Raw genomic sequence first — 64,067 nt, forward strand, 5'->3', positions numbered from 1 at the left:
AGCCACCGTTGTCATTAGACAAGGCAGAGTTAGGGGGGCAGAAGTTAGTGGCGGTGACGGTGATGGACCCAGGGAGGCACCATTTGGGATCACTGTCACATCTCATCTCATAACAAGAACCACAGCTCAAGCCATTGTTGAATAGGGCAGTACTAAGTGCTGCAGTGTTAGTACCATACCCTTGACTGTACAAATTGCCATACCCACAAGCACCTCCTGCAATATTTAGTGTATACATATATCCATTAAGAGCCAAAACTTTATTTAAAGGAAAAATCAAAGTTGTAATTCACACTCTGAGTCCACTAGACAATCTGTGACATCTTAAGGACTATAGTTTTTGAGTGACATTTGAGCTTCGTGACATGTGCAAGAGTAGAGTACTGTTTTCCCCCCCTTTAACACTATGGTTTGATATATGGACTTACTGATATAATAATTATTTACATTTTACATAGAAATCTTTTCAGGAAGTGAGTTTGGAAAACCCATTCAGTAGAAGTAGCATTATTGCCCTATGAAGAAAGAAAGAAAAGTTGCAGAAACATACCCATTGTCCCAGAAGCATCACCCCCGCCATAGAAAGTGGCATGGCCACCTTGCCACCCTCCGTCGTCCCCATAAGTGCCTGCAACGCACAAGTGGAGCACAAACAAGAGAAGAGAGATAGTAGCTGCCATTGTCATTGTTGCTGGTAAGGTGTATCTATCAGGCGAGGAGAGGGAAAGTTTGTGTGAGAAAGACTCGACGCTTGGTGCTAAGGAAACGAGAACATGAACGCTTTATATAGGCAACGAAGGGGGCGGAGGTCGAGGGCGGTTGTGATGTGGACGTGTGGAGGAAGCTGAGACAAGCTAATAAATTACCATGTTAGATAGCCAAAGCCACAGCGAAAAATACTGAAACTCCTTGTCATATTTTCTTTCAAAGAATCGGAGGGCACATGCAGATGTTCTCAGGAGGCATACCATACAAGCTGACAAGGACTCGAGCCCAGGACCCCACCTGCACATGCATTCATCGACTGTTTTCTTTTTCCCTGCTTAATTTCTTGGTTTTTTTTTTTTTTTGTTTTTTTTTTTGGGGTGCTTGTCACGTATGGGAACGTGGAATTTTCTTCTTAAATTGCGTGGAATTGCTGATCGCGGTTTTCGGGGCTTTGATTGGGGAATTTGGATTTTCAAAGTCCACAGGTAGGTTGAGGAACTCGAGGGGTCACCTTTTTTATTTCATGTTTTTTAAATTTTAGTGGGGGAGAAGCATTTGATATGTTTCTTTGAAGGGTTTTTGCTCTACATAAATTCAATTATAGGTGTTGCGATTTATTTTTTGAATTTTCTAATACTTTTTTAAGAAAAGAGAAAAAGAATGAATATATCTATTAGCTTGAAATGAGAATTATTTCCTTACAAAAACATGTTTTTTTTTTTTTAACTCTTCACTTTCCTGAAAAAATAAAAATATAAAAGAAAATAATTCCGAATTCCCTTCTATATATAAAAATAAAGATCTTATTTGATTGATCTAATATTTCATGCTCTTTCCTTTTAGTATTTTTAATTTTAACCAAACAAGTGATCTCTTGTTTTCATTTTTTTTAAAATTATTATATTTAGCTTTTCATGAATAAATCATTTTAGAATAAATAAAAAAAATCCCTATTCTAGTCTCGTGGATGAGAATGAACCCTAATTCCTCCACGTAAAAACCCTATTTTAGTTTAGTCTCGTGGATGACAATAAACATAATTAGCAAAACTGTGGACAGTGACTTCAAGAATTATTAGTCGGTGGCTAACATGACTTATCAAACCCCATCCGGAATTGATTTGATCAACGAATTAGGTTTAAATCATACGGTTAATCGAGATCAATTCAAATTAATTTTTAAATTTTTCAAAAAACTATTTAAAATTTTAATATTTATATAAAAAAATTAAAAAATAATTCATGTAAATATAGGTTAGACATATTATAAATAATAAAGTTTAAAATATTATTTTAAAAGATTTTTTATTTTCAAATTAAAAAGATATCATGTTATTATTTTAAGTTAAAATATTTAAATTTAAAAGGTTTTTTATTTTATATTTAAAAAACATAAATTTTTTCTTGATTTGAGAAAAAGAAGAAGAAAGAAGACGTAGCGATTAATAAATTAATAACACAAAACAATATTTGTCAATATCTGAGGTTAAAGTCAGCAGCACACGTACGTAGAAGATTTTAAATAAGAGGAGATTACACAACCGGACAAAAGTCAACACCCATCAAGGAGATTACCGGTTTATTTCTACAAGGGAACAGTGTAAATAATTAAAGAAAAAAACCTAGTCAATATTTTGTACAAACTCTTAGAATTTTGAACACGATAGAAATTGAATGGTTCAATTTTTATTCTTTATGTTAGCTACTTATTGGTGGAATTAGAATGAAATGGATTTTTTTTATAGGCACATGGATTTTTTTTATAGGCACACGGCACCATGTACATTAATTAGAGAGTGCTTTGAGAAGAAAGAAAGAAAGAAGGAAAGAAAAAAGGCTATTTGTATAAGTTTCGAGATGTTAAAAAACCATCTTTAATCCAATAACTTAAGTTGTTAAGTGAAGTTTCAAGATATGATTTATATTATTTTTTAACACATCATTTTAAGTGAAAGATTTTTAGACATGAAACTTGCACATATTAATATTAACATGTGCTTGATTTTTATCAAATAAATAAGGAAAGAGAAATTCAAACTTATAACTACTTGGTCATTAAATCTCTAATATCATGTCAAAAAATATCTCAACTTAATAATTTAAACTGTTAGATAAGGTCCCAAAACATGATTTATATTATTCTCTAACACGAGAGAAAAAAAAATTGGTGAGATATTTGTTATTTTTTTTTTATATTTGTGAGATTTTTTAATTTTAATTTGGTTTTCTTGTATTTTTATAATGAAATCTTCATTCATCTCTGAGTAAGTAATTTGATAAAACATATTAAACTAATATTTTTATTTTTTTCCTTCTAATTTCTTATTATCTTTCACTAACATCCAATAGGAATATTTGATCTTAGGATTTCTTGAATAGTTTTTCCAACAATTATAAAATAATTTTAAACACATATATTACCGAACTATAAAATCATTGCATTCTTAATTAATAGATTTTCCGAACGAATCTTAAGTTGATCAGAAATTTTTTATTTTTGTTGGAAAAACGCAACTGCCTTTTTTGTCTTTTGCAAAGATGCCGTCTTTTACATGTATTTTTCTTCTTCTGCCTAAAGGATTCTCATGCTTAATTCAACTTAATTGATTTAATTAATTAATTAATACAGGGCTTGATACGGACCTACCATGTTAGCATCACATGCAACTCCCGCACCTCGCGGTCCCTTGTCTTCATGCATCTCTTTCTTATGAAATTTGAGAGGCTTTAATTTATTAGAAACATGTTGTAAGAGAATAAATAAGTTACTGATTTGACACAATCACACCCTCTACATTTATAAAACTTTGAATAACACAATTTTATATATCAATTAATATCATATGAGAGGAAAATGGAACCTGGAGAACATCCTTTCATTATCCAATCTCAGCTAGAATATCTTTCCACAATATCCTTGTGTTTGTCAGTTTTACATTATAATAAAAAAAAGTTAAATTGTGTGGTGTTTTTACGGTTGCTTAATTTCTGTTTATTCTTGGATTATAATAGTGGAATTTTTTAAAATTCTCAATCTGATCCTTAAACTTTTTATTTTGCATAATTGGACCCTTTTGAGCCAAAATTAAAGGCCAATTGCATGTTTTTTTTTTAAGGATTGAGGGTTGAATTGAAAGATATGGTTTATTTTGATCCCTTATTTTTTAAAGCAATTAGGTATCCGGTTCTCATAATTTTTAAAAAATCTGTTTCGGTACCACACTTTATTTTCCTACTTTTTTAGTCATTTTTTAGATGAAACAGAGAAGGAGTCGCTGGATTCTGGCTTAGAGAGAAAACAGTTGTTGTTAGGAAAGATTTAGGCCATCAAAAGTATAGTTTTTGTGTCAAAAAGTTCCATAAAATGAGGGAGTTAAGATTATGTATTTTTTTTTACCTTGAAAACACCTATAAAAACATATTTGAGCTCAGGAAGATTTTTAGTTTCCGGTTGATTTTGAGTTTTGGGATGATTTTTTTTTATGTGTTTTTGGAGGCCATGATTTGGTTTGACAAGGTTCTAAGGTGTTTTCCTAAATGTTTTGAGTGAAAAATAGGTTAAAAATGAGTTTTTAGATGAAAAAAACCATGAATCTTATTTTTCCGGCCATCATAACAGCTAGATTTTGAGATTTTAGACGACACCCTTTTAACTTGAAAAAAACTGGCCCACACACGGGCCCTTTCAATGTGTGCCAGACACATGGTTTGGCCTATTGTTTTTCCATTTTTTAATTTTATTTAAAATTAATACATGTTTTTATATGTATTTTTTAATTTTTTTTAAATTAATTTTTTTAATTAATATCCGTTATCTATGATTTTTTTTGTTGTTGCTTATTTAGCCATTTTTAGATAGAGATTATTTTTTAATTATATTGGTTGTGTTTAATTTGTTAAGAAGTTAGTATGATTCATTTATAATTTTTATTTAATGCATTTTATTTAGATTAAATATTCATTTTTTTATATATAATTGTTTGAATATGTGCAACCTTGCATAATATTTGTTTTGAATTTTATTAAATAAAATTTATATGTTTTATTTATTTTTAATGATTTTTTTTTCATTTATTTACACTATAATTCATGATTTATTTAATTGTATGGATGCATAAGTTTTTCAATTTACATTTACGATCTTTTTAATGTAAAATAAAACACATTAAAAACAATTCTACATGTTAATTTTTTTTAATCATGTATTAGTGTTTTTAATTTAATCCTTATTCTTATGATTTTTTTTTTCTTAACTCTTTTATAAAAGTTTAATTATTTTTAATTTTACCCTTCAATTCAAGTTGAAAGCGTATTGTTTTTTTTTTTTTTCATTTTCATCATTATTCTTTTCATTTCCTTTTGTTAATGTTTTTGTTCTTTTCATTTTAAATCTCAAAGTGAAAATTTATTGTTATCCTTTAATTTATTCTTTATTAATTTTAACTTTTATTCTTTCAATTGCTATTTTTAACTTTGGATTTTTTGTTTGTATTTTTTTTTTCTCGATTACATACTTCAATATTTTATTTTCTAGGGTTTGGGCTCCATGATTATGTCATGTATTGTGCTTCCAATTTGATGACCCGGGTTAAGGGTTGATATATATTTTTTTTTCTGATATCTTTGTATGATATTGTTGTTGTTTTTTTTTTTAAAATAGTTTTGTGGTTTTTTTTTTAGTTTTTTTTTCCTATTAAATTATTCCAATATCATGATCTAGAACATAATTTTATCAAGTTAATTCAGACTTGCTCGCTCTTTAATATCCAGATTACTAGTCTACTGTGTTGGCTTTATATATATATTGTTTTGATTTTTTCTTAATTTATATATTTTTTATATTTCTTAAAATGATTTTTAAGTTTGTATTTCACTTCTCTTTTATTTTTGCTTATTTATCATTTTTTAAATAGTGACTATTTTTAAAATTATATTAAATATGTTTAATTTTTGAAGAAATTAGTATGAATTATTTGTAATTTTTATATATTATATAAAATATCAAATTTATTTTTAGAAAAAAATATTTATTTCTCATAATATTTTTAATTTAAGCAGCCTTGCATGTTATGTTTTTTCTTTTTATTTTTGTAATAAATCTTATGTGTGTGTTGATTTCTATTTCAAATTCATTTTAATAAATAAAATCATTAAACACGATCAAGTAAATAACTCATATTGCAATATTAAATATCTTGATTTACATTCGTCTCTTAAATTTTTCAATTTTGATTTTGTTTAAGAAAAAAAATTACAAAGCCAAAATTGGTTTGTTAGGGTGTTTTTTTTTCTTTGTTTTTTTTATTGAACTTGATTTTTTTTTCATCCATTTTTTTCTCATATTGTGAAAAAAAAATAGTTTTAGAGGAAAATCATGTTATTAAACTTTATAAAATCCATGACATGTTTGCAGGTTTAGCTGGTTGATTTGGTTCTAAGATTTGGCGAGTTTAACCTTTTTTTTTGTAATTAAGTTTTTTTAACATCTCCGTATTGGGTTGATGTTTGATTTTGCAGATGCCTATTTTTTTATCATATAATTAAATAAAAAATAATTTTGGAAAAAAACAAATTATAATCCCACTGGAGTCCTAACTCGGTTCACAGATTGGTCATACTAGCTTAGGTTACCTAGTTTATAGATTTAAAAAGCTCACCCACTAATTGAATATGTTTTTTTCTTTAATTATTTTTTGATTTTATCCTTCAATGTTAGATTGGTTTGAAAATAAGCTATATGATTTATTTTTGTTTGTTTCTATAGGTTGATGCTCAATTTTGTAACCATATATTTTTATCATATAATGAAAATAATTTGTAAAAAAAGTTATTAAACTCAATGAAGTCCATGATATGGGTCGTTGGGGGGCTGAGATCACTATCTCAATAATGTTTTCATAAAAAATTATTATCTTGAATTTTTTTTTTAAGTTAAGCCATGTTTTTAGCAGTCATCAAGATTGCATTTGGACCAATGAAATCAATTAATTTAGTTCAGGCTAGCTTTCACACGATTTAATTAGAAATTAGAGTTAGGCAAATATGTTATGAAGCTTTAAAATTGATTCATTAAGTTAGATTCAATTACACAATACAAAAAAATTGTTCGTGTTTTTAACATTTTAAAAAATTAATCTAACACACTATGAGAATCTCAAAGTGGTGGATTTTGTGCATTACTTGGATGAGTTTTGACTTATATAAGTAAATTCTTTTCTAAAAGCCAACACCAAATATTGTTCACCTTTTCTTTGATAATAGAAAAACACAATGGATAAACCAAATAATTAGCATAAGCAACTGAATCAACAACTTTGCCTTGTACTTACTATAAATACGAGTATTGTCAATACTGATAAAAGGATGACATGATTGAAACCCACCAATTGAAGCACCAAATGCTCAAAATGCTTCTCTAAATGTTGCCTTATTTCCATCAACCATTTTATGATCTCAAGTGACAATCATTCTCGGATTTGAATCTTTGATGGCTAATAGCATTCTATGCAGGTTTTGAAAGGATTCTTCATGTGTACCAAACAACTATTCCAATATTTTTTGTTTAGCTATCCATGCTTTTAATATGAGATATCATGCACATAATTTCTCTCTTGTAGCTTGAATTAATGTAACAATTTTACTTATTATATCTATTTTTAAAATTGTCAGCATTACCTCAACAACGAGATCTAAGTCAATTTGATGATGTTGTTTCAAAATAAATGGGTTTTGACATGTGTGATCCTTTTAATTTTGAGATCTCCTATGAATTAAATATCTAGTGATATCCTCTATGCAAATATCATTTATATTCTGGTTATTGTATGCATTACAACTAAATATAAGTTTTAGTTGAACGATGAACCTTATACCATGTACATCCTAGTTTCATATTAACATTTTCTTATGCCAATGTTTGTTTCTTTGCACCACCACCTAATCTAGATGGACTAGCTACTCGTGATGCTTGTGTGATCCTCTAACTATTACAAGGCCCTCAGGTGAGCTCATGCTAGAGTTTAATCACCTACGTCTAACATATTAATCCTATTAATGCTTGTAAACCCATACATTGAATTCACACATACATCACAATATGAATATACTTATATAACGAGCTTGACTAACCCTAATTTGCAACATCTTTCATGTAATTTTGACTTCTATTTCAAACATATTCAAATCAAGTTGATCACATAACATTTTATATAACTTGTTAAGAGATATATCTAATGTAGCAATTAGAAACTTATGGCTTCCTCCATTATAAGTGAATACATAATTTGATATAATCCTTAATTTAACCTAAATAAACCCTAACTCTAACCTTAATTCATAATCAACAACAACCTAAAATCATTAATTATTTTACAAAATAACATAATTATCAACTCAAATTATATTTAATTAACATAATTATATAAAAAAAACCCTATTTTTTTTTGTTTAAATCCCTAATTCTATACCCTAACATTTTTAAATCAACAATTAACCAACATCAAATTGGTAAAGGAGAAGTGTTAAATATACCTCAAAATATAGAATATGAGTAATGATTATGACCAGTAGTTGTATTTTTGGTCTGAAATAGCATGACCTATGATGGGAGGAGAGAGAGAGAGATAGAGAAAGAGAGAGGAGGGTGATTTTATGGTGTTTTGGGTGTGTTTCATGGTGACGAGAGAGAGAGAGAAGGGGGTATTTAATTTTGTTTGGAGTTGCAAGTTACAGATGTCATTTAGAACTCGTTAAAGCATGCTATATCCATAAATATTTTATTCGCTATGGTATTTTATTATATTTTTTTATATGTTATAAACAAAATGATAAGTTATTAGAAGAAACTCTCAAATTTGTAATTTTAATTTAAAGATAGCGAACAATCATGGTCTTACGTTGTTTAAATAATCAATCTCAGACAACCAAAGATAAAAATATGCAATGATTATAAAAATAATGAAAATACGTGTAGAAATAAGAAATATGATAAATTAAAAAGATATTATTCTAGAACAAGAGCAATATTTAGGAAAAAATATGTGAACTGAATCTCTAAAAAAGCTAGAAATTTGGTCTTTAAAATTAATTTTGATCTTGAAAATAGCCTCTACCTGTTAAAGTTTATTTATTTAATTCATTGTTTTATTTAATTATTTATTTTATGTTGATTTAGTTATAATGGACCTAGTCTTTAGGATGTGTTTAGGTGGCTAAGAGAGTGGTGATTGTGTTGCTAGAATCATGGGTTAGTGGGTTAATGGTGATGTGGGTTAGTGGGTTCATTATACACTATGTAATGCCTATTTATAGGCTCTTTATCTTTAATTGAATATTAAGCCAAGCATTCATTTTTATTATCAGTGGTATCAGAGCCTAAACACCTTAAAATTCCCTAATCCCTTTCAATTCACTTGTACACAGCCGAGAGTGCAAGACAGCCCAAATAATCCAAGCCACAAACCAACCGACCTGTCACTCCTGCACTTTTACAATCGAGAGAAAGAACCAAAAATCCCAAATCCTCCTGCACTCTCCATCGTGACCAGCCGAGAGGAGAAATCCATCCCAATCTTTTTCAAATTCCAGTCATCGTGAGCTGCAGAGAGAACCGAGAGAAACCCACTCAAATTCCATCAAATTCCATTTTTTCATCATGAGCAGACGAGAGTAACGAGAGAATCAAAATTTCAGCCATTTTCTTCACTCATTTCTCAGACTCACAAGTACATCAATGGCAGAATCAACCTTTGTTCAAGCAGCCATCCCACGTTTTGAGGGTCACTATGACCATTGGAGCATGCTGATGGAAAATTTCCTTCGGTCCAAGGAGTATTGGCCGATTGTTGAAGCTGGAATTGAAGCTCCAGCAGCAACTGCAGTCATGACCGAGGCTCAAAAAACAGAGTTGGAAGGGAGAAGGCTGAAGGATTTGAAGGCGAAAAATTATTTGTTTCAAGCAATCGATCATCCCATTTTGGAAACAATTCTTAGCAAAGAAACTTTCAAAGACATATGGGACTCCATGAAGCTGAAATATCAAGGATCGACAAGGGTGAAGCGTGCACAACTTCAGGCCTTGCGACGGGACTTTGAGACTTTGCAGATGCAAATTGGGGAACCAGTCACAAATTATTGTTCCAGGACGATGGAGATATGCAACAAGATGAGGTTTCACGGTGAGAAGATGGATGATAATGTGATTGTTGAAAAGATTTTGCGTTCACTGTCCCCAAAATTTGATTATGTGGCTTGTTCAATCGAAGAGTCCCGGGAGGTGGAAAAACTCTCCATTGATGAGCTGCAGAGCTCCCTGCTTGTGCATGAGCAGAAAATGCTTTGGGGCTCACATACAAATGAGCAGGCCCTAAAAGCTACAAATTATTCTCATTCCTTAAATTTCCGAGGAAGAGACAGAGGGAGAGGCAGAGATGGGAACCGAGACAGGGGAGATGGTTACAGAAACCAATTTAGGGATGTGGATAATTTTGGCAGAGGCAAGGGAAATTTTAGGGGTGTTGAGGGGAACCGAGGCAATTTTAAGGGTGTTGAGGGGCAAAGCAGAGGCAAAGGTGACAAGTCTAAGATCGAATGTTTTCGATGTCATAAATTTGGGCATTACCAATCTGAGTGTTATGCCAGGATACCCAGTGACAAAGCTGAAATGTCACATTTTGCCGAGAGAAGGGAAGAGGAAACTCTGCTAATGGTTGTGGAGACAACCCAGAAGCAGAAGCAGGGGTCTCGGGAGCAGCAGCAGGGGTCTGAAATTTAGTTTGTGGATACGGGCTGCAGCAATCACATGTGTGGGTGTAAGTCTTCTTTTATTTACTTAAATGAAGGTTTTAATTCGACAGTAAGTTTTGGTGATAACTCTACTGTGAATGCATTAGGAAAGGGTGATATTGAGATTAGAACCAAGAATGGTTTTGTAGAAACAATTTCTGATGTGCTTTATGTGCCTGATTTGAAAAGCAATTTATTGAGTGCTGGTCAATTGCAAGAGAAGGGGTATGAGATGACTATAAAGAATGGTGTTTGTGAAATTTATGATCCTTTGAGAGGGTCAATTACTGTAGTGAAAATGAGTAGGAATAGGCTGTTTCCATTAGAAATTGTGATATCACAGCCCTGTTTTATTGCTGAAATTGAGAACCCAACATGGCTTTGGCATTTCCGTTATGGCCATTTGAATTTTAGTGGCCTAAAAACTCTTCAGTTGAAGAATATGGTGAAAGGGCTTCCTGAAATTGATATTCCTGCACAAATATGTGAAGATTGTGTTGTTAGCAAACAACATCATTCTCCATTCCCTCAAGGCAAATCATGGAGAGCAAAGCATGCTCTTGAATTGGTGCACTCGAACATTTGTGGACCGATTAGTCCATCTTCAAATGGAGGTAAAATTATATAATCACCTTCATTGACGATTTTACTCGGAAGACATGGGTTTATTTTTTTCAGCACAAGGCGGAAACTTTTTATGTGTTTCAAAGCTTTAAAGCTAAAGCTGAAAATGAGGCGGGGAAGCTCATTAAGACTCTCCGAACAGACCGTGGTGGTGAATTTTGTTCAACTGAATTTGATGTTTTTTGTGGAGAGCATGGCATTCGCAAGGAATTAACAACTAGCTATACACCACATCAGAATGGTGTATCCGAAAGAAAAAACATAACAATCCTCAACATGGTGAGGAGCTTGCTAGCTAGAGGAAAAATCCCAAAGGAATTTTGGCCGGAAACAGTAAATTGGAGTATTCATGTGCTGAATAGAAGCCCTACTTTTTCAGTCCAGAACATGACACCTGAAGAAGCATGGAGTGAGAGGAAACCCAATGTTGAGTATTTCAGAATTTTTAGGTGCATAGCCTATGCACATGTCCCGGATGAGAAGAGAAAGAAGCTAGATGATAAGGGTGAAAAATGTGTGTTTCTCGGCATGAGTGAGTGCTCCAAAGCCTATAAATTGTACAATCCTCTTACAAAAAAGATTGTGACCAACTGTGATGTTGTGTTTGATGAAGTGAAAACTTGGGATTGGGATAGGCAGCAGCCTATACATGCTGATTTGGAAATGGACACTGATTTGGAGCCAGCAGCAGCAGCCATTTTGCAGCAGCCTTGCTCAGAAACAACTGCTGAAATTCACTCAACAACAGGAGCAGCTGCTGGAAATTTCCCACCCACGGCAGTAGCTCCTGTTGCAGCAGCTCCACCTTGTCCTCGTATCCGTAAAAGGCCTACTTGGATGGAAGATTATGAGGTAAATGGAATTGAAGATCCACTTACCTATTTTGCTTTGTTTGCAGATTGTGATCCCATGACCTTTGAAAGTGCTGTCAAAGAAGAAAAATGGAGAAAAGCAATGGATGATGAAATTGATGCTATTGAAAGAAATGACACTTGGGAACTTACTGATCTGCCACCAGGACACAAATCCATTGGCGTAAAATGGGTTTTCAAAACCAAATTGAAGGCAAATGGTGAAGTTGATAAGTATAAGGCGAGATTGGTGGTCAAAGGGTATAAGTAAGAGTATGGAATTGATTATACGGAGGTCTTTGCTCCTGTTGCAAGACATGATACAATTCGGTTGATAATTGCATTGGCTGCACAGAATTCATGGCCTATTTTCCAGCTTGATGTCAAATCAGCATTCTTGCATGGAAACTTGGAGGAGCAGGTATTTGTTGATCAACCTCTTGGTCATATTAAGATTGGATGTGAGGATAAAGTATATCGTTTGAAAAAGGCTCTTTATGGTTTAAAACAAGCTCCACGAGCTTGGTATAGTCGTATTGAGTCTTATTTCTTAAGAGAAGGATTTCATAAGTGTCCATATGAGCATTCATTATTTGTTAAGATTGGAGATGGGGGGAAATTGCGTATTGCTTGCTTATATGTTGATGATCTTTTATTTACTGGAAATGATGCTGATATGTTTAAGGATTTCAAGAGTTCTATAATGGTTGAATTTGAAATGTTCGATCTTGGGTTGATGCATTACTTTCTTGGCATAGAGGTGATGCAAACTGTAAATGACATTTTTATTTCTCAAAAGAAATATGTGCATGATATTCTGGAAAGATTTCAGATGAAGGATTGCAATCCTGTTAGTACTCCGACTGAATTTGGTTTGAAGCTCAACAAAGATCATGAAGGGAAGAAAGTGGACAACACACTTTACAAGCAAATTGTTGGCAGTTTAATGTATTTAACTGCAACAAGACCTGATATTATGTATTCTGTAAGTCTAATTAGCAGGTAAATGGAAAATCCCACAGAAATGCACTTGCTAACAGCCAAGAAAATCCTTCGTTACTTGCAAGGAACTAAGGATTTTGGGTTGTTCTACAAGAAAGGAGAAAAGATGGAGCTGGTTGGGTTTACTGACAGCGATTATGCAGGTGATCAAGATGACAGGAGAATCACCTCGGGTTTTGTTTTTATGATGGGCACAGGTGCGGTTTCGTGGTCTTCGAAAAAGCAACAAATTGTTACTTTATCCACCACCGAAGCCGAATTTATTGCTGCCACAGCTTGTGCTTGTCAAGCTATTTGGATAAGAAGAATTCTTGAAGAACTACAGTTTCCACAAATTGGAGCTACAACGGTATTTTATGATAACAACTCAGCTATCAAACTCTCCAAGAATCCGGTGTTACATGGGAGAAGCAAGCACATTGATGTGCGATACTACTTCTTGCGAGATCTCAATAATGATGGCATGATCAATCTAATTTATTACCGAAGTGAAGATCAAGTTGCTGACATACAAACCAAACCTCTTAAACTTGCTACATTTGTGAAATTGCGTGGTTTACTTGGAATGTTTTCGCAATCAACAGTAATTAAGAGCATTGAAGAAGGATGATTTCTTTTAAACTGATATCTGCAGATTTCAGTTTAAGGGAGGGTGTTAAAGTTTATTTATTTAATTCATTGTTTTATTTAATTATTTATTTTATGTTGATTTAGTTATAATGGACCTAGTCTTTAGGATGTGTTTAGGTGGCTAAGAGAGTGGTGATTGTGTTGCTAGAATCATGGGTTAGTGGGTTAATGGTGATGTGGGTTAGTGGGTTCATTATACACTATGTAATGCCTATTTATAGGCTCTTTATTTTTAATTGAATATTAAGCCAAGCATTCATTTTTATTATCACTACCCTATTTGTTGTCGCCAATATATAGTGGAGCTCTGAAATAACATTCATGAATGGGATTATGGCTCTAGTCAAGGAGGAGTGCACCTTTATCCTTTGAAGCTAACATCTTAAATTTTTGCTTATCAATATGCTCCTGTATTCATTAAGTACTCTTCGCACATCCTAATTTTCTTTCATTCCTTATAAAATACTATTTTAATTCATAAATAGTAAGGTTTAAATTTTCCATGAGTAATGAAATATAGTATTTTAATTCATTAATAGTGAGTGTTACATTTCCATGAAAAATGAAATATTATATTTTAATTTTAGCAACTCATTTCCTTTCTTTCTTCAATAATATATAAGGGAAGGAACTTAAATGTTTTTTTTTAATAAAAAAAAAATGCTTTAATTGAGTTCATAAATTTTTTATTTTGAATTTTTTTTTCTCAATTTGAATTTTTTTTGTCAATTGGGTTTTTATCAGTCAAAAATATATTGCCAAATTTTAATTCTTGTATTTTGAACCTTCTCAACCAATTTCTAGTCATTATAAGAACATTCCAACATCTTTTTCTCGCTTCTATTATTATATATATATATATATATATATATATATATATCCTCATTTCTTGAGTGGGAATAAAAAAAATAAATAAGAACAAACTTGTGGCTTTTTTCTCAATGATTTCTTGATAATTTGGTAGCTACATGGAAATATATAACAAAAATTGATATTTTCCATAATGAAAAACGATATTTTTCATAGAAAAAAACTCAATCGGATACAATTTATTAATTACTAGTCGTTTACCTCCAATCTGTGTACAAGATAATTTTATTATTATATGGAAATATATAACAAAAATTGTATTACACATTTGTAGAGAAAAGTATCTCTTAATCACATTCTTTAAACTAATTATATTTAATAATCACACCTCTTCATATTTTCATGTTATTTTATGAATAATCACATCCCTTATATCCAAAATTAATGTATTTATTATTAGAATTATAAATTTCAAAGAATACAACCGTTGCCAAAGATTACGATCGACAATACTCTATCAATAGTCACCGCTATAATTTTTTATTATAAATTTGTAATCTTTAAAATAATAGGACGTGGTATGAACCATATATTTTCATTTTCTTATGCCTCTTCGCAGTTATTTACTATTATATATAAAAACGTTGTATTTTTTTTTTCATTAGAGTTACAAATTTTAATGTTTACATCTATTGTCAACGATTACTACTCTATTCCGCGTAGTCGCTGGGACCATCTACAAGATAAAGTAAAGAAAGGAAGGACACACTAGAACATTGCCTTGGAACTGGACATGAACAATCATTATTTCTTATTAATTTAATGAATAAATGGATTGATGTGGCATACCAGCATTATCAAGGACAGGGGTAAATAACTATACAGAAGGTGGCCTTCTATAAAACTTGAAACTAAAAGGTTTTTTTTTTTTTTTTTAATGGTTTAATGTTTGAGTTTTATAGTTGCTAATATAATCATCATTAAAGGCTTATATGGTCGTTAATTTTAAGACTCGTTGAATTAGTTGAGGTATGCACAAATTGGTCCGGACACCCACATTAACAAAAAAAAAAAAAAGAATGAGAATTAAATAAAGCTCAATTGGTCAGATTTTAAGTTTGTTTTCTAGAAATTATTAATTTAAGTTCTATAAATCTCAGAACCATTAAAAATTTATATAATCATTAATTTCAGGATTCATATAATTAGTCGAGATAATTGATCCGAACATTAACGTTAAAAAGAAAAAGAAAAAGGGGGGGAATGAGCCGTTTTTATTCCTCGGAAAACTGATATAGAAAAGTGCATGGTTTCAGTTTTTTCGAGCTAGTGTCCACCAGCAGCATAATAACAACTAGGGATCCTGAAGCAGCAAAGAGGGAAATCAGAACAGCTCTAATAACAGGATTGGTGTGCGATTATTCACAAAAAGGGGCTAATGTTGCTGTTGGTTGGGACCGGAAACGTCCTTCACAAGGGATTGTCTTGTACGTAGTTCCCTCTGGACCATGCCCAGGGGGCATTGAACAGTCTCTTTCCAACTCGGTCACAGCTCGGAGCAACCACAGACAGCCCCATTAAGAGTTTCCAGCATGCATGGTGCACTTCAAACTCGGTGTTCCCTCCCTCCCATGTGAATTTTAATGGCGGATTGAGAGCTTAGGGCCCCGCTGGCCCTTACAAGGTGACAACTAGTTAGTTATGTTCGGTGCCTTTCTCTCTAATGTCATGTAACTTGCTAACAGGATATATGTTGCCTGAGGTAAGAAAATCACCTTTGATTATTAACTACTGCATATACAAGTCCAGTAAATTACGAGTAGAGGTGAGGGAAAAGGAGATAGAAAACAATAAAAAGACCAGAAGCTTTGTTTGGCCGTGATTTTCTCTTCATAGGTGTAGTGTTGGCACGCGGATACACATGCCAATAGTGGTGGTGGTGCATGGGTCAAAACGTCGTCGCTAGTCAAACTGCATTTTAGCAGATTTTGATGGATGTCGATAGCTTTAAAGGTTGTTTTTAAACCCCTAACTTGCTATATTTTCCAGGATTTTTCTATCTATTTTAAAATGTTGATTACTCTCCGTATTGCCAGCATTAACTTTATGCCTTGTTTGTTTCAAGAAAACTGAATTCAGTTTCCTCATTTTTCCATGTTTGGAAACCATTTGGAAAGTCAGTCAAAGGAAAATGAATTCCAATCAACAAATAAATTGCTTTTACCCGCAGGAAAGTGTTTTCCTTTCCTTGTTGAAAGGAAAACACTTTCCTTTATTGATAAAACACATCTTCCCCTCTCCTTCTCTCTGTGTCCGAAAACAGTTGAAAGAATTATAACAAAAAAAACCTTGATATTGTTTATTTGTTGCCTGTTCCGAAGAAAACAATTTCTCTGTATTTTTATTTGCTGCGCAAACAATCCATCATTGTTGGGTAAGCTGCCTCTCAATTTTTTTTCCTATACCCAGTTTGATTTTTCATCTCCTTGTCACATTCAAACAATCTCACAAAAAAAACCCAACCAAATTTATCACAAGCAAGCAAGCCATTAAAAACAAATTTTTTCTTGCACATTCGACCTCAACCAGTCTTACCTTGTTTCCTGAACAAAGAGAACAAAGAGAGGGGAAATTGTCGGGGGGGGGGGGATGAGAACTGGGACTGAGGAGCAGATCCTTGATGGGAAGAGAAAGAGAGCTGAGAGAGAACAACCCGAGAGAACAACCGTGAGAGAACTGGGTATGCAGGAGGGGAAACCGAATGAGGGGAAACCCAGGGGAATGACAGGGGAATTTGAGGGGAAACCGATTGACAGTGGAATGAGGGGAATGAAAGGGGAAATGAAAGAGGGGAAACCGAATGACAGTGAGAATGACAGAGGGGAAACCAAATGAGAGGGGAAATGAGGGGAATGAAAGGGGACACCGAATGAGAGGGGAAATGAGGGAGGGGAAACCGAATGCAGTGGGAATAAAAGAATTGGAATTAATAACTACAATTGAATATTTTGACAGTAATAGCAATTGAAAATGGTAAGCTTATATTTCTTTAAGAATTATATAATGTTTGAGTGTTGAATGTAGAATAAGCTATGCATTAGGAGACAATAAATATTTTTGTATGTATTTATCTTTTAAAAAATTCTTTATATATATAAAAAAAACCCAAATATATAACTCTTACCATAAACTAATTTGGCTTTCTTCATATGAAAAAAAAAACTTATTTTAAGCTTTTAAAATTGAAAAAATATATTAATAGGTTTTACATAAAAAATATTTCACAAGCTTATTTCTCTATAATATTATATGATATATATAGTTATATTTTATAAAATAAGCTATGTATGAATATAGGATATAAGAAAAAAAAATTCATCATTATACTTTTTAGATTTCATTTTTTTTTATTGTAAGTGATTAAATATTTTATATATATTAGATAAACTTGAAAAAAAAATTAATTCATTAATAAATTATTTTCCAGTTCATTTTCCATAACACAACCAAATACTGGAAAATGTTTTCTAGTTCATTTTTCATAACACTACCAAACATCGAAAAATACTTTCCCAGAATTCACTTTCCAAAAGGAAACCACTTTCCTGCAAACAAACGGAGCCTTAGTTTGAAGCATATTGTTTGTCATTATGATTAGAAAAAAAATTAATTTTTTTTACTTTAAATTAATATATTTTTAATGTTTTCAGATTATTTTAACGTGCTGATGTCAAAAATATTATTTTTTTAAAAATATTATTTTAATATATTTTTAAATAAAAAAACACTTTAAAAAACAATTGTTATAACATTTTCAAACACTATTTTATATATTATAATCTTGTAGAATCTTGTAGGTAATAGTTTGGGACATGTAAGCAAGTAGCAGGCTATGGAGTTGTTTCATTATTTTATTTGGTTCTTGTTTGAGCTAATTAAGTTGAATCATTCAAGGCAAATATTCACATTAAGAATCATGTCTGGTAAGGTTCCAATTGGTCTACACAACCCTAATTCTATAAATGTAAATCTTATCCTCTATTTCTATATTACTTTATAATCATTGATTAGAAATTATATATAATTAACCTCAATCTCATTTGTTACTTGTCATTTTGATTATTGGTATAGTAATTTGTGAATTAATATTCAGAAATTGAATTATGTAGTTTCAAATACATTATTTTGATTTTATAGCTTTGCACAACATAAAGACTACATCACTTTAACTTTGATAAAGTGAAAGTATACAAGGTTAATTTTAGTGATCTTAAACTTAGAAATCTATAAAAGGGACATTATATACTTTATTAGAAAGCGTTTGGTATGATAAACAACAATAGATTAGGCATAATAATTTTATTATAAAGTTATCTGATGCAGCTTTAGATAATATAAAAATCAATTTTTATCATGTTTAGTATTGTTCTAAAGAAGTAATTTTTGTTCCATTAAAAGGAAATAGTGCAAAGCTTATTCAATTCCCTTTAGAAATTTGGTTATCTTTTCTTCATTTTTTTCTTTGTGACATGTCGCGGGGGGAAAAATCCCTCATTTCTCTCCAAAATTGAAAGGCTAGAAGAAGGAATAGAGAAAGGGGTTTCTTGTTTTTGAACATATAATCTTTCTTTTTTTTGAAATGGAACCTCCAGTGAGGTAGCAAATTTTCCGGTAGAAGAAGATGAAAAAACAGCTGATAGGGAAACGAGATGACACGCTGTTTCATGCAGTGGTAAGAGCTGGTTAAGGAAACGATAGCTGATAAATAATCTTGGAGAAGCTGCATAGTGTTGACTATGATGTTTTCAAAACATAATCAGTCAAGAGAAACTGCTTAATTTATACGTTGTTTTAGAGTGTTAATCTCATGTTGGTATTAGTGAAGGAGCTGATTATGTACCATGACAATGGTTTTGCTAGTCTCAAGGCCAAGCAAGGTGATTTGAGTAACTATTGTTTTCAATTCTTGAAATTCCCTGGAAGAATGTGTGATTGGATTGGGCTTAATGTTTGTTTAATTGCTTCTTGTTTTGTGTTTGGCGGTCGAGAAAGTTTAAGATAGATTTGGATTTGAATTAGTGTGACTCGTCTTGTTTTGGTATCCTAATTTTGTTTATTGAATTAGGTAATCTTTCTAACTTGGTTAAGTTTAATCTTATATTTCATATGTTTTGGTTTCGGATCTTTAATTTTTTATTTGTTTTTGAGTCAATCTCATCAGCTTAAAATGGGATCAGATGTTTAAGGTTTTATTTGGTTTGTTATTTTTTTTGTATAAAAGAATTTCTGGTCTAAGGAAGTGTTTCTTTAGGCTTGTTTTGACTGTTTTTCTAAAGAAAAAAAATAAAATTTTCAAAACGTGTCTTTATAAAAATATAAAAAGTAAAATAAATAAAATAATAATATGAAAAAATAATTTTTGTCTATTGCATATAACTTAATCCTTATATAAATTATGTTTTTATAAGAAAAGAAAAAAAATATATTTTTTAGCATTGTTTTTTTTTTTTTCTTTTGCTTTTTTTGAAAGTTACAACAAGTTTTAAAAATTCCTTAATGATTTTGCCAATATTTCAATAACCTTAAATTTTTAATTCATGTAAATTAATGGTTAATATTCTAGTATAAATGTTGGACCTACAAGTAGGCTAGTATTTAAATATTAGAAATTGACAAGAAATTAAATTCTCAAAATTATTTTGAATATTCATCAATTTTAATAGATTTTATTTTTTCACCATAACATACTAGTTGTGGAAAACTCTTTTGTCTTATAGGATAGGTGAACTCCGTTAGGGTAATTACATAGACTCTTTCAATAAGAATTCATTTGGGTATACGAGCCCATGATAAATTCGAAATGTTAGATTTATTCATAAGAGTAATTTTTTTTTCTAAGCCACAGACAAACTACTGGTTAAGAATTCATCAAAACCCTTAAATCATATCTAGACCGCATAATGTAACCTACTTTAGGTAGGTTGCACTAAGAGTGCTAATACATGCCATAGCCACAATCAGTCCCTTGTTTTTAGAATTTTTGATAAACATCAGTACACTCGGGTTTCCTAATGGCCTTGAACCAAATAACTATGTGGTGAATTTTTTACCCTCGTTGCTGTGCATCCACGTGCGATAACATAGGTCATGAGTTTAACATGCTTTTTTTAATTTAAGTTTTTTTAGTTGTTCTGTTCCTATTTGATTTTTCAAGTTATTATCTAATTCATGTATAACTTTTATTTTATTTTATACAAATGAGGTTTATTTGTTAAAATAAAAAATATACATTTTTAAATAATATTGTTGATGTGTTCGACCTTGCATAATATTTTTTTATTGTGTAGGTTTATTCAGTAAGTTTCATTTGTAAATATATTTTAAGTCATGAATTTTTTAGAATATGTATTTATCTTTTATAAATTTAAATAAATAAGTTAAGTAAATATAACCGGGTTAATATCTTAATTTACATTCATCTTTTAATTTTTTTTCAATTTTTTCTTAGTTATTATTAATAACTTTTTTATTTATATAAATAAATTTCAATTTATTTAATTAGATACTTACATATTCATCCTCAATAACTTGAAACTTAAGTAGCATGGAGTATTTACAAAATAAAATAAAGAAAGAAAGGGCAGAACTAGAAATTGCCTTGTAACTGGATATGAACAATCATTATTTCTTATTTATGAATGGATGAGGAGGCAACGAGCCATTTTCCTTCCTTTGAAAACTGATAAGAAGAGTGCATGGTTTCAGTTTTTTCTAGCAAGCGTACACCAGCAGCATCAGCATAACAATTTTTCAAATAATTTTTTGTATTAAAATATATGCTAATGATATTTTTTAATTTTTTAAAAATTATTTTTAACATCAATATATTAAAATATTTGAAAACACTAAAAATATATTAATTTTAAGGTAATAAAAAATAAAATAAAAATTAAAATTTTTTAAAAAATATTTTTAAAACAAAAAAAACAAAATCCTGATATGAAACAGCAAAGAGGGAAATCAGAACAGCTCTAATTACTGGATTGGTGTGCGATTATTCAGAAAAAGGGGCTAATGTTGCTGTTGGCTGCGACCGGAAAGGTCCTTCACAAGGGATTGTCTTGGACGTAGTTCCCTCAGGACCAAGCCGAGGGGGCCTTGAACAGTCTCTTCCAACTCGGTCACAGCTCGGAGCATCCACAGACAGCCCCATTAAGAGTTTCCAGCATGCATGGTGCAGTTCAAACTCGGTGTCCGCTCCCTCCCATGTGAACTTTAATGGCGGATTGAGAGCGTAGGGCCCCGCTGGCCCTTACAAGGTGACAACCAGTTATATGCACACACTGCGCTAACATCATAGCTTGTTCTTGAGACTTGAACGGATAACATCATGTTCCTTTTGTTCCTCACCATGAATCTTGTTGAGAGCAAACTGATCTTCTCTTTACACAACCCTATTTTTATTCCACGTGATCTCTTTACCATATCAAATCCTTTATAGGCAGCATCATCATCCTAAAAGAACATAGGCAAAGACAGTTCTTCCAATACTAAAACTCTCTTCTATCCTGATTCCAACAAAAATGACTTTTACCCTGGATAATCTCAAGAAAATGGTCATCCCACAAACAGTTGAAAACTTTCCCTTAAGAACATAAATCTATATTTTACTTTCATATTAAGAGAATTCTCTTTTCTTCCATGTCCAAGAAAAGTAACTTGGAACCTTTCAGCTTTCAAAGAAAGTAAGCCGAATAGAGATGTTAACATGGATAACAAAGAATCTGCAAGAACAGGGTAATTAAAAACACCATAGAAAAGCACACAGAGTTTGGTTCCAACCCTATCCTCTCTTCTTTTGTTTTTTCAAGAAATATGATTCCTCATTCTTGCCTTTTTGTTTGCTCGAATTACCATAAAAAAAAAAAAAACATTTACCCAAGAAATATAACCAATGAGCATAAAAAATATTAAAATTATAGATAACAAAAATTGGCATCAAAGCTAATCGAAATGAGAGATTACAAAAGAAGAAACCTTGTCAAGGGCCCTCATTCAGCAAGCCCAACAAACTTCAGCCCCCCAATCGAGAGCTGGGATTGTTGTCGATGACTAGATGAATTACTAAAAATATTCAAGTAAAAAATAATAAGAGAGAAAAATAAATCAAATTAGAGGTTACATGATCTTGATCTAGGAACTTGAGCGCACCATGCACAGGACGACAAGAATAGATAAGTAGGAGGGCAGCAAGAAGAAAAGCAATTTTAGCAGCAAACCAACAGTAGACATCCATAAAGTGGCTCGAGTAAAGATTCTAGTCAACAACTACAGAAAAATGTTATTACCAACTCTTATCGTGTCTATTCCAAGACTCAGTTTCACCAATTCCATACTGTGTCTATCCCAAGACTTAGTTTTCTTGAACAAAAAAATAACCTTCCCGTTGAACTATTTTTTTAAAATAAAAAATAATGTTCAAATACTAAAAATAAATAAATTGTTTATAAAAAATATGTAAAAACATTAATTAAAGCTAAGATAATACGTGACGTTTTGTCAAACTTGCAGTTTAGATTACATGACTGGAATAATCCGATTAAAAATAAAAAGAATATAAAGTTTTTTTAAAAAAAAATATGTTAACTAATCATTGAACTTGAAGCATCTAATCTAGAAAAATTCGAAGTCAAAAGTAATATCGTCACTATTACTACTATTATTATAACTATTATTGTTGTTATTGTTATTGTTGCTACTGCTATTATATTGTCATTATCATTATCATCACAAAACTATTATTAATATTTTTATTATCACCACTCTTCTTCTTCTTCTTTCTCTCTCATATTATTATTATTATTATTATTATTATTATTATTATTATCATAACAACTATTGCTAATATTATCATCATTAGTAATAATAATAGCATCACAATTATTATTATTATTATTATTATTATCTTAACAACCATTACCACGTTGTTGTAGTAGTTGTTGTTGTTACTATTATTATTATCACTATCATCACAACAACTATAATTAATATTATTTTTATTATCATTATCAATATTCTTCTTCACTCTCTCATATCACCATTATTATTATTATTATTATTATTATTATTATTATTATTATGATTATTATTATTTGTAGTGATAGCAGCAACCATATTGTTACTACCGCCACTGCCACTATTATTATTATTATTATTCTTATTCTTATTCTTATTATTTAATGGTTAAATTAAAAACAAACAAAACTTCAACAAAAGAGAAAATGACTAAAAAACAGTAAATCAAAACTAAAATGTCTAAATTTGAAATAATAATAACAATGAGGGTCATAGTGAATCTAACGAGGTAAAATAGAAAAATAAAGGAAGAGAGAAAAATGGTCACCGGTGATACACTGGTGAAGAATAAACTGAGACATTGGAAGTCAATTTTTGATTGTCAGAAACCGTCGTACACGCCAACCAAAATGTGCGGACTGTGGTGGCTCCAACAAGCAATAACAACATTTTTAAATAAAAATTATTATTTTAATGGTAAATTATGTCACTACCCTTAACCAAACTTATAATTAACAAAAAAAAACCCTAGGTTAAAATACCCAAATACCCCTAACTACAATGAATTCAATGTCTTGCATCCAAGAATACATGTGTAATAATAACAAACAAACAAAACAATAGAGAAAATGACTAAAAACCAGTAATCAAAACTAACAGGTTTAAATTTGAAATAATAATAACAATAAGGGTCATAGTGAATTTAGCAGGGTAAGAGAGAAAAAGTAAGGAAGAAAGAAAAAAGATTACAAGTTATACACTGGTGAAGAATAAACTGAGATATTGAAAGTCAATTTTTGATTATTAGAAACCGCCGTACACGTCACCTAAAATGTGCAACTGTGGTGGCTCCAACATGCTAGTACGTGATCTGCAAGCAATAGCAACATTTTAAATAAAAAAAAATATTATTTTAATGGTAAATTATGTCACTATCCTCAACCAAACCTATAATTAACAAAAATAAAACAAGGCTAAAAGACTTAAATACCCCTAACTACAATAAATTCAATGTCTTGCATCCAAGAGTATATGCGCAATTCTAATATGTATAAAAACATTTACCTAAATACCCCTACCTGAGACAACTTATTTTTTCTTTTACTTATGAGGGCATTTTGGTTATTTTTAATGCTCATTAAAATATTAAATAGACAGAAATACCCCTAAACAAACTAATAATGACTAATGTGCATTGTGAAAATACCAAAATAATCATAGTTCAAAGACATGTATTTTTTTTTATGGGAAGGATAAAATTATCATTATAGAAAAATAGGAGAGGAGCTACAGTGATTCTCCATCTATTTTAGTTGGTTTTTAATTTTTCTCTTTCTTCCTTCTTCTTTTTACTCTTTCCCTGCTAATTGATAGTGGACATTTATGCTAAATTATGGGATTTTCCAGGTTCGACTAGAACTCCTCAAATTACAAGAATAATTATTATTTTGTGAAATTGTTTGCTTTATATTGATTTGATATGGTTGTATGACATGGCTGATTTTGTAGTGGAAATAGATGGAATTCCTTTTCTAATTCTAAATCAGAAAAGAAAAGGAACTTCTTCTCTTATCCCATATTTTTTTATTTTTTTATTTACACTCAAAATAAAACATTCTTCAATTAATTAAGATGAGCACCAAATTCAAACATTTAAGGAACATGAAGGACCAAATTAAAGAAACAAGCCAAATTGAAAAAAGTACTTACCGTGACTTTATGGATGCAGCTTCAATAAGCAACAGGATTAAAAAAAAAAATCTCATTTATATTCTATTGTTTACAAAAGAAAAATATTTTCCCAGCAAATTTCTTATTCATATTCAGTGCTTTTGTGTTTACTCTAGTTTTTTTCAAGTTTACGTGAACATCTAAGTGTTTTATTTATTTATTAATATGATTGTTTGAACCAACTTTTATATACCTCGATTAATTCTATAGGCCCTGAATTTAACGACCATATAATTCTTCAGTGATTCTAAGATTTATGAAACTTGAATTTAAAACCTCTAAAAAAACAAACTTAGAATTAACCAGTTGAGTTATAACCTTCAGAATTTATCAAGTGTATTTTTCTTTATGCATTTGGTGGCTACTACTACCACATATGTTCTTTCACAAGCTCTTTTAATATTTATCTTTAAGATTTTTATTATCTCTATGTATCCATGACTTTTATTGCTCTATTTTTTTTTATCATTTTTCTTAGTACAATATCTAGTTTTCTTATATTTTTTTAATCTAAAAACCTGAATTATTTTTTTAATGATCTATTTTGATCCATTACTTTTCTTAAAACCTTTAGTTCTTTAGTGATAAGTTTTCATCCATGAGAGAGCCTTGATATTTTAGTAATCTCTTTTTATTTATTAGGTTTTATTTGAATCTTAATATCTTTATAATATTTTTAGATATATTTAATTATCCGTACTTTTACTATATGGTTATACATGTCCATACAACATGTAGATAGTTACTTATTATCTCTACATTATTAAATCTAATTTGGCCCTACACGTCAACATAAAGCCTAACCCAGCTTAGGTTAAGGTTTTTTTAAAATTATTTTGGAAGTTGACCAAGTCAACTTTGAATGACCCGGTAGGTCATTTCATATCCAAAACAATCCGAGTAAAACATAATTATTTTAACTCAAGAATATTTTAGATTTTTCAAAAGATAACATTTTGTTTTTTTTTTCCTTTTATTTTCTAAAAATAATATTGTTTTTTTAGTTAGACTAGAGTTGATTCTTTGCTATGTGAATTGACCTAACAAGTCCACAATCAAGATCCTTGGCCAGATCAACTGCGAAATGGGTTTAATAACTATTCTAATGCAATTTCATTATTTTTTTACTATAAAAATTCTTCATATCCCCCCCCCTAACATATATAACATTAATTATACAATTACTCTATCCAACAAATTTATTGTGTTAGCTTAAATTATTTAGTAACATATATATATAATGTTCATTCATAAATTTAGAATGTAGATATTACAAATTCTTTTGTATTAAAATTTCAAAATTTTGAAACTATTATTTGAAATTCAAACTTTTCATCGAAAAATAAAAACTAAAACTTTAAATTTGATTTTTTATGATTATTGAGGTAATAATTCATTTTCTGTTCTATGAGCATTTTACTTCCTATGAAAAAATGAAAAGGAAAAGGTTTTAAAGCTTTTAATCAATAATTCATGTTTTAAGTAGTGATACTTTTCAGTTCGGTTCGGTTTTTATATATAAAAAAAATAACAAAACTGAATTTTTTTAAAAAAAAAACCAAAACCAGTTGGTGTTCAAATCGATTTAATTCGGTTTTTTCAGTTTTGGCTTAGTTTAGCTTGGTTGTTTTTCTGGGTTTTTTTTTATTTGGGTTCAGTTCGGTTTTTTTTATTTTAGATTTATAAAACCAACCCAGTCTGTTTTTTTTTTTAATCGGTTTTTTAATTTTTTTTAATCACCCCAACTTTAAGGGATTTTTTAGAAAATATACAAGGAATTCAATTTTTTGTGGGATTAAAAGTAAAAAAAAACACAAATATAATAGTCAAAGAAAACAATTTTATAAAACTTATTGTTCTTTTAGTTGTGAAAAGTGAATTCAATGGTAATTTACTTTTTTTTTCTTCAGTAATGCCAGTTTTAACCTCCTTTTTTTCAAATTTCATTCGTTTAAAAAAATATCAAATTAATATTTTTTAAATCTTTTTCATGATTTTAATGATATGATAATATCAAAAAGTTTATATATATATATATATATATATATATATATATATATTTAATGAAAAAATGTTTTTACAAAAATATCATCAACCGCATTACAAAATAATATAACTTCACTCGTCCTTTAGGGTTGCTTCTAAACCTTAAAATGGGATGGATTGCTCAATAGACTTCCGGGAGAGCTATAGGTAGAGTCTGAGTAGAGGAATTTCACATCAGGCTCATCATTTTCTTACTCAACCCACCCAAGGGAACCTAGAACTAAAGGTCTCAAGCAAACCTAACCTTAAGGCCTGTGATTACAACTCATACAGCTTGGGCATGCCCTCCGCCATTTATTTCTTCTTCTTCTTCTTCTTCTTTGGGTCAAAAGGAGGGCAGTGCCCTAGGGAATTATTACAAAGGAATCATCGTAGGGGTACTAGCTACTAACCCCACTAATATCATTCCTTGTCTGTGTTTTCTTTTTCCAAATCACAGCTCTCCCCTCCCTCTTCTACTAGTAAGTCTGCAAAATATACAAGCTGCGAGCAAATGGAACGAGGAGGACACCTATAATGGAGAAACCAAGGATATTGACTTGAAGTGGGGTAGAACAGATAATTTGGAAACTGGGGTTTGGCATCATCCAAAACAACATTTCATGCTATGGAAGCATGAAAGCCTGAAGTGTGTTTAGGAGTATGGATATGAATTGAATATTAAAGTACGAAGGTTTAGAAACACTATTTGGATTTGAATTGAGCACGAATCGCGATGACCAGTAGTGTATATATGAAATTGAACATAGATAAATCCTCAAGAGATTCTGTAATGAAGTTCTTCACTGGCGGAAATTCTGCTGCTATCAAGCCCCTGCAACTATTTGAGAGGATCCTGTAGCAACATCTCTGACAAGGCATGAGAAGGGGAAGCTGCAATCTCTGGCTATTGAGGTGACAAGTTAGACTGGAGAAGATGAAACTGTGGGGTTTGAATGTTTAAGGCGTCATTTCAGCTCAAACAATGTTTCATAAAAAAATGAATCTCGCCCAGGTTGTGGCTTACGTGAAAGCATGGGACTCTGGGAGAATGGTTATATGGAATATGATGCATCCCCCAATTATAGCTATCTGATTAATTACCCCGACACCTCCTCAGGCGGGTGTTCGAAGAGCTCCTCAAGCTCAGAGTGTTGGTAAGCCTGTCTTAGTGACGGTCAGCTAAGCCGTGTACCTAAGCACGGCTAAATAGAAAGGCTTGTCCGGATGAGTGGGCATCCGTCAAAGCTAGAGCGCCGGGGAAGCAAGAGCGATTGTGTCTTAAAAAAAAAGCCCAACAGGAGAAGGATCGTGACTTCATGTCCTAAAATTACCTCTGTATCCCACGGCAATCCTAATGTAATGTGACTTTCCGATTAAGGAACTTGCTTGAAAGGTCTTCTTCTCTTGTTAATGTCAATCTGCAACCATGTCAAGAGGTAGAACAAAGGCATCCTCAAATGAGACAGATGAAAGCATAACCACTCACTCGGGCGGAGAAATAAGAAAGGTCGATCTGACTCCTTTGCCCGCTACAGATTCTGTTAACGAGTTTAGAGTCCGGTAGCACACTTGAGTCTCTTTATTTCCTTCTTCAATGCTTCAATCAGAGCTATATATCAGAGTCATACAGCCAAAAACACAGTCAAGATACTTCCTGTTCTATATCTCAAATGAAAGATAATAACCAGAGAACAATGATACCCGACAAAAAAGAAAAAAGTGCAAGTCGGTTGACTTTACATCTCATTGCATATTGGTGGATATAGACCATAAAATCTAAGCTAGAAAGTACATCTAGTATGTTAGTGATATCTAAAGAGCAAACATTACAGATAGTGAATCAAGTTGATGAAATGCCTGCTAGAAACACCATTATAATTGGTAATGACAAGTTGAATGACAATCATTATTTGGGAAAACGTATGCTTTGGAGTTACACGTAGCTCCATTTTTTGGAAGCATGTGTTACACCAGAACAGCATAACAGCCTCCACTGCATAAAATGCTAAATTGTCTACTAAGAACTTTCCAAGAAAGATGCATCCACAATAGAGAAGGGATTGGCAATTAAAGCAGAGCAACGTAAAAGCATACCGTCACGTAATTCAGCCTGTTGTTCCATAGCTTGTAATCGAAGCTTAAGCTCTGAGTTCTCAGTAGTCAAACTTGATGTATCCCTCTGAAATGAGAGCACAAGACCAAAAATTAATGGCAGTTTAGAGACTTAGAAACTCTTATTCATAGCCTTCAAAGCATACAATATCTGTGCATCATTGCCAAACCTAGAATGGTGTAAGTTGGTATGCTCTTTTCTTTCAAGTTCGGATACATATGATATCGGGCTTTCCTCTCTTTCAAGCGAGCAGCAGACTGCCTATTGGCCATAATCCTAGATAACTGTTCAGAGGAAACTTATAGAATTTATACTTTTTTATTCATCTGCATGTAAATCAGATCAATCAAAAGCAATTCCATGATTAATAAAGAATCACTCTTTAGAGTATCATGGACAGGCTACATAATATACTTCAAAAAATAGATAATTTGAGATAAATTAATAAAAATAAAATACCATGAAAAGCTTTCGATAGTTTCCTAGCTCATCGCTGTAAAGTCAAAGTGCTAATATTCAGCAAAAGCAGTAACCTAAGAAATGTTAAAAAAAAAACCCTGAGAAATTAAGGTAGTAAAGCATTTCCCTGGAGTGTTCTTATACAAACTTTTGGAAGAGATGTATTTGATCTGCATTTAAATGTATGGCATTAATTTTTCATCGCATAGCATTGATGCAACAGAAACAAATAATTAAAAACATGCTTAACCTTAGAGATGCCAGCTGAAAAATGACAGAACAAATTTGGCAAGCTTCATTGGCTAAGTAGAAAGATGGGATTATGCGAGAGGAAAGGACAGAACTGGACATTAAGATATCAATCAGAAAAACTCATCCACTGTAGGCTTCCCGAGGACCTGATAATGTCAAAACCAACATCCCCATCAGTAATAAGTTTCAGAATCCATTGACGAAATACGCCTAGCAATCACAGTACCTAAATGCATAGAGCGGCCCATGCATGCACTGAATTCTCATATACTTCCAAAACTACATAATCCATCAATTAGTAAGCTACATCAACTAAACCTCAATCCCAACCAAACCCACCTTGATATCAAGAGATTTGAGCTCCTTCCATACTGCTTCCCTTTATGTTAGCGATTTGGAAGGTTTATATATATATATAAACAAGAAAGAAAAATTAAGCAGCTTGGTTGCAACATTTTTATGCTCTCCACATGATCATTGCTTTCTCTAGAAGAAAGGAAGAAAGTTAGCCATAAACTACAAGCCCCCTGATTCGACGAGATAAGATAAAATTCGAAGGGCAGGTGGGGGGCGGGGGGTGGGGTAAGCAAATAAACAGAATTATTTAATGATTGATTCAAGGCAAAACATGTACATAAAACAAAAAGAAAGTACCTTTTGGCTCGTTAGGATCAAGAGCCCACAACTCAGCGAGTTTTTCAGGAGCCATAGCTTTTTTTTAGTCAATAGGTTCCGTTAAAGAAGACCCATCAACTGAATTGCTATACCTATGCCTCAGCTTCACATTTGCTGCTTTCCCATCCACACATTGAACCCCATTGCCACCAGCAGCAGCTGGCTCATGACCCGCATTGTCCTGTTTTAGACAAGATCCAAGTTTGTCAAAGTCCATATAAGAGCAGAAGAAGTTATCAGGAACCAGATCCAATTCATCTGTGACCCGGAATTGGACCTCTGAGTGGACCTGCCTGTGAATAGAGGTTCGAAATGGAAATGCTGAAGCATCTGAGTTGGAGAAATCTTGCCTTCTTTTCTTCTTTTAACAAGGACGGACCAATCTTCCCTTCTCTCTCTCACTCTTTAATTTAGAAGAAGAAGAAAAGAGAGAATTAGAAGAGAGAAGAAGGAGAAGAATTATGGGTTGTCTTCTCCTTCTTGTTCGTGCTTGCTCTGTCACATTGGCATCGGGGGAGGAGTGCAGTTGGGTTTTTCAGCTTCTTATGAGTTTTTAAGGTGTTTGAGAGTACAGTAGCGGTTGTTTTTTAAATAGCTTTTCGTGCTGAAAAGCATGCTAATAATATTTTTTTTATTTTTTAAAAATTATTTTTGATATCAGCACATTAAAACGATCCAAAAAGTATAAACCGTACTTAATTTTAGCAAAAAAAAATTAAAATTTTCCGAAAAGCAGGTTCAACCGCAGTGCCATGATTTTGATTACTGTGTTTTTGGGCATTTTTGCCTTTGCGTCAGAGCCCGTTTTGCTCTGCGGCTGCGGCTGTGTTTTAATTAAAACACAGTTTGCAGCCGTTTGGTAATGTAAAAAAATTGATTTACTGTACATGGATCTCGCGCAAATTTTGCGTCAAAAACGTAGTAAATGAAAAGCACAAAATTCATGCTTTTCATGCACTATGCAACTAATTGCACTGTCAGTGAACAGTGCAATTAGCGTGAACACTGTACATGGTACACTGTTCACTTTAAAAAATAATGAGTGCAAGTGAATTGCACTGTTCACGTGAACAGTGCAATTCACTTGCACTGTGCGTCCAGTTTTTTTTTTTTTTTCTGCAGTGTGTTAATTTTATTAATTTTTTTAAAAAAAAACTAATTTAAAATGAATTAAATTCATTCGCACTGTGATGTGAACAATATTTTTTTTTCTCGAAAAAGTAGTATAGAGTGAATTAAATTCACTCGCACTATAATATCAATATTATATCTGATAATATTTTATCTAATTTTATTGCACACTTAAAAAATTATGAAAACTGTAGTTCTTATTGGATGAATTTTATACATAATGAAATTATATATAGTTTAATGGAATAATAAAAAATATTTTATATAAAGTATTATTTATTCCATGATGTAATAGGAGTAATTAAATCTACAATATTTAAATTTAAAACCATCAATATTAATATATATTTCTTAAAAAAAAATTATAACCTCAATTTTAAAAACATTCTTAACCAAACACATTAAACTACTTTTTATTCAACCTCAATTTCAACCATAATTTTAACCAAACACCTATTTTTTCAAACCAACCTCAATTAAAAGTATTTTTTATAAAACAACTTTTTTCAAACCACAACCACAACAACTACCACAATACCAAACACAATATACCAAACCATGAGATTGTTGTCAGAGCCTTTGCAACCAATATGCAAAGCCTACGTTCAAATTAAGGTTGCCAATTCCGTCGGTGTTCTATTTTTTTCATTAAAATGGTATGTTTTGGTTTCTGATCATTCTTAGTTTGCGGTTCCAGAATATATATAATTAGAAAACACTCAAGATAATATCCTTTTTTATATAAATAATATTAAAACAACAATATATTATATTAATCTAAGTCATAAAACTATAAAATAACTTTAGTCTACTCAAGTTAATTCATAAAATTTGTGACTAATCATGAAAATAAAATAATTTCATAGAAAATAAACCAAAATAAATATCAAAACATAATTCATAATCAATCAAATGCTGAAGATATTGAATGATGAAATTGAAAAAAAATTATAAAAATAAACATAAAACTTGGGTCAATTAAATTAATTTGTCAAACTAATGATATGACTCATAAGACTAAGATAACCATAAAAAAAAAAACAAACAAAAAAAAAATTACAATAAATTATGAAGTTCAATATCTAATAAGTCAAGTGTTGAGAGATGAAATTAGATAAAAGACATAAATATTTCTATTATGGTTTCATTCTACAAATTTTTTTTTTAAAGGGCAAAAAAACACTATTTGATTGGAACAGAACGACACGACCAAAATGGAACCGGAAAGTTCCGGTTTGAATTTTCAAAACCGACTGAGATTTTAAACAAGATGGATTTTGTTCTAGTTGGCTCTATTTTTTGAACTTGAACGAGATATACCAACCATTCCAGGTGGAACAAAATAAAATTGACAACCTTAATTTAATTTGGTAAAATCCCAAGTTTTATTTAAATTATTCCAGATCTCAATTAGTGAAGATTTTTTTATATAAATTAGCATTGTGGTGGATGGAAAATAAAAAATCATCTATTGTTTGGTATAATAATAGTAATTACAGGCACTAGATAATTGCTCGTGCTACGCTATGGGTTAGATTAAATTTTTTCTAGACATAAAAAATATTAAGGTGTTGTTAATATGTTTTTTGATAAAAAGAAATCAAAACTATATACGATTGACTTAATGTAACCTAGTCGACATAGCAGGTTAAAAAACAACCCGAATGACTGAGAAAAGTGTAGTTTAACTAAAATAAAATCAAAACGACATCTTTTTTAAGTATTGAAATGACAATATATTTGATCGACTTGGATCAACTCGAGTTAACTTGTCAAATCAATTACTCAGGTCATGATACCCTGATAAACCTATAGAAATCAAATTAAAAAAAAAACATTAAACCCAATTATTTTCATTATTAAATAATGGAATTGAAAACTAAGTTCAACTAAAAAAATTAGTCCAGATACTTATGTTAACCTTTCAAACCTAGACCATGAGATCAAGATAATCTTATGAAAAGCACATAAAAAAAATTATAAAGCATAATTCACAATCACCCAATATTGAAAGATGAAATTAAAAAAAGGACACAAAAAATCACCAAAATCAACAAAACAAACTTGTGATCTAGGTTAAGAAAGCAAGAAAACCACATAGAACACACTGAAACAAATTATGAAGTCTAATTATCAATCAATCTAATATTGAAGGATAGTATTGAAAAAAAAATCAATTAAAAAAAAGAAAAAAAAAACAAGTTGACTAGTTTAACCTGCGACTCAAGTTATAAAATTGTGTTAACCCTCTATAAAGCAAATAAAAAACAAATTATAAAACTCAATTTCCAATCAACATATTAAATTGAAAATGAAACCAAATAAAAAAAAGGATAAAAACAATGACCTAAGTCAACCTAAGTAAACCGGTCAAACTCAGGTAAGAAGAGTAGGATAACTTTATAAAAAGTAAATCGAAACAAATTATAAAGTCTAATACATAGTAAATCTAATTTTAAAGAGTGAAATTAAAAATAAAACTAAATTGAAAACTGAAAAAAAAAAAAAAAAAAACAACTCTCACAACTTTTTATTTTTTAGGGCCAAAGTGTACAATGCCCTAGCATTTCAGTGTTCACTGCTACATTGAAATGCCAAGGGGATTTATATAGTATAGTAGGAGATCAAATTATATTTTTTCTAGACATAAAAAAATATCTAGGTGTCATTAATGTGTTTTTTAGTACAAAAAAAATTAAAACTATATAGGCATTGACTAGATGTGACCTAGTTGACTTAACATGTCAAAAAATAACCTGGATGATCGAGAAAAATGTAGTTTCATTGAAAAAAAAATCAAGACGATATTTTTTTTTAAGCATTGAAACAACTACATGTTAGATTGACTCAAATCAACTCAAGTTAACCTGACAAATCTACACGAATCATGAAACCTTGATAACTCTATAGAAAATAAATAAAAAAATATTATTCAACCCAATTCTCAATCAATCAAATAGTAAAAGATAAATCAAATAAAAAAGGGTAAAACAATGACTCGGATCAACCTGAGTTAACCTATCAAACCTGAGCAAGGAGACTAGGATAACTTCATAAAAAGTAAATAAATAAAAAATCTAAAATCCAATTCCCAAACAACCCAATGTTGATGGATGAAATTAAAACAAAATTCAATTAAAAAAAAAGAAAAATAATCGAGTCAACCTGGTTAACCCGCAAAACTTGTAACCCGGATTTTGAGACCATAATAACCCCATAAAAAACAAATTACGAAATAATCATGATCATGAAGCTTAATTTTCAATTAACCAAGTATTAAAAGATGAAAGTGAGAAAAAAATCAATTTTAAAAAAAAAGAAAAAAAACAAGTCAACACGGTTAACCAAAAAACTCTTGACCCAGGTTATAAGATCGGGATAACTTCATATAAATTAAATCAAAATAAATTATAAAGTTTATTGTATGATAAATTTAGTGTTGAAAAATAAAATTGAAAGAAAGGTTGAAAGCTGTATAAAAAAAAAAATCTCAATTTTTTTTATTTTATTTTTGGGTTCAAATTATAAAAGGTTTTAGGATTTTAGTATATTTATAATATAATAATAATTATATGTTTTCGAAAGCTGTTCCAAGGTGTTGTCATCATCTAAAAATATAGGGATCCAAAGAGAGGCATTGGCTATGACAAATGAGCCAAGGAATTTACTTCCCCTTTCAATTAAAGGTAGAGTGGATGAGTGGGTGAAAGATTTGGTGCTCGAGAATAAGCATAATCTTAAGCAACTAATTGTGCTTATGTGGGATCAGGTACCCTAGTTTTTTCTTCTTTTTTTTTTTTTTTTTTTGCCCTTAAAAATCTGCTTTCTTTTTCTTCCTCCCCATGATTCTATAATTTAGCCTTCTGTGTGTCATTCTCTCAGTAATAATGAAGTGAAAAGAAACCTAACACTAATATCTTTCTTCCAGTAGGTATCTTCTCTCCCACCTGTAGTCCAGTTTCCATGGTCACATCCGAATAGTGGGCTCCCAAGCGCTTTAATAGCTTCCGTATAATAATCCTCACAAAATATTAAGCCAGCCCTGATCTCTTTCTATCACCAAACAAATCAATTCTCTCACAGTTAATTAGAAGCAGGAAAAATCTCATCTTTCCTGCTGCTGCTGCTGCTGCTGCAGAGTATTATCTGCCCAAGTTAAGGTAAGCCAAGATCATAGTTCTCTTTATCCATGCTGTCATCCTTGGATTAACTTACAGGAGGATTTGTGCCTTTGGAAGCCAGAAGATTAGCTTTATATTGGTGAAATAGGGCTCAAGAAAGCTATTCAATTCCCCTGATTTTCTTGTTTAAATTATCAAGAAGATGGTTTTTGTGATGTCTTTTATCTAGTTGGAATCTTGACAGACATTGCCATAACTCAAAAGACTCATCTCTCTCTTTTTGGTTGAAAGCAGATCAACAAGAACCAAAAAAAGAAACCGCAAACCCCATAACTTATTGTTTAGCTTTCACCTCCTGCTCTTGAAGCATCAGAAGCCATATGAACTAGCCTTTAAATTCCTCTGTGCGAAGAACTCCAGGACCAAACACAATTGAAGGCCTTGTTCTATATACGAGTGAAATGAACTCCCTACTTTCAGTCTCCTTCGTGGTTCGATTTGATGCTAGGAAGCACTGGAGCCATGAAATCTCCAGTCTATTTGCATAATAAACTCACAGAAGGTCTAAAGAAATTTCAGTTCTGCTAAGAGGGTATTGGTGTACTTCTGAAGTGTTGTTGGATTGAGTCATGATAATAGCTATGTTTGCTCTACATCATCGTCCACACCGGCTACTCCTGGAGACAGAATCAAGCACCCAATCTGCAGCAAATGGAAGCAGGACACGCAACATATACAACAGTGAGGCCAATTTTGATACCAACATGGTGATCATCTTGGCAGCTTTGCTTTGTGCATTAATTTGTGCTCTTGGACTAAATTCTATAGTACGATGCGCCATACGCTGTAGCAGGAGGTTTACTTTTGAGACTCCTGATCAGACTGCAGCACATATGGCAGCAACAGGCCTCAAAAGGAGCGCATTGCGACGAATCCCGGTGATTATATACGGGGTGGCAGGGATACATTTAATCGCTACAGATTGTGCAATTTGCCTTGGTGAGTTCATAGGTGGTGAGAAAGTACGAGTTTTGCCCAAATGTAACCATGGATTTCATGTTAGGTGCATAGACACATGGTTGGTATCACACTCCTCCTGTCCAACTTGCCGGCAGTCACTACTTGAGCAACCAGCAAGTTCTGATGCCACAGAAATTGAAGTTGGGATTAGACATCCGGGACATGATGTTCCTGTTGCTGGAGATCACGAAGCTGGTTGATCCTGCTTTGAAAGTGATTCAACGCCAAATCAAGAACAAGCAAGAAAAGGGTCTCAGTTTCTCTATTGTTTAATTTTTGAGATGTTCAGTTTGTTTGTGTAATTATGCTTAGTGATGTAGATATCTTGTCTGAAACTTCAAGTAATGAGCTACGTGGAGGTTTCTGAGGCAATACTTTTTTTGTACAGGCTTTATTAGCAGATAAGAAAATGATCGATCCTAGGAGGTTTGCGACTAGCTATGCGTTGAAAGGCCTTGTAATAGTAAATGCACCATACTTTTTGCAATCCAATTTAACAAATTTCTCTCCGAAGTGGCTCTGTTGAGCATGCTGCTTGCAGCTCCTCCAAAAAGTTAAGAGCTCAGGTGGGCATTTCCTAGCCACTAGATAATCTAGATGGGGATTGATTTGTGCAGCAACACAAATTGATTTCTTGGAATATAAGATTGGACGTGGAAAAGAACATCTAGTTCATCTGAACAAATTAGAGGGAGCAGTACTCAGTCAAGAAACGTGTAGTTTTAAGGCAAATGACTTGCTTTTAGCATCCACGGTGAATACATACCTTTCTACAGGAGTATAAATTAAATTCGTTCCTTGTGATGTTTATATATATATATATTTATTTATTTACGTGGGTGTCCGGGTCAGCTTGCGCGCACCACGACTAATCTCACAGCTCACTGAACATCCTGCAAACTCAATATGCATGTAAGGCACCGCGGGGGTGATAAGCGTGCACGGTGAGGTTTAAACCTAGAATGCAGAGGAAGGAAACAAGCCCCTTCAACCGCTGGGCCAAGACCTCAAGTGCGTGGTATTTAAATATTAATCACATTGGTTATAGTTCGTTCTGAATGCATAACAATTTAGAGTTAATTTGTTCTGTGATTGCAATTATGTTTGCAAAGTAGATGTATGGGTCTAAGTTTAAGAAGTACTACACAATGGTTAAACAAGTTTTTTTATTTTTAATTTGACTATTAAATTAGGATAAAATTTTAGTTTGAAAAGTAAGTTTAAAAGCTATGAACTTTTTTTTTTTTTTTAAGTTTGAAAGGGACATCATCAACCCATTGGCCATAATTCTAACAAAAACTATTTATCTATGAATTACTATAGAAAGACTATAACAAGTTTCATGAGGTGTTGTATTTAACTAATTTATATTTGGATGATGAGCCACATAGAAGCTAAGACTTTGGTGTTTAGGTCATTTTGGTGGCATGATCAAAAATCACTCAAGGAGTTTAAAGCAATTAAGTGGCACATAATATACTAAGTGAAATTGGGTCAAGAAGTTCTAAGATTTACCACAAAACAAGTTTAATTGGAAGACCGTTTAGACGGGTATGGAGGCCTATTTTGTTTGCTATAGGTAAAATCCATAGGTACTTTTAATTGGAGCAATAAGATACATAAGATATGTCCTAACTTTGGTGTCAAGACAATTTAGGTACTTATAATGTGTCCTGATGACTTTTGAACTTACTCAATTCTCTAGAAATCTTAAGGAAACTACCTCTCTAGTAATAATAGAAAGATTTAGGCAGGATTAGAAGACACAATTCCTTATAAGACAAGAAAAAGGGAGAAAAATCCTCAAAGTTAGTGATCAATACTTTGAATGGAGAAACAATAGGTCAATCAGTGACTCATTTGTAAGAGAGCACGAAGTTGTAACTTTGTTAGAAAGACATGTCATGGGGTTCTAGAGAAAGAGAATAAAAGTGATGAAGAGCCGATGGAGAAGATAAAGCAACTACAAGCTGAATTGGAGCTTGAAAAAAGCAACAAAGGCTTTCAAAAAGTAGAGTTGTAAGAGATCAAGCTGAAAAGGAATTAAAGGTTAAGAAAAAGCTAGGAGAATAGTTGAAGAGGAAGGTGAGTAAAAAGGAAATGCCCAAAAAAAGAATTATAAAAATAAGTTTAAGTATTGGAATGAGACTAAATTGAGAGCCCATGTGGAATTGGAAGATATAGAAACCGTTTGGGAACGCGGTTGAAACCGTGTTTTCACAAAATTATTTTTTTTTGTTAAAATTTAATATGATTTGTATGTTTTGGATCGTTTTGATGTGCTGATGTTAAAAATAATTTTAAAAAAATAAAAAAACATCATTAGCATGCATTTCAGCACGAAAAATTATTTAAAAAGCAACAATTACCACAAGAGTCAAAAAGGCAAAATACCAAGTTTATAAATACATAAGCTATAATGGAAAGGCTCAATGAAAAGTGGTTGAGTTACAGCTCTATGTCATGAAACACCAGGTTAAGTTGGCTACTAAAAAGATAAAGATTTAAATAGAATAATCTAAAAAGACAGAACCAGAAGAAGCATTGGAGATGATAAAAATAAATGATAGCTAACCAAAAACAACACATGATGAAGTCCTTTAACAAAAATAGATAAATAGTTTGAGTACTAATAATATGTCTTGATCCACTTTAATTTTGCTATCACCATTACTTTAAAAGATCTAGATCAATTACAAATTTTTAATTTATTATTTAAATTATATTACAGATTAATTATAAGGAGAAATTATCTTTATGAAAATTGATTTATTGAGTTTATACCTTTAAATTTGGACTTGACATAAGGATAAGTGGAATATAACTTTTAAGACAATGGAGTTTAATACAAATGGATAGTAGCCGAATCAAACACTTGGCAATCTAATTTGGATTATTTATGGTGACAAGTTAAAGTAGTGCAATGGTGTACTCGTTTAAGAAAATTTCATATACAATAGTGCTAAATATAATATAACATGTAAAACATAATTCAAATTTATGTATTTGCAATGTCTTAGGATGTACTTGATCTTGAATTATTGACATACAAAGTTTATTAAATTTGAATTTTCTTTGTAATTTAGCAATAATTTTAGGATTTGTGAACTTTTAGTTTCTTTTATTTTGATATATGCTGCATCAAACCATTACAAACTAGTCAATTTCATTGTATACTTTTCAACATATAAAATTTGAGGTAATATTTGTTTTAGGTACCCTTTAGCATTAGTGTTTTTAAAAGTTATTTTTCCTTAAAAAAACATCAAATTGATATTTTTAAATTTTTTTATTTAAAAATATCAAAATTATTAAAAAAAAAAACATTTAAAAATATCAAATTAAGACAAACAAAAAAAAAATTGAAATAGAATTTAAAACCATATTACTTTTGTCAAACCTGAAAGCCGATGAGAATAAGATGGCAAAAGCATCTAAACACAAATTTAATAGCTATTGAACTACTAAGTCCCCACACGATTCTCTACTAGTAAGTTTTTAGTTCTTTATTACACAATCTAACTAAATGACATGGCATTTTTACTGTGCATCTATTGTTCATCCCCTAACATTAAGTTGTTCACACCATTGTTCATAGCTAATATTTTTCTTTTAGGTCCTTGAATGTTTTTACATTTCGGTTATTGAACTTTATTTTATTTTAATTCCATCCTTTAAGATTATATTAATATAATTTTATGTGCTGTGATCTATTTTAATTTGCATGTTCTCGGGCACTCCATATGTTATATAATATTTTGACATTAAATTAAAGATAAAAAAAATAAAAAAAAATTAGGTAATTACTAAAAAGATTGAAAGATCAAGGACCAAGTTTAGCATAAAAAAATAACCTTTTTACCTTTACAATTTTCAAAAAGACATGAAAAGGTTCAATTTGATCCTTCAAGTTTTATATTTTTCATATTTGATCCTTATTCTTTTAAACTTATATATTTTAGTTAAGAAACTTTATTTATTTTACATTTTAATCTCTGATTATTATTAAAAGAAAACAAAATTCATCAAAAAAAAATTGAAAGAAAAAGAAAGCTCTTGATTGACTAAATTCTAGACACTAATAACTACAATTTTGATGTTTAAGATCCGTTTTTAAAAAAAATAAACTTATCAGAGTTTGTTTCTATTTTTAATGATTTAAAAAGAAAAATAGATTAAGGTTTGATAATTTTTAAGATTTGATTTTATTTAATTTTAAGTTTTTTATCCCAATAAAATATGTTTTGTGGTTAATAATAGAGTTTTAGAGATCAATATAATATTTTTCTTCATATGTTTTGGTTAAAAAAGGTTTGAATTTTGGTTATTGGAGTACAAAAATACAGACCCTAATATTCCGGTAATCAAAGCCACGTACCTCTAATGCCAAAGAAATATTACAGACAAACAACATTTTATCTGTTCCATTAAAAAATATAAAAAAGAGAGACAACATGTCTTAATTTGTTTTATTTGATATCTTTTTGCAATAAATTATATTTAAATATACTTATTAATATAATATTTAAATAATTACTCAATTATTCCATAATATTATAGTTTTTTTATAGTAATATTAATAATTACTTTTTAAATAATTATATGTGATTCTAATATGCAAAACTTTTTTCAAAATTTTGTTCATGAATATTCAATATGAATAAATTACTTATTTTATTATTTTTTATTGTGAATTTTTTATATCTTTTTTTTCAAATTTACAATTCTTATATTTTTTATACACCGGATAAAATTCATGGATTCATGATTTTTTTATTAAAAATTACTTTTTAAATTATGAAAGTTTTATTTGTAACATGATGTTTCTAATAAAAAAGATATGTTTTTGTAAAACAAAAACCATTAATAAGAAAAAGAAGTTTTGATTAAAGAGGAACATTTTTTTCCTCCTTAATTTAAATCATCATAATTTTCTTAAATATTTATTTTAATTTTTCTATTTTTTATTCAATAAGCCATACTACTAAATATAAAACATATGTTTTTTATATATATAAAAAATACATGAATAAGAAAAGAGAATTTAAACTAAAAAAATATTTTTTTTCTTAAAATTTAAACCATGGCCTTTCTTATGAATATCTTTTTTTATTTTTATATATTTATATAAAACAAAAACCAAAAAACTCTCCATTAAACAACGTCAAATATTTTATGTGCATGTATATTTTTCTTCTTACAAAAATTACAAAACAATATTAATATTTTTTTATTTTAGTATTTATTAATGTTAACAATTATTTTTATGATTTATTATTTTATATATTTTTATAATTTATTATATTAAATATACCCATTTTCTTTTCAGTTTCTTATTAAAAGTCTTCATAATAATAAAAAAAATTCATTTATAATACCAGTGTCTCTATAGTTCAAATCGTACTCACCGGACGGACTTCTTAAGCACCGGAATAATTTCTGTGCGCAAAAAAATTGAAGAGACCAAGTTACAAGTCAAAAGTTTTTTAAAACAAAAATTTTAAAATAATTTTAAAATTTTAAAAAAATATTTGAAGTGTGATTATAATTGGTTTTTAAAATATTTTTTATTAAAAAAATATGTAAATAATATTTTTTTTAAAAAAAATTATTTTTTAAAATTAATATATTAAAATAATTTAAAAATATCAAAAATATATTAATTAAAAAAAACTTAATGTCTTCGCTGTTATCTAGAAAGTCATCGCTGGATACTATTCTGGCCTCCACTTTCCTTATGCCCTTTGCTCTCCGTATGACTATTTCCCTTTCTTTAACACGTGAGCATGGTTGCCCACATTGAAAAGAAAAAAAAACAGAAAGCCATGAATAGTTTTCCAAGCTAGCACTATATTATATATATATATATATATATATATATATATATATATATAAACTAAAGGTATATTTATTTTTGTATTTCAAAAAACTTTGTAAGTTGTTTTTTCTTTAAATTAATATTTTTTATATTTTCAGATCATTTTATTGTGCTAATATTAAAAATAAACTTTTAAAAAATAATAAATAAATATTATTTTAATATATTTTAAATAAAAAATATTTTAAAAAATCAATAATATTTATATTTTGATTTGATTTGATGGACATTTGAATATATTTATGGAAGAGAAGGAATCATGATTTTGTGCTAAAGGAATGGGATTTCAAACTCGTTTGATATCTTCTCTCTCCACCTTTTAATTTTTTCAACTTTGGTGGGTCTACCATGTTTCCACAATCATAAATTTCATTCATGCACTATTGCAAGCTGTTATTATCCAAGTGCCTAATGAGGATAGCTGTAGGATGATTAAGAGTTTATGTTGAGCAAACTATCTAGATAGTGATATAGTGATAAAAAACTTAGAACTAAGAGTTTTTTTTTTTTTTTTTGTGGTTTCAGGTTTAAATTCTAGGTTACTCATATAATGACCACTAGAGGCTTACATGGTCATTAACTTCAGGGCTCGTGGGATAAGTCGAGGTGCGCATAAGCTAACTCGGACACCCATATTAATAATAATAAAAAAAAAAGAGTTCATGTTGAGCATCATTTCATCCTTGGACCACTCCTTTTGCATCTTAATTCATCCATATCCATCCTCAAGGTGTTTTTTTCTTGATTTGAAGGATTACAAATGAAGAATTCTTGTTTTTTATTAGCCGGAAAAGAATTAAAATCATGTTCTGTAGACCTTGTCAGCAACAAGTCCACTAACATAGTACTTCCACCACTAGTACTAAGTTGTATAGAGACACTACATACGTACCAATATATACACATAGTCAGGACAAAATATTTATAGGTTAAAGTATTTTTTATTTAAAAATAAATTAAAATAATATTTTTTATTTTTTAAAAATTATTTTTAATATTAAAATAATTTTGAATAAAAAAGTTTAATTCTTTTAAAAAATACAGCTTCGATTATATTCCAACACATGCTTCAGGCTCAAATATTTGACCGCCGTCATCTGCAATTTGGTGGGCATAAGTCGTTATAATAAAGCCATCAAGAATCAGAATTTTGAAGACTAACATCACAAGCCAAGTGATGAAGAGACAAAATGCGAGGAACCTGTAATCACTGTCTGTCCCTTGAGATGGACTTTAAGGTATCCACTAAATTTACGTATGAATTCACGTATACTTGATTGTTAATAGTTGTTTTCACAGCCAGATCAAACAAAAACAAATAAAAAACAATTCATTACAAATGTTGCTCTTGCCTTCTGTTTCAACAACGAAATTGGCTGCAGAATCATGTGATTTTATGTATTAAAACTAGATTTTTTTTCACGCAATCTGTTACAGGTTAGGTTAATTTTTTCCAAAAATAACTAAAAGATTATAATTTGAGTCAATGCATGTTAATTTGACTAACACATGACTCTAGATATAAGGTCAGGATACTCTCACATAAAAGAAAAGAAAAATCACAAAACTTAAAGTTTAATAATCTAATATCAAATGTTGAAATTAAAAAAAAAATCAAAGAAAAAAACTAGCATCCACCCAGGTTCACTCTACTAACGCGCCACCTACAATATAAGAGTAGGATAAAAAGTTATTAAAAAAAAAAAACAAACCAAAAAAAAAAATCAAAGTTAAATAAATAAATAAAGACATAACAAAAACCATAATCAACATTGGTTAACTTGTCTAACGTGCAACCTAGGATATGAGATCGAGATGCCCTCGCACAAAGGAAAGCCAAAAAAATTAAAAAGCTCAAGGCCCAATAATCTAATATTAAAAGCTAAAATTAAAAAATTATATATCAAAGAAAAAAGTTTAAGTCAACTCAAGTTCACTCTACTAACTTGCTAGCTTTGATATGAGACTAAGATAAAAATATCATAATTTTTATAAAGGACTAAGAAAAAAAGCCAAAGTTGAATAAATAAATAAATCCAAATCAACCTGAGTTAATTTGCCTAACCTATGATCCGTGATGACTCCATAGAAAAAAAAAGTAAAAAAATCAAAAAGCTCAAGGGCAGTAACTTAAATTGAAAGAAAATAAGGAGAGACTAAATTATAAAATAAATTAAGAAAAGATTAAAAAATAACAATACAAAGAACGAGGATTAAAATTGAATAAAAAATTGAATGAAATAAAATATTGAGGGACAAAATTGAAAGGATAAAAAAATAACATTTAAAATATTCAGGATCATATTTAATATAAAAATAAAATAAAACTAATTGGTAAAGAATAAAATTGAAAAAAAAAAACCAATCAAAATAAATTAAAAACAAATAAAGACCAATAAAAACAATGAGGACCACAATTGAAAGAAAAAATAAATGAGGTGAAAACTTTGATTTTTTACTAGCCCATCATGGATTTCATGGTGAGGTGAGGGGAAAAAAAAGAAGGAGAAAAACCTTAGTGTCGTTGAATCTTTATGAATTTGATTACATGTGTCATCTCAATAGCTGCGCTACCATTAGATTCTTCACACTACACAATAATTAAACTTTTTTACCATTGTAGGACACTGCATGTGTCTTTCAAAAAGCATGAGCAGCATCAACTTGTTGGTGCTTGCAACAATTTTTTTTTTAAATAAATTATAATGAAATAACCATTATAAAAATATCAAAATACTCTTGGAATCCTGTTTTAATTTTGAAGTCATTTGACTATTTTAAAAAGGAAATGATTTAGAAACCCCTTCTAACCTATTTCGTTTTATATATATATAGGCAATGATGTCATTTAACTGTGTTGAAAAAAATCGACATCCTATTATAACCTGGTGAATTGTGTTAAGTCTTGTGAAAAAACCTATTTTACCCTTGAATAGAGACCCATTTGTTTTTTTTAGATTGGAGGGTAAAGATATTACGCTGACTGTTTGGGAAGTTGTAAACTGTGTTTTAAAAAAAATTTAATTTTTTTAGCTAAAATTTAATTTTTATGTGTGTTTTGAATCGTTTTGATACATTAATTTTAAAATTAATTTTTAAAAAATAATAAAAAATATTATTTTAATACATTTCAGCACCAAAAAAAAAATACCTTTAAAAAACAATTCCAACCACATTAAATAAAAACACATGTCAAATCCTTTTTAGTTTATATATATAGACACACACATTGGATTTGGATCCTTGGCCATAAACAATCTCACTTGCGAATGAACAAAAACATTCCGACAACATGATGCTTCGGTGCGGCTATTGTTTTATAGCCCGTTCGTTGAGCTCATAGGCGAGGATTTATAAAAGGCTCAAAGTAATACTCAAATTTTTATTGGCCCAAAAAGGGTAGAGCAAGCAGCCTCACTCCTTAGCATATTTGACAAAAGATTCAAACACAAGAAAGCACAAACATGGAAAAACAACAACGCCCATGATCGCAGGCCCATTTTCATTTAGCCAGCTCTGTCGAAATGGTGTTAGCAAGGGAGGATATGGTTGTAGCTGAAACCCCTCTGCTTCCACCCATGTACCATTTCTTGATCATCTCCACAACATTTGCGTTCTCCACCTTGATTTTCGACTCTTCCTTCCCTTCCGTGGCAAATCCAATCTGCGATGGAAAGACGTTATCGTAGCCAGAAATCAATGTCATTTATCATGAAACAGTCGACAGATAGCAAGCTAGTGGTCCAATGGCCTCTAAGTTCTTACCTCTGCTGTAGGTGAAGTTGATGGAAAATAAAATGTGATTATGGAGTTTTTCTTCATGTACTTTGACTGGAAGAATTCAACGATCTTCTCCAGGGCTTCCTCCTCCTCCTCCTCGTATTTGTCAGCCTCTGCTAATCGGTCCCTCACCACGCTCTCTAGCTGCACTCCATATTGGGAGCCTTTGATCTCCTTGATCACCACGACCCTCAGGAATTTCTCAACGGGAGCTGGAATTTAAGTTACCAAAAGAGAAGAGATGTTAGCACAGATAATATACCATGTTCCTCGGAGAAACAGTCAGAAGTCATGTCCTGTCCTGTCCTCTGTCCTGGCATGGAGATTAATAGTGACTGCAAAACCATATAATCTGCTGTTATCTTAATTAATTATTACCGGCAATCAGGGCTTCAAAGAAATCATCGTTTTCTGCTAGCTCGTTTCCAGGTTTCCCCTTCCATTGTTGCAAGTGGCCCACGATTTCAGGCTCCAAGTAAACTCCAATTGCAGTGAACTTAATTTGGAGAAAGTGTATTTCGATGTCGGTAATTCCTGTTCCAACCAATATCCAAATTAATACAGAACCAGCTACAGCTACAGATCCATCCCAGAAAAACCCACTTCCACCGCTAAATGTTTTAAATATTCTAGCAAATACAGAATCCTTGTCGAATTTATGTACGGGTAAAGAAGAAGCACAGGTCACTAAGCTAAGACCTGTGTGTGTTCTTATGGCAAGTTTCTTATTAGGCGGGAACATTCTGATCACTCTCCATTACTTGACGAAGAAGAGGCTAATGATTGGAGAAGATTTATTTTCGAAACGGCTAGATAATGTTTGTAATAATGAAATAAATCTAAGCGAGGATTATCCATCCAATTTTGAGAATTAAATAAAAGAAAAGAGAAAGCAACATCAAAAGTTATACCATGACCAAGCAGAGATAATGGCTTCGTTGTAATTGCAATCTGTGGAGGGAAAGGGATCTCATCAACGTTAACCATTTCCGTGCCCACTGCAACATTTTCCACACAGAAAAACTATCAAATCTTGCAAAAGGGTTATCGGAAAGCAAATAATCAATCATTTCTTAAGAACAACACAAATCTTTACACATAAATCATTTCTTTCTACCCAGGAGCAGTGCGTGAACCCCATGATCACGGGCTCAAGATGGAAGAATATCCTACAAACAAGATACACAGATAGAATGAACTTACTGATCGCTAGGCCTGCGTAGTAAGTAGTAGGGCTTGCTGAGAGAGAGGAATGCGAGGAGAGCTGTGAAGGAGAAGTGTGGGAGCATGCAATTTTTAAGCCTCTTATTAAATATTTTGAGCTACCGCTCTCAATGTTCTTGTTTGAGGTGGTAGGTACGTTGGGGCATGGAGGATTGGAATCTCGTGATCCATCTCCCCTTCTAACGCAGTCCTTCACTTTTGGACTAATTCTTCTCTTACAATTGGTCACTCTATTATTTCCATTTAGTCAATCTGATCCCTTTACAATATGTGAGCTGAGGTTGATGCTTTTTAAACAGAAATTCTATTGTATTATTAGATGATATTTTTCTAGGAAAATTGTACTATGTTATTAGTTATGAAGAAAATTAGTTTTGATTTATAAGTCATATTTCATTTTCTATTATAATATATCTAATTAACACTTTTTTATCACAAAAAATATTATTGATAGTCTCAATTGATTTTAGAACTATCTTGCGTTTCTTAATGATTTTTTTTTATTAATATAGGTGTTTGGATCAGTTTATACGTATCTCGATTAATCTCATGAATCCTGAAATTGACAACCATGTGAGTCTCTAGTGGTCCTAAAAAAGCTTGAATTCGTGATTATTGAGGAGCAAACCAAATATCTGATTAGTTAAGCTACCCCTCAAGGTTAATGATTTTTAATCTTATCTATACATGCGGAGACTTCACAAAATCTCTTAAAAAAGAATTCAATTTGGGCTAAAATAATATCGAAGGTTTAATTTTAGCAAATCTCGAAATAGAGGGACCGATATTGGTTTTCAACCTCATAATTTAATGCTTCACCTAACAACGCTCCCTAGCTAATTTGTTTGTTGTCATGTCAAGATTGCACGCTGCACATTTACCTTCTCCTTCCTTTTCAAAGAATATTCACACGTCCTCAAACAAGCTACTATTATTGATAAATTATGTCTTTATTTTTTTTTCAAATAAGTTTATGTCTTATAATATTTTTTATAAAATCCTAACAAATATAATTTAATTTTTTATTAGAAAAAACATTACAACAAGTTTTTTTTATAATGAAACTTTATAAGAGCAATGACCAAAAAACAAACCAAAAAACAAACCAAACAAAATATTATAGTGCATCTCATGTTTATATTCAAACAATTAATTTAATTTAACTCAAAAAATAATTTTTTTAAAAAAAAAACTAAATTTAACAAGGAACAACAAATAAAAAACTCGAGATAACCCAAGTAATTTTTAAAATTAGTGAAAAATTCTATAAAAAATAACAAAACCTAATCTTCAATTAAATAAATATTGAAGGATGAAACTGTAAAAATATAAACTTAAAAAAAAAAAAAAACCTGGACGAATATTCTAAATCAAGGTTAATCACCCCCGCAACCCTGTGAAATCCTAACTCGAGCTTAATCAAAAAATTTAATTTTCAATCAATTTAATGTTGAATAATAAAATAAAAAAATAATTGTCAAAGTAAAAAAAATAACAATAAAAAAACGGAGATAAAATCTAATAGAAAAAAACTAATTGATGATGAAATTATTAAAAAAAATCAATTTTAATAATTATCTCAAATTTAATAATTATATTAAATAAAACAAATACTAATAAAAAAAACATGGACCAAATATGAAAAAGGATGAGATTGAATAAAAAAAAATAACTTTATAAATTATTTTAAATAAAATAAATAGTAATTAAAAGAAATTAAACCAAAATTAAAGAAAAAATATATTGAATTGTTGCCTTAAAAGTTTGGAGTGTTAGTAAAGAGAAACAAGAAAGAAAGAGGGGGAAAAAAAGGAAACAAAGTTATTGGTGCAAAGCTAGAGGCCAATAAGCCACACCTACTGTTTATGAATGAAGGAGTCATCAAGACTATTTAAACATCATCCCCAAAGATATTGTTTGAATGCCAAATGGTCCACTGAATAGCAAAAATAATATACAAATAAGTGTATAGTAACTATTTTTAAAAAATAATATTTTATAATTATGAAAATATAAAATTTTCATCAGTCAACTTGATTATAACTAAAAATTAAGTTGAAGAATATGAAAATGTAACTAGAAGCCAATTAAAAAAAATCATTTAAAAGATGGTTTAGTAATATTATTGTACTTTAAAAAAGTGAAAATATATTAAAAAACCCTAGATACTAGTTAAATAAATATTTCTTTTAAATAGATTTAGTTATTTTATTATGTTTTAAAAATGTAAAAAATCAATAATAATTAATGGATATTAAAAAAGAGCCATATTACCTCCAATAGTTAGGCTTATATTTTTTTATTAAGAATATCAAAAGAGTTATTATAATATTTTAATCTATAGTGCATTGAGTTAGGTGTGCATTAAATCCTAATTCCTTTTAGTTTTTTTTTTTTTTGTTATTAATAAAAGGGCTACATATATAGCCACGTGGGATGCTAATGGTCATTAATTCTTTAAAATTATTCCGAAAATCATGATAATGCGTGTAGTCTGTTTGTACACAAAATATACGTGGATGGACTCAGAGAACCATGGCCATTAGCAATCCACGTGGTGAAGTTGGTCCTATCTTGTATGCCTACGACTCATCTCATAAATGAGTCAAATCAATTCATATATATACCTACCCGCCATGGTATGGCAAGAGTAAAACATTAAAACATTTTATATTGCCGAGAATATTACATAATTTTTTAATTAAAAATATATTAAAATAATATTTTTTAGTTTTAAAAAATTATAATTGATATCAACAACGATTTAAAAATATATAAAAATCACTTTTAAATAAAAAAACAAATTTTTTTCAACCGCTTACAGTACAATATTAAACAAGAACTTTCTAAATATTATATAAAAAAAATCACTATGATCATTTTTATTTTTGATATGTAGAATAAAGCATCAAAAGTTGTAAACAGCACGTGGTGAGAGATGAGTAACAAATTAATAAAAATTTTAGTGTTTTTAAATTATTTTAATGCTTTAATATAAAAGATAATTTTAAAAAAATTAAAAAATATTTTCTTGATATATTTATAAATAAAAAACATTTTAAAAAATAATCACAACTATACTTTTAAACAAGCAATAAAACATCATATGCTTGACTTGTACTTTATTAATGGCTTGTTCACCCAATTAATCACAAATTCATGGGACAATAGCACCAAGCAAATCTTCTCTTGAAGATTTGGCCTCATTTGAATCTCCCACATTAGCATAAAATAACTATTGAAATTTTACTTTAATACCAACCAAATTCACTTGCTCCTACACATGTTCTTGTTTTTTATTGTGTAAATATTATATTTAGTAGATAAAACAATTAAATTGACAATATCTTATATTTTCATGCTAAGAAAAGAAAGGAAAAGAAGTCTAAAGTAGTAGATTTCAAATCCTTCTATCCTTTTCATTAAAACATCATTAACGTTTCCATGAAAAAAAATTCCTTGTATTTGTATATTTTATATTTAAAATATAGCTCTATTAGTTTTTATTTTAATATCAATATTGTAGTTATATTTTGTTACCGATACATCCTTTATTAATTGGTGAGATTAACATCACTAAATTTAACAATTAACTTCATAGTATAATTGGCATGTGTCATATGTCTAAAAGATTAGAACTTAGTCATTAAACTTCTTGAGTTTGATAATTAATCTTTAAACTTTTCTTTAATTGATCATGGATATGATCATTTTTTTTTTAATTTATCATTGCTTTTATTATGAATTTTTTTTTGTTTGGAGGGTCGATTAATTGACTTGTATATGTGAAAATGTTAGATTGACAAATTTTGTTTTTGTGATGATGAATTATCATTGTTGGGTTATTAAAGTGTCTTGCTTTAATTTTGATTTTGATTTTGATTTTGTTTTTTTTGTTTTTTTTTTTTGTCATATAGTTGTTAATATCTATTTCTCTAATCTTTTAAGAGTAGAGATAATCATATCTATATGTAAGCTGTTTGTTATAAGGAGAAGACTAACTGCCAGCACAACTGGCATAACTAACATTTAACTAACATAGTTGCATAACTAACTTTCGGTTATAGGTAACTAACTCTAACTAACTTGCTAGTTACGCAACAGATTCTTATTTCTCTTCCATCATTGGTTTAGCATCCCCCCGTAAGTGAAAGGGTATGGGGGTGATACACAGTTGAGACTTGAGGAACAAGAACCTTGCACTTGGGAGATGCTTGGTTAAGAGATCAGCTAGCTTCTCTTCAGTGGGAATAAATTGCAGCTGTAACCTGCCTTGGAGAACTTGGTCACAAATGAAGTGGAGATCAATCTCTTTATGCTTCGTTCGTGCATGGAAAACAGGATTCTAGGCTATATGATAAGCACTAATATTGTCATACCATTTTCTTGTTTCTGTGCAGCACTAGAAACTTATAAAGCCCATTCTCAAGTCTGTTTTGCATTAACACCTACTTTGTATACAGGTCCTTCACAATAAAACTATTAGACCGAAACTCAATTACAACATTATTTTCTGAGCAGAATTTAGCAACACTAATCAGATTGGCTGAGATAAAAGGAACATGAAATACTTTTCTAAGCTAAAAAGAGTGTGAATTAGAGACTAGCTGGTGAGAACCACTGTTGGAAATGGATAGATGCTTACCATTACCAACTGTGACTCTGTCTGTGCCAATGTCAGGTGCAGAATTGTTGAGGTTCCCTTCATTCTGAGTCAGATGATGACTTGCTCTAGAATCAAGGTATCAATCATCACCTGCAGGATTATGAGAAGATGCAACCATAACAGGCATTATGTTTTGATTTCTAGCATTAAAAAAGGAAGTACCATTGTTTTGTGAGTTTTGATATGAGATATCAAACCGATAGTAACAAAATGGACAATATGACCAAACTTGCCATATAATTGATATTGTGGCTTTTCAGAGTTGGTTGAATTGTGTCTCCCATTGTAGTTATACCTACCCCCACACTACGACCTTTGTAAGTGTAGTTACTGGTATTTGAGGTATAGTTTTGTCCTCAACTACCATTGTACTTTCTTTCACCACCTTTGTTAATAGAGGAAGAGGCATAACAAGCAAACATAGTGACAAGATCAATTAAGCTAGTAGCATACTATGAACTGCTTCAATAGAGATCTTATCATCTCAAATGTTGATGGCAGTAACTATTGCATTATAGTCAGATCCAAGGCTTCCAAAGAGATTCATTACCTGATCTTGTTCTAAAACAGGTTCTCCAATGGCTACTAGATTGTCTGCAGCGCCTTTAAACTTCATGATGTAATCTATCATGGATAGAGATCCTTTCTTTGTGGATTGTAATTCAAGTCTGAGTTGCATGAGTCTAGCTTGTGAGGAAGATGAAAAGGTTTTCTTCAAAACATTCAAGGCAGTGTGAGACATATTGTAGCCAATAATCTATGCCATGATAGCTGGCATAAAAGATGAGTATATCCAACTAAGAATCATGTGATCTTGTCTTCTTTAAGCGACAAACGATGGATTAATCACTCCTGGACTTAGCTCCTTTTCTGGACAAATGGTTGTGTCATCTATGAAATCCTCAAAACCATTGGCAAAGACAACATTATCAATATGAGACCTCTATAAAACATAATTCGATCGATCAATATTAATCTCTAGCACAACTTGCATAACTAACATTTAACTAACATAGCTGCATAACTAATTTTCTATTATAGGTAACTAACTCTAACTAACTTGCTAGTTACATAACAAATTCTTCTTCCTCTTCCATCGTTGGTTTATCAAATTAGCCAAATAATTATCATTCTTAGGTTATTGAAGTGTCTCATGTAGTTGTTTTTTTTTTTTTTTTTGTTATATAGTTGTTGTTTTTTTTTTTGTTAGCATCTTTAAATGACCAATAGTATTTTATTATAAAATACTAGGATTATTTTAATTTGTTAAAATAATTAATAAAGAAATTTTTAATTTTAATTAGAAAATAAAGAAAAATACTTTGATCATCATATGATATAAGTTTTTATCAGTTTTAAATTTGAGATCAAAAGTGTATTTTACTTTCATATAAAATTTTTTGAGTTTTGATAATATCGTGATAGTTATTGTCTTTTTAAAATTTTAAAAAAATTAACTTTGACCTATGTGTGAAGGATGCTTTCAAAAACAAACAAATGTCAAATTAATCAAGGATCCTTTCTGACGCCATTTTTTTGTACTTTCTATGCTATTCAATTGTGTGTCCAAGGAATTAATGTGTGAACATATGCTGGAAAAAGACTTGGAGCCCAATGAGACAAGTGCAAAGTCTGTCACCAACAAACAAATTCTTATTTTTTTTCTTGCTTTTTGTAAGATTATAAGAGACCTGCCTAGCTTAGATCCTTTGATTTCTACTAAAGCATCACTTTTTTATCATATTCAAAGTGTTTTTTTATTAAAAATATATTAAAATAATTTTTTATTTTTAAAAAAATATTTTTAAAATCAATATATCAAAATAATTTAAAAACATAAAAACATAATTTTAATTAAAAAAAATTAACTTTTTATAAAATATTATTCGTTTAGGCCTCGGTACCAAACAACAACACAAAAGTTAATGGATTAACAATTAAAAACCCTAAAATTTATTTTTACCCATAGCACATATTATCTCTTTCGTTAATATATGTATATCCAGGGAATACACTTTGTCCGTAATTTTATACTGTTAATGAAGTAGTATTATTAAATTTCATGAGCTAGAATTAACCCAAGATATAGTCAATTCAGGATTTGATACTGTTTGAGTTTTAAAAAAAAATAAATAAAAATTAATTTGATTAAACTTAGACTATCAAAACTTATTTTTTGTTTTTTAATAATGTTTGTTTTCTTAGAATAACTATATTATTTTAAATTAATTAAATAAAATAAAATTAATCTATCAAATTCTCGTGAGTGGTGACTCCATTAGCATATCATGAATTGGCGGAATTTAATAACTTTGTGTAAATTCGCAATACTTATATTAAAAAAATCACACATTCACATAGATCAATTTTATTAGTCCCTCCAAAGGCCTTGAATTTTTGTGTATATAAGCTAATATGTGCCCTTATTCCACACATAGACTTGTCAATACACAATACAATAGTACATGACTTCCATGTGAAGGTATTTTTAGTTTATATATTATAAAAAATTATCTCAACTTAATATTTTTAAAATATAATTTATATTATTTTTTAACACATCCCCTCAAGTTAAAACCCTTTGAACTTAAAATTTATATAAACTCACATCACTTTATGTTTTAATTTTTATCAAATAAATGGAGATGGTGAAATTCAAACTCATGATCGCTTAGTCATCAAGGTTCTGATATTATGTTAAAAATTATTTTAACCTAAAAAGTTAGATTGTTAGGTAAAGTCTCGAAACATAATTTATATTATTTTATAACATATATAACTTTTTTTTATGGATCATTAGTTCTCGCATAGAATTAGTATATTAAAAAATCCAAATTAGTACAAAGTTATTTATAATAGTTTCTTGTCACTTGTCACTGTAAATAGTGTAGATTAAATATAACTTTAGTATTTATTAGATAAGCCAAGGCCGAGTCAATTTTTTTTATAATATAAAAAATAATTATGTATTTTTTCAGTTAACTCAAGATCAAATATTATTTGTTCATCATTAATTAACTTTAGTGGGTCTCATCATTTTCCAATATCATACGATATAAAAAAATATATTAATTTTAAGTTTGGTAAGAAACCCTCATTCAAGCAGACAGTCTTTGACAGTTCATAATCCATAGCCAATGTATTAATAAAACCATCACATGAAATGTGTCTTGTTTGTAGATGTTGATGATAAGCTTTATCCTCGAAGTTCTGGTCTGTTTTGTATATATAATGCCTACACCTTTACTCCTTCCTTAATTAATTAGAGCATATATAGTAAATCACCTCTGCATATACATCCTTGTCCAGAATCCATGATTCAGAAGCTTGGTATAGAAGAAACTGAAGCCTCTCAAATGAATGGTGTTCTGTACGAGAGTTATGGCACATCCATGGCTGCTCTCAAGGTTATGATTTTGACAGCCATGACTATCACAGGCACCAAGTTAAATATTCCCACATATAGCTTTAGCTTTCTTTTACATAAAATGGATTATTGCTATATAAATGATCTTATACATTTTCATGTTTACAGATTTGTTCATGGGAGATTGCCATTCGAGAGGCTAAAGCCTGATCATGTTCTAAGAAGTCTTTGCTTAGGATGTCTTCTAATTGAATACAAGTAGATAATCAACTACAAATTAAGCTTTCTTAGTTCTGATGATGATTTTTTTTTTTTCTGGGTTTTGTGTAATAGATATTCTCAGATGCCGATCAAGCACATGTGGCTGAAGTTCTCAGCAGTTCAAGCTTTGAGGCCCTAATGATCCCTTTAATTACGAAGACATCAATGCTTGTGATGAAATTGGAGTTCAGCTATACATCCAAAAGCCAAATTCTTGACATCATTGAACATCCTTGTCCTTCTAATCCTGTTTGAGTACTTCAAAAAACTCCAGTTGTCTGCAAACCTTTCGAAGATGTATTTGAGCAGGCCTTTAAGCTAGCCAAAATCAATCCTCAAAAAACATGCAAGTACCCTTTCAAAAGTACTCAGAAATTCAGATTATGTCTGGTATTATTTTTTGACTTGAAGGAGAGTTGTAAACATGTTTTATTAGAAAGGACTTTTGATTTAGTTTGTTACAAAATTGAGTCAAATTCTTAATTTAATTAATTAAAAGTTGAAATTTTAACTTTCAGCTTAAGGGTTATAGCTTTTATTACATATAGGGTACATTTCTACTGTCACACCCGGATATCGTGGCGATTGAAAAATAATCTTGATTGAAAAAAAAACAGATATCTGACATCTTGTTCATTGAGGAGAAAAGTTCTTGTTCAAGAAGTCGTCACCTAATATTATAGTCACTAGAAACCCTAACTAGTCAACAGATATTCTATGATATAGAACTAGTTACACAAAAGAAAGATGCTATCACCCCCTAAGCGTCCCACCTGAAACAAGCTGCATTGTTGGTTTTGATTAAAATTGCTAAGAATTTGATTTTATTTTTCTCCTTTTCTATTCTTCCTTTCATGTTCCTGACTCTGGCGTTAGTGAACAATTTCTATGAATATTTCTAACTCTGGTATTGGTAAATATTGTACAAATCCAAAAAATACGATACTCCCGACTCTAGCGTCAGTGAATATTTTCGCAAAAAATAAATTTGAAGAATCTTCTGTCATTTTTTTCTTGTTCATCTTTTATTATTATTTGCCCTTTTTAGATGGAAATAAAAAAAAATACATTGCACGATAGATTTGCATTTAACAACAATAGGTGACATATTGAGCACATAACTTTTTAAAAAATGCAAAACGCAAAGGAAAAAAATAAGTCAAAGTGTCGGAGGGGCACAAATAAATCAACAAAGATCCCCAAATATTTTTAGAATTTTCTGATATCGAAAAGGGGCTCATTTGGCCAAATATCAAACCAAAATGGGCATAAAAATTATGGTCAAGGCATAATAAGGATATGTTTTGCCAAACACGCCCTTAATAAACATAATTTGGGTCGGCTAGGTTTAGCCCAACTAGCATAGGCTGGGTTGGACCCAGCCAACCCAGCCTGGTCATTGGCCCCAAGCTAGTGACCCGGCTCGTATTGTTTTCTTGCAACAATTACATAGAAACAGAGAGAAAAAGAAGAAGACTTTACCTGGTGAAGTCGAAGGCAAATGCGAAGGTAACAATGTAGGCACTAGCTGGAAAATGCTCTCCTTCTCCTCCTCTTTTTAGTCTCTCCTCTCTCTATTCTTGGGTTTTTTTTTTGGTTCTCTCCTTTATTTTCTCACTTCTGTCGTCTTCTATGTTTTTCTCTATTGTTTTTTTCTCTGTTTTCTCCTTTGTTTTTTTTTTCTTTATATCGTCTCCCTCCCTTTGTGCATACATTGAGATATGTATTTATAGTGCCAGAGTCCTTTCGCGTGTGAGAAATTTTTTTTTAATCAAACTCATTCTCTTTTTTGAAGTTTGAATTTGATTAAGAATCAAATTTGAAAGCGGATAACTATCATTATCTTAAAAACAAAGATTATCTTGAAAACATGGATTATCTTGAAGATAAGAATAGAATGACAAAAGCACATTGTAGTCCCTAGTTTTCACGCAAGCTGACAAATCACACTTTCATTAAAATAAATATCTGATCTTATAATTTTACATTTTAAACCCTGTAAAATTAAATTAAAAGGCCACTGAGTCAAAATTAGGTTACAACACCCACAATGACTAGGAATTACATTGCCCCGTCTACTATTCACATCTTCTACCAAATATCCCCAGAGATAATTAAGATGTGATGTATCAAAGGTTTAAGGTAATTTATGTTACAACTAGGGTATAATCGTGAGGATAAGTCCATCTTTAGGAGTAAGGAGGATGGTTTCATGCCATATAGTGATGTCCTTACTAGTCTCAATAACACTTGTTTCTTAAAAGTCTTTCTTAAGAGCTATGTCAAGTATGATATTATTTTGGCCTATGTCATTTGGTGTTTATTAGAAGTACTCGTTTATTGTCTAATGAAGCAATAATTCTTCATAAATTTTTATAGAAAACCTTGATTGATGAACTTGTTTTTCCAAGGCAAAACAATCCTTAGTGTCATGCTCTGATGCCAGTGGAATAGGTAGCACTTTTTTTGGTACTTGTGGAAGGTGTCACCTTTCATAAATGGTTGTTAATGGAAGTATTTTTTTTATTATTAACATAGGTATCCGAGCTAGCTTGCATGCACCTTGATTAATCACACGGGCCCTTAAGTTAACGACCATGTAAGCCTCCAGTTCCTCTAAGGTTTGTGAGACACAAACTAGTGGCCTCCAGGGAGCAAACTTAAGGCCTGATCAGTTGAGCTACACCCTTCAAGGTTTAATAAAAGTATTTCCTTTGGATAGTAGTCAACACTTTAATTCGAGTTGCGTTCAATAGAATTTATAATAGTTTTGAATCAGTAAGGTGATTGTATGGCCCAAGTTTTGGCCCTAAAGCCTAAAGGGTCCAAAGCCTATAAGTTGAGTCATAGTCCTTAAACTCAAGTATAAGCAGAGGTTTCTTAATTAGAAAGAAAAAAAAACAAGAAATAATTGTTTTGAAAGACAAAACATAAGAACAAGCAGACATCTTTTAAGTTTCCTCTACTCTAAATAATCAATCATTCCCTTTGGTGGATTTTATTTTGGTTTGGGGTTGTTAAGTGTTGATAACAAGGTAAGATCATTTTAAACTTTGTCTTTAATTTTAGATTATGAACAATAGAAGGCATACTAGGGTTGAAGGTTAAATTGAGGAATTTGATGATTTTTTTAATTATTATGATGGAATTGAATATGGATATTAGGTTTAAGATGTTAGAAATATGTTTTTGGATGGTCTAGAATCATTAAATAATGTTTTGATGTTGTTGGGTGTGTAGTTGAGTTTTAGCAGAATCTAATTGAGACTGCAAATCAAGAATTATGGGTTTATTGATCAAACAGTCTAGCAGTTGAAGTTTACAAGTCGACTAATTTTGAACATACTTTGCAGTTAACCGTTTGAGGTGTGGGCAGTTGACTGATTAGAGAAACAGTAGTAGTTCAAGTTTGTTATGTTCAGTCGGTCGAACTGTTAAGGAGGTGTCGTCGACTAGTTGGGCTATGTTCAATAGGTCAATTGGTTGTCCCTTTTTGGTGCAGTCTATCGTTTCCTCTATTAATTGTCGACTAGTTTGTTTTGGTTGACTAGTTGGTTCATACTGGTTGACCATTTAAAAAAAAAAGTAGGGTCTTTTCAGTCTTGTTCAATTTGTTTTATATATAGGATTCAATTTTGAGTAGTTTTTTAATTTATATTTTATTTCTTCATATAGGTTCAGCTAATACAGCTCTTATTGATCCTTAATGAGTCAATTTGCTTAGGTTTTGTTTGCTTCCTTTTGTTTCTATCTTTCTGGGTGAGTGAGATAATTTTATATTATACATTATGTATATATATATATATATATATATATATATATATTGGTATGAAATGATGAGTATTGTTGTTATTGTTGATTATGTAAACCTGATTAGTTATTATTTATTTTTTAAAAAAATACTCATCATATGCTTATTTGATTTGAACATGGTTTATATATTCCTTAATATTTGTTCAAATGTGATCATGCTTGCATTATGAATCTTAATGATAAAACCATGAACCATATATCCATACTATTTGTTCATTTGAGCTCATGATTCTTGTTACCCCATTTAGACTGCTATTAGAAACACCAAATTAACATAGAGTAGTTAGTTACTTCATGCTAGCGGAGAGTAGTTAACATCTGTGTACATGATATTTTGTTTCTTAGGTGGCAATTAGGGTGTTAGTATTGTGCAGATTGACCTCCCACAGTTATATGTGTGTGTGTGTGTGTGTGTGTGTGTGTGTTACCTATCTAAAGAGTAGGATGTCAGTAATATCATATGTAATTCTGAAATACATACCTCTTTAGTATACCATTTGATATGATATCTTTGATATACTTATTTTGTTTTGTATTTAATTTATGTAACCATATTTATTTATCTTAAAAAATATATATTAGTATGTATTATAGTTATAACCTCTTACTAAGTATTTGGACTTATCCCTCCATTCATATTTTCAGGTCTTTTGTTTGGTTTTAATAGCAGGATCTTTTGGTTGTGTTCTTCTTACTTCTTTGAGTCGATATGCCTCTTTTGCTCCTCTAGACTATTAGTTTATTCTTTATTTGTTATTCATAGATACTCCATAGAATAATTTTTAATTATGTTTTGAATTCATTTTTGATTTTTTTATGAAAGGGTCATATTTTAAATTTTTTTTTTATTGAATTCCTCAATATTGGATGTTTTGTTTTATGTTGCACTATTTTATGGTTTTATAATATCAAACGTGTAAGCTCTAAGGCTTAATACAGGCGGAGCACCTTGAGGTGCTCTGTTTGCTTTGTCAATCATAGGTCCCGGATTTGAGTCCTGATAGTGATAATGCATAAAACCTTTTAGGTGTTTTGAAGATTTACATAGCAAGCCTATATAGGTGTCATCACCCCTCATTTTGAACAAATAAGGTTATGTAAATAGGATAATTATTTCTTCTTCTATTCAAATATGATTTTTCATGTTCTATTTAATCATGATGAGCGTTCTTTATTAGTCCAAGCAATATCAACTCTCAATCTTAATAGACAATAAAAATAATTTAATTTTAATTTAATTGAGATTTTAAAGTTAAGACTATTATTATTATTATTATTATTATTATTATTATTATTATTATTATTATTATTATTATACTTTAATATTGTTACTAATTTGTCATCATCAAGGTGAAAGGTATATTACCATACAATTTATTGTGATATGAATATTTCAAGTATGAAAGCATAATAATTTATAATCATGGAAGGAGATAATATGATTCTGAACGTATGAAAAACATTATTCTTAAAGATTATTTTCAAATTAACTGTAAGAAATTGGATCTTTTAATAGGTAAAAGATTCTTAGTTTAATTTTTTGTAGTAAATTATGATATAACTAAGTAGGGATACAATAGTTAATAATGTTTTTTACACAAGTTATAAAAGAATTTAAAAGGATGGTGTTTTACACACACATACATGAGGGTCATATAGATATTATTCGATATGAAATCCTCGAGAAAAAATGAAGTTGTAGCCATAGAATAACAACTCAAAAATTAGTTGAACAATAGCAAACTTGATTAGCTAAGAAATAGGAGAGATGGAAGCAAATCTAGAGATTAATTATGTTTTTGTGCATAATCTTGCTTTTTTTGTAAAAGTACTTTTTATTCTTATATTTTTAGCCTTAAATAGGGAGAGAGAGAGAGAGAAAAACACTTATTGATATTGCCTAATTATACAAAGAAATTATTGAGGATTGTTTATAAAAGAGAGATAAACCTCTTATTACTAACTGGGTTGAAATGAAACAAAAGTAATAAGAGAAGTACCTACCCTAATCATATAGCAAAAAAAAAATATTTTAGAGAAAAAAAATAATCTTAGATAAGAGAACAAATTTACTAATGAGATATATAGTATATTTTGATGAGTATATGATGAGATGTGTTGTAAAGAAGACAGCCCCATGACTTTAGGGTCTATTTAGGATTGTGGTAGCGTGGTTCAAAAATGCTTTTTTGCTGGATGCATCAAAATGATTCTTTTTATAAAAAAAAAAATTATTTTTGAATTCAGTACATCAAAACAATCTAAAAACATAAAAAAAATTAGGAAAAAAAATTTTAAATTTGAAGGAACGCGGTTTCAACCGCGTTCCAAAACACAACCTAAGTAGGTTTCATAGGGTTTGAAACATGATCTTAGAAAACAAGTTATGTTCCTTAGTATTTCTACCCTTAAACAAGCTCATACCTTAGTACAAGAATACGAATGTTACTAAAGAGTCAATGGAAAAGTCAATGGAAAAAATATCAAAACCCCGTGTAACACCCTTGTTATGTCTATATTTAGGAATAGTAGTACTTTGTTAGGTGCTCTATGTAAGATCCCGCATCGGAAGTGAGCGTCGAGAGCCAGGGCTTTATAAGTGCATGCTCACCTTGACTAGTAAGACGTGTTTTGGGGCCATGCGTGGCTGCCAAGAACAAACCCGTGAGGGGAACCTGGGTAGAAGCCCTGGATTTGGGTGGACTGGAAGGCCCAAAATGAAAAATATCTTGCTAGTGAGGTGGGGTGTTACATTTAGTATCAGAGCCGAGGATGGCTCGTTTTGAGGTGGGGGAATTGTAAGATCCCACATCGAAAGCGAGCATCCAGAGCCAGGGTCTTATAAATGCATGCTCACCTTGACTAGTAAGACGTGTTTTGGGACCATGTGTGGCTGCCAAGAACAAATCCATGAGGGGGACCTAGGTAGAAGCCCTTGATTTAGGTGGACTGGAAGGCCCAAAGCGGATAATATCTTCATAGTAAGGTGGGGTGTTACACTCTACCTTACAAACCTAGTCTTATTAGTGCCTGACTTTATAAATAAGATAAGGGTTTCCGAGTTATCAATAAAGTGTCTAAGATGAATTTAATGTTTTAGTGTGCTAAATATCTAGGTTTAGGTTCTACTTTAGCTAATTATACAACTAAACCCCTAGTCATAAAAAAAAAACATAAGGATATGGCTAGAGAGGAAGAATATGGTGACATAATATATGAACCCAATCTTGAAGATTTTAATGACCTAGATGAAAATCACTTTAAAAAAAAAAATACTTAACATAATGAGTCCAAATGAGTTTGAGAATGAGATTACGGTTGAATTTTTATGTTTGATTTATTTGTTAAGGAAGTTTTAGGAAACACTTTAATAGAACCCCTTAAAAAGGTAAGTGTATTGTTGGAAGAGTTTAAATATTTTTGTTCTTCTAAGCTTTATAATTACTTATCTTCTATGCTTGACATCTAACTCATAATATATCTTGAGTAATTAAGTCCTCTGGTCACTGACCTCCTTATACATGATAAGAATGATGAAAATGATCCTAATCTACTCAAGTGTTGAATAATGTTTGTTTCATTTCACACACTCGGTCATTTTATTGTTCATGTTTATAAATCTAAAAGCTTGAAGATCTTCTTCCGTATCTCCTCATGCTAAGATTGTTTGAGTTAGTTAAGTCTGAAGTTCATGATTTGCATGTTGGAACCATAAAAACAAATAAACTCAAACAAGTAACGAACAATACAAACTTTAAGTTGGTTTACATAAGTATCGTGATGTTTTTAATGTTGAAGATTATTTCATGATATATATTAGACTTAAATGGTATTCTCTTAAATCCAATTAAAAAATTGTAAGGGGAGTAGTGTTAGATGTCAAAGAATCATCTCAACCTAAAAGTTTAAGTTATTAAGTAAAGTTCTATGATATAAATTTATATTATTCTCTAACACACTCTCCTCAAGTAAAAGTTCTTTGAGCTTGAAACTTGCACAAGCTCTCATACTACATTGAGCTATTAATTAATATTAAATAGAAAAGAGAAACTAACTTTAAAGTGTT

General features: G+C 30.5%; 4 protein-coding genes and 1 long non-coding RNA gene across 5 annotated transcripts in view; 2 read left to right on the plus strand and 3 right to left on the minus strand.

Annotated features, from left to right (window-relative positions):
- The window catches only part of LOC118028886 (expansin-A8), a 1,926-nt gene extending 1,098 nt beyond the window's left edge, over positions 1-828 (minus strand). The window contains exons 1-2 of the mRNA XM_035032633.2: positions 551-828; positions 1-216 (exon numbers count right to left, since the gene is read on the minus strand). The exon at positions 1-216 is cut by the window's left edge and continues 97 nt beyond it. Of these exons, the coding sequence (XP_034888524.1) occupies positions 1-216; positions 551-686 (352 nt within the window). The 5' untranslated portion in view covers positions 687-828. The remainder of the gene's footprint in view (positions 217-550) is intronic.
- Positions 829-27,313: 26,485 nt separating this feature from the next.
- Positions 27,314-31,289, minus strand: LOC118028917 (uncharacterized). Its single transcript, XR_012168868.1, has 6 exons — positions 31,034-31,289; positions 30,720-30,921; positions 30,064-30,211; positions 29,524-29,887; positions 29,336-29,420; positions 27,314-28,850 (listed from the first exon to the last, which is right to left on the minus strand). It is a non-coding gene; the product is annotated as an uncharacterized lncRNA (long non-coding RNA).
- A 5,332-nt stretch (positions 31,290-36,621) lies between these two features.
- LOC118028884 (RING-H2 finger protein ATL74) lies at positions 36,622-37,212 on the plus strand. The gene has a single exon (XM_035032632.2). It carries the CDS (start codon positions 36,622-36,624, stop codon positions 37,210-37,212), a length of 591 nt encoding a protein of 196 aa, XP_034888523.1.
- Positions 37,213-46,240: 9,028 nt separating this feature from the next.
- Positions 46,241-48,064, minus strand: LOC118028916 (chalcone isomerase-like protein 2). The gene is made up of 5 exons (XM_035032670.2): positions 47,874-48,064; positions 47,582-47,668; positions 47,049-47,204; positions 46,656-46,882; positions 46,241-46,554 (listed from the first exon to the last, which is right to left on the minus strand). Coding segments are annotated over exons 1-5 (633 nt in total). The 5' UTR covers positions 47,875-48,064; the 3' UTR covers positions 46,241-46,392.
- A 7,810-nt stretch (positions 48,065-55,874) lies between these two features.
- On the plus strand, positions 55,875-56,443 carry LOC140955057 (uncharacterized). The gene is made up of 3 exons (XM_073406587.1): positions 55,875-56,005; positions 56,096-56,141; positions 56,261-56,443. Exons 1-3 carry the CDS (start codon positions 55,875-55,877, stop codon positions 56,441-56,443), a joined length of 360 nt encoding a protein of 119 aa, XP_073262688.1.
- Positions 56,444-64,067: the final 7,624 nt, after the last annotated feature.

Source organism: Populus alba, chromosome 19 (assembly GCF_005239225.2).
Source record: "Populus alba chromosome 19, ASM523922v2, whole genome shotgun sequence".
Taxonomy (NCBI): Eukaryota; Viridiplantae; Streptophyta; class Magnoliopsida; order Malpighiales; family Salicaceae; genus Populus; species Populus alba.

Coding starts and splice junctions, on each gene's coding strand:
- LOC140955057 (XM_073406587.1), top strand. CDS start 55,875: ATGATTCAGAAGCTTGGTATAGAAGAAACTGAAGCCTCTCAAATGAAT. Junction 56,006..56,095: donor ATGACTATCACAGGCACCAA/GTTAAATATTCC, acceptor TCATGTTTACAG/ATTTGTTCATGGGAGATTGC. Junction 56,142..56,260: donor AGAGGCTAAAGCCTGATCAT/GTTCTAAGAAGT, acceptor TTTGTGTAATAG/ATATTCTCAGATGCCGATCA.
- LOC118028884 (XM_035032632.2), top strand. CDS start 36,622: ATGATAATAGCTATGTTTGCTCTACATCATCGTCCACACCGGCTACTC.
- LOC118028916 (XM_035032670.2), bottom strand. Junction 47,205..47,581: donor ATTATCTCTGCTTGGTCATG/GTATAACTTTTG, acceptor TGGTTGGAACAG/GAATTACCGACATCGAAATA. Junction 46,883..47,048: donor CTTTGAAGCCCTGATTGCCG/GTAATAATTAAT, acceptor CTTAAATTCCAG/CTCCCGTTGAGAAATTCCTG.